Below are 72089 nucleotides of genomic sequence, written 5' to 3' on the forward strand. Positions count from 1 at the left end.
AAATATTAAATAATTATAAAAGCCGAGTGTTAATTGGTCATAAATAAATTCCTTCACAGTTTCAATACTATCACACATTATTGACAATCAACGGTATTGTTTGTTTGAAGGGTTTCACTCCGTGCTTTATGTTCGGTGTCTTCTTTCACTTCACTTAATATTGCACAATTTAATTTCAAAAAACATCACCACCCCATATTTTATACTTTTTATTTTATTTGATTCTATATCATGGTTAATAAATAATAAAATTTCATAGTGGATACAAGCCTAACTGCAGTATTTATCACATCGAATAAATAAATAATGATTTATGGCGTAAAAGGTAAATAAAATAAAATAAAATTAATTATCTTTTGAAAATATAATATATATGAAGCCTTAGATAATTTATACGTCTAGTTAGAGGCTCTTGCTGCTAGACAACCGATGAAAACAGGCCAGGATTATAACTTTAGTGTGCGTGACAAATTAGGTCTTAAACTTAAAACTTAAACTCTTTCGTTTTTTATGTGTTTGTGTGCATGCATTGCTTAAAATAGAGGTTAGTTGTAAACTCTATTTTTTCGACGTTATTACAGCTGTCACGTCTATTTAGACATATAAATGATCTAAGCATATTATAGCATCGTAATAGGTAACCAGTGCCTGGGCTGACTCAGTGCGTGTTACTTGTGTCGTGTGACGTAGGCGACGTAGGTGCCTAGGTGGCAGTAAACAGTCCGCAGACCGCGGCGGGTGTCGGCGGATACATCAGTGAAACTCGCTAACAACGCTTTCTACATAACCGGACATGTGGACGCCTTTCATCGTCCGCGTCGGTTGCGGTACAACACCTGACCATCGCTCAGCTTCTGTTCCAAGTAGATCCTACGAGACATGCGGGTGTTATCGCATCCCCACTTACTTGTTCCCTTGTCATAGGAGAAGTACCCCCCGTGGCAAGTAAATCGAAGTTTGTCCCATTTCGCGACGATGATATATCTGTTACCCGGGATGTATTCCGCTTAAACACTATAATAGTATATATATATAAAATTATATTTGCCATTCATGCATAATTTGAATTAAATCTCTTTTGTAGTTTTTGTTTTTTGCCCAGACATACCTACATACAAACAGACCGACGAGAACAGACAACAAATATTCTTTTAAAACTATTTATATGTATAATGAACGCCCCCCTTCCCCATCCTCTTTGTTACCTGTTGTCCTCAGCTGACCTCTACTCGACGAAAGGAATATTTCTACCAAATATCCAGTCTCTAGGCCTGATGTATTTTAATAAAGTTACTTTGAAAGCATAATGCGTATGTCTATTCTGTAAGGAAGGTCTTCTAAGAAGTAATGAAATTTTATAAAAAAAAGGATGAAGCCCGCTGCGTGTGTTGCCATACTTTTGACTTTCAATAAGTGATATCATAACCTATTTTGGATGAAAATATTTTATTTTGAATTTTGTCAATTTGAATCTCAGGATATGAAGTATGTACCAGCACTGCTCGTCATCGTGATGCACACACGAGAGCGTCGTACTTCACCAACTGAACACCGTGACGATATGACTTCTTTCACTTTCACCATTACGCAATTTTCTCGTTAATGTTTTTAAATTACTCATTAGTTCCTAATGGAGTCATTAATTTGAAGAGGTCTTAAATATACAAATTTTATTAAAGTCGGATAATTTTGCGACAACTTTTACCTGGGTGCAATGCAGTGTTAATAATAATTACCGATCTTTGACTTTTGTTATTTTAATATCAGTTAAGACAAAAGACTTGCAATATACTATCATATAGACGAACTGAGAGCCCGATAGGTAATACGTGACCAATTGTAGTATTGCGTTAGCTAGTCTAGTAATGTAGATAGTCTGTATACTACACATAGAGCAGTATATATCTCTGCCATACTCCTCTTTAATTACTAGTAAAGTTACTAGTAGGTAGTACGGACAGTATGAAGCTTTAGGTACATCACTATGTACCTAAAGCTTCATACTGAAGTAGTACTTAAGAAAGTAGGTGATCATAAGATATGCCTCATAAATACAAATATAAACACAGAATCTTCTCTTACTGCTTTTTTAACACGGCATAAGATAAAATAATCTATAGAGCGTACTTATACTTTGCTCAGACAGACTCGTACCCGTGAAAACACGGTCCGGAGTAGTTGTACAACTATTTCTAATAGTTGACGGAAAGAAATCGGATGACGGAAGTCGGATCTAGTGCATAAACTACAATAGAAATAGTTCTCCGACTACTCCGGACCATATTTTCACGGGTACGGATCGGATGTAGTGCGAAAGCGCTCTTAACATACATAAAAGTGTTAGTTTCTCTATGTTCTATGTTAGTCTCTTTGATGTCATGTTTAAAGCTATTTGACAGCTGAACTCACGAGTTTAAGCTAGGACAGCCTAACGCAAAAGTCAAATTCACATTTTATTACACTCAGCTAAGTTTCACGTAAGTAAAGTCTGCGCAAAGTCTCAGTACGATCTATTAATCTCAGCCTGAGTGCTTGCTTCTGCGCTACTAAGTACGTATTATTAATAATCAAAGTGTATACTTTGAGTATTAATAATAAGAAGTGACCATATGGTCACTAGTTTTTACGCTAGTATTTTTATATATTAGAGTAAGGCGTTGTTTCTGCTGCTCCCTGACATTCACTCAGTCATTAGACACAACACACTGATTCACATTATATTATTACAGTTACAACTACTTGCATGCTTATTGCGTACACTTGCAATTTTGAATCAAGTTTGTATCGCTAATGTACACATTGTGAGTCGTGATATGGTCGAGAAATAAAGTGTTTTGCTAAACACTATCTGTTTCCCTTCATTACACGTATTTTCATTTTCGAATATTGTTTGTTATTTTACCAACACGAAAGCTACAAAAAACGGCTGCTTTCATAGTAAAATTATAATTGTTGATCAAATGGTAATGTGACCAATATAAAGATCAAGTTAGTATATTATATAGAAAAGTTGATAAAGGTGAATCATAACGAGGTTGTTATGTATTTAATATTTATATTCAAGGCACGAGGCAACGATCACGACTTAATACCCCGAGCTAATCAACACTCACTACTCGGTAGGTTTCTATTATCATTTACAGCAACGTATATACTGAGTGACGGCGGACGACGGTTGGACGACGTGTAAGCTGGGATTCCATTTAGATGACGTTCTACACATCCTAATTAAAGGGTAAAATTAACATATTGAAGTGTTATGAACAGCACTTCTATGTTAGTACTTAACTTTTAACTAAATATAGATTCCTACTTATAATGACAACGTCAGGAGTGAAGACTAAAAATTGAATGAATGAGGAATCAATAATTCAATATGACGGGTTACGTTAGTCATTTTGATGTTTTTATTACCTTAGTTAATAATAATTGTTACCTTACCTAGGTTACGTACCATTAAAAACTTATACTGGCAACTCCAATTTACGATCGACTTGGTCGTTGAAGAGAAATAATAAATGCTAAGCTATCATATATGTATATCTCGAACTAGGTACCTACCTACTTACTTAAGTGATGAATAGTCAGTTTAGTCGCGAGTAGCTCTGGATTCTGGACGTGGGAGAACGGGCTATCTACCAAGTACCTAAGCTGGTTATTTAATGAAATGTTTTATATTTTAATGTAAGTTATGGGAGTATAAGATTGCCGGGGATGTATTAATTTAATTCAGAAAGTATTTATTTTATAATTATTTTGAGGACTTAATTTTAACTTGAGAAGTTATATTAATAGTTAATAGATCACCTCGAGACTGATAGATGTGCCGTTCGTCTTCAAAATGCTTTTAGGAGAGAAGCACCTTCCTTGAACACCGTGAGCAGATGGTTTGCTGAATTTGAGAGAGGTCGGGTTTCTTTACATAACGAATTTCGTGAAGGGCGGCCTTCAACGAAAATAATGTGGCTACTGTTAAGTAGCTAATTGAAGAAAACCCGCAGATTACTTAAGAGACAATTCGAGTAATATTGGGGATTGATATGAGCCAAATTCAGAAAATTTTACACAAAGAATTGAAAGTTCGGAAACTTTGTTGTCGTTGGATCCCTCGTGAACTGACAGCGGAGCGCAAGCGGGCTCGCGTGGAATGGTGCTCACAGATTCAGTACGACCACGGACATTCTAATGCTGTTTATTACATTGTCACAGGAGACGAAACGTGAGGCAGGCGAGAAACGTTGGTAAAAAAATGATCGCATTTTTTTCTCAGCTACGGGTCCCAGCTGCACAATTCCATTTGACGATCAAAAGCGTATTAATGCCGAGTGGTATTCTACCATTTGTTTACCCAGTGTGTTAAAAAAAGTTCGCGAAAGACGACCGACAACATCATGACAACGCTTCTTCACACACGGCCAACAAAACTAAGTCATATTTAGCTTCCGAAAAAGTACAACTCGTCACCCATCCTGCACATAGCCCGAACTAGCACCCTGCGATTTCTGTATTTTCCCCAAAATCAAAGATTTGATGAGATGTTTCACTTTTACCAATTCCGAAGAGGCAGTGATAGCGTTCAATCAGCACGTAGAAAACATGGTCTTCAGATTTGTGGTCCTCCTGTTTTAAAAAATGGTTCGATCACATGAATATATGTTTAAAATGTAAAGGAGAGTACCTATTTTGAAAAGCAATAAACATAATTATTTTATCATTATTTTGGTTATAACATGTTGTTTTTTTAAGTTACGCAAAACTTTAAGTATGACCTACGTGTACGTCCATAAATGCATAGTATACGTACAAGGACCGTAGTCCGTAACCCGCTGTAGTGAGGCTTCAAGCTAGTCAGTGATAGTATTGAAGCTGTGTTTACATCTTGAAGGGGTTTCCTTCGTTGACGATAACAGGATTTACAATACTGTATTGGAATGGAAGTTTTGTACATGTTGGATATAATATGTGTGTGTTAAGGAACTACAACTACTAAATTTTTGTTCATAGGTAGAACTAGGAACCTCCTAAGCATTATGAGCGTTACGAATCAAGAAATTTTATCATCTAATAAGATGTCGGTTAGTAAGATTAATATTTACGCAAATACCTCATTTAATATTTGATTTATCGCTATATAAGTGCGCTATATACCGAAGAAGCATCGTAAGTATAATTCTTCTAGTGGCGATAGAGAAATGTCGTAAGTTTTTACTTGAATAACAAGGACTTGTGTAAATACACACGTCACCAATGTAAGTATACTTACTAATAAACAGCAAAGCCCGCGTTCTTACAACTCCGACAGCGATGTCATAACACAGCACTGCACAATCGTCTCTATACAATCACTTAACAGCAGCAATAACTAAATTTCACACATATTTTCGTAATTTTTATCAACGTGTAGCGTGAACACAATAAATATCTGAACAAGACTGACGATTGGCGATTGCCGAATGGCTGACTGAGAGGTTGTGCTCGCGCGCCGCATTCCACTTACGCAATTACATCTCTTTCTTACGCGCGTACACAGATTAAGCGAAAAAGAGAAGCATATATAAACCTGTTGGATACTGACTGGCAGTACTGGGTAGGCCCGTTATTCAGTATTCACTATTCACACAGGTAAAGCAAAGAATTGAAAAATAAAAAAGTTCGCCAATCGATGGTTTTAAAATTATTAATAAATAATTATAAGAACTTTTAGAATTAAATTTTATAATTTTAACGATATTTGAATTATGTCTGTTAGAACATATTGATGAGGTCGTTATTTAATAGTTTTGCTTTGCTAATATAATAATACTTAATGAATGTCTGCCTTTTGACTGTTTTATGTGCGTATCAGCTATTAGCCTTTATTAATCTAAGTTAGCCCATTAGATTATTAGACCATTGTATTTAAGTTTTCTTTGCATCAGCCAGCTTTGTGAGCCACAGCTGTACAGGTCATGTTTTGAGGTCACAAGGCAAAAACACTCATAAGAAGGGTCTCGTGAAATTATAACTTAATAAAGCCTTCTTATATAACCATATAATATATATACCACCGATAGGTACCTACCACCTTACCACTGGTATACGGGTATACACCGTATACTTAGATAATATAATAACTTATAAATAATAATACCTACATATTGATCGTGGGTTCGACCGTCTGCGGTCACTTGCCTCCGGCTTTTATAAAACTCTAGGGATAGGGCAAGCTAATAACAGGTGCAAGAAGTCGTGGTCCACTGATTATCTTTTATCACAGTGAAGTGATAAAACATATTATTTGTAATAACTTAGATAAAAAATATTTTAATATATTTTATACAAAACCCTTTATTAGTTCCAATAGAGGCAGTAATTACAAAATGTTAAAAAACGTTCTGTTTCACCGTTACTCAATGTTTTTTTTTATAAACTTGAAAAATTGTTCCGTAGTACGTAACCTCAAACGCAAATTAAAAAAAAACACGAATTTCCACGGTGTGAGAGGATGTGTCAATTGAAATGGCTAAAAATCTTCCACAAAATAAACCCCAAATTCCTAAAACCCTTACCAACCCCAAATCAGGATGCGAATTTCTAATGCACACCCTTAATTTGAAATAAACTAATTTATTAATATTATGATGAGTATTATATTACCCTCAGCTTCACCTTAGACTCTAATCTTATAATGTATTAAAAGATTTTACAAGATCCCAGATAAAAATTTTAAAAAAATAAGCGTTTTGTCGTAAAGGTTACTATAACATAAATGACTTTCTTATCATATAATTAATTATATAATTAATTATAACATATCATATGTTATAATTAATTATATAATAACACAGAATGAGAATGGAGCGACCACCCTCAGAATATTAAATAATAAAAGGCATAAAAAGCATTTCTTTTTTTAAAATTTATTCGTTTACTATTCTTTTTGATGTCAATTCAAACACTAGGTTCCACCGCTTCGGAAACAAATGGCGCTTTGAGAGAGAAGAAATGGCGCAAGAAACTCTCACAGCACACTTTTTTGCCCTCATTTTAATAAATTATACAATTATTACAAAAGTTATTGCTACCAAATAATCATAATCTAGACCCAGGCTTTCCGATCGCTTAGATATTCAGCTGTGGAGTAGTAGAATTTACGACAGAGCCATTTTTAAGACATTTACATTTATACAATACAAATTATATATAATATATATTATAGATAATGTCTGAACAGCGACTGGGACTATATTATAAAAGTGGATACCTATATTAACCCTTAAAGCTATTTATACGTGGGTAACACTGAAAATGTTTAGAACTGGCCACTAATGAAAACTTTTTTGAATTTCAATTTTAGAACTCATCATTAGGTCCCCAATGTACCTAGTACAGTCCGTTCACAGTTATTTTACCTCTGACAGAAGTCATTATATGTTTTCTTTATGTTGGTGTTCCTGTCGAGTCGTTCTGTGAAGTTCCAAGCGATTTTCTTTCATATTTGTGATATTTTATCTGTTAGCATGCCGAAAAGAATTCAAAGTAGCGGAAGAAGTATTATACTATCGGTGCGTGATTTCTGTGAAAGAGAAAAAGAAAATAATGCTCCTTTAATTCCATTTGGAAATGTTCGTCAACGAGTTGCCGCCATGACGGGTATGTAAATTAGGGTTACCAGTCTTAAGTATTTTTCCTAATTTTAGTGGAAAATTGATGTAGGACATTAGGCGTTACCGCCATCAGTACATAATTTCTGTCGCGTCAACTTTGATTTTCTCTCACCATAAATGTTAGACTGCTTGTTGTTGTTCTTGCGAGTACAGTACCTATCTTGTGATGTTTTTTGTATCTTTTATTTTTATAGTCACATAATCAATCATTTGCTTCAATTAGATATACAAGTTCTATGTCCTTTATATTTGTCTTTTTAATATATTTTATGATTTCATAATTTAATAGAGTAATCATTGTCAATTAGTATAAGTCGCCTTGAGTGGTTTTAATTTGAATAAATAAATAATATAAATGCCAGCTGACCTCTATTTTTTTTAGTTAGAACTACAATTTTCGTTTGGTAGCATTTGATACGATTAGGTAAAAATGTAAATAGGAACATTATTGGTAAGAAATAGCTCTCTACATAATATATACACAGCTATTTTTAATTTAAAATAAAATAGGCTTTATAAAATAAAACTTTTTTCCTGTTTCAGGAATATCTGAAAAAACCGTAAGCAACATAACTAAAGAAGGCGAAGTAGTTGCATCCACTTCTCAAAAAATTTCTACGCCCAGAAAAAGACGCATCCAAGAAAAAAAAAATTTGGATGATTTTGATCTGTGTGCAGTTTGAAATAAAATACTTGAAATGTATACCGTCAGAAAGGAGGTACCGACTTTGGTGAAACTCTTAGCAGAGTTGAAAAATGATATAAATTTTTGTGGAGGTCGTACTACATTATGGAAAATTATACCTACCTAATACAATAACAAATGACAGCTTACAATTAATACACTTAACGTGCTTGTTTAGGATAAAAAGTAGCAACTCATAAATGGGTTGGTAATTCTTTGGTACTAGTTAAGTACTTTTGATAAGCTTACACATATTTTTTGAGTTATTTTCAAATTGTAATTATTATCATTTCGTATCTTACTAAACAGTTTATTAAATTGGAATAACGAACTTCGGGTAGTACCCGATACTTTTCACTCACTGCATAAAAAACCATTAATTTCAGTCGTTCATGCGTACGATGATCCCCATCTGTACGAATTATCTCTTGGTACGAGCTGGTTCTCTGTACGCCACATTTGTTAGGAAGTTAGGAAAAATAGACTATAATAATAAATATATCACACTGATGTAATTATTATTGAAAATTAACCTTTACATAACAAAAATTAAAATTTGGTAAGCAAATTTCTGTAATGACTCCAAATATAAATTTAAATGCGTTCAATCGTCCCGATAACAAAAGATCTTATAACAAACTTTACGTTCAAATCATTATATTGTAAGAAAAAAATATCCTCAATACCGTAAAATTTAACTTGTCGTTAGAGGGAATCATAGAAGCCAAATATGGCAATATAACGATCAGGTTAGCTAACCTAACGGCTAGAGGTAAAATAACTGTGAACGCACTGTATATTGCATTCATTTGCCATTTGTTTTTGTGAATTGGCGGCAAATCTAAAACTCTTGTTACACTTGAAAATGAACCTAACGCGAGAAAATTTTCGGTCAATGATTTATTATGACTTTCGTTGTGGGCTTACTCAACAACAAAGCTATGAACAAATCTATGAACGAGTTTAAGCGTGGACGTAGCAATATCAATGATGATCCGCGTGAGGGACATCTTTTAACAGCGACTACTGAAGATAACATCAGTGCCGTGCGACGCATGATAGAGGAAGATAAGAGAGTGACCTATAAGCAGATATGGGCAAGCCTAGGCATTGGTATGAGTCAAGTTTAATAAATATTACACGAGCATTTAGGCGTCAGGAAGCTTTGTACCAGATGGATTCCTCATATTTTAAACGACGACCAGAAACATTTTCGCATGGACTGGGTGTCGCCAAATGCTTGATAAGTTCAATGGTGGTGACTCAAATACTGCATTTGACATCGTCATAGGTGATGAAAGCTGGATATATTGCTACGAACCCCAAACCAAACGACAATCAGCTCAGTGGGTGTTTCCTTTGGAGGATCGGACAACTAAGGTAAGGAAAGAAAGAAGTCAAGGAAATAAGACGATTGCCTCATTCTTTGGTCGGAAAGGTCATTTCGCGACAGTTGTGCTAGAAGATGGAAGGACACTTACTGCAGACTGGTATGTCAATCGCTGTTTGCCTGTTGTCTTAGAAAAAATTCGATAGCAGCGTCCTCGAAGCAGGATCCTCCTTCACCACAACAATGCTTTAGCGCACTCCGCAATACGGACTGTTAAACATTTGACTATGGCAGGTGTCGAGATAATGAGTCATCCGCCATACAGTCCTGACCTGGCGCCCTGCGACTTTCATTTATTCCCAGGAACTAAAGATAAAATTCGAGATATTCGCTTTACGAGCCCTGAAGATGCGGTGAAAGCGTACGAAAATGCCATAGAAGAGACCCCTAAGGAGGAATGGCCCCACTGCTTTTCTCAGTGGTTTCATCGAATGCGACGATGTGTAGAAAGGAACGGAGACTACTTCGAAAAACAATAAAAGTATTGGCAACTTTCTACATTAAGCCGTTTTTCATTTTCTAAATATTTTCAGTGTTACCCAGGTATATCCTTATGAAGCCTACTAGAATTAGTTACAAGGAACCCCCTAGTTCTTGTGTTATAATAATGAAACTCGCTATTTAGAGCAAAAAGGTGTCGATTTTTGTGAACGTATATTTCATAAATGAACCTACTGACAATAAAAAGTCATAATATTTATTTCTTTAAATTTTTCTTTGAGTTTTATAAGTTTTATTGTACTATTTATCATCACAACCATAGTTTTATGAAATATAAGAAGCCCGCAAGTTATCCTCAGGTCTGAGGCATACTTTTTCGAATTGGTGACAGTTTTTGACTTTCAATAAGTGATATTAATAAATCGTAATTAATAAAAAAGAGTTCCTGCAAATTATTTATATTCTTAACAATGAGATTGCCAGGAATGGATTATTTTAATCTTTAGCAATACCCCATTAATTAAAATAGGTACAACATCTTACTTTTATAAGCGACCTCATGCGCCGTTTCTTTATTGTTCACAGTCCAGTGTCGACACATCTTATTATGTTGTGTCCATAGCGGTAGTGTCTACTGTCGTGTGGTAGGAATTAGGTACTCCTAGGTATAAAAACTTCAATAAGCAGATACACGACTTAGATGCTTGGTTTCACTAAGGAGAGTCTACCGGCGTCATCACCAGATCCGTTCGATCAACGTTCGATGTAACTATTTTAATTGGAACCATATAAATTTGTGAAATACCTAGTTGTCATTGAAAACAAAGAGAATTTAAACACTACGTAAAGTCATTGTAATAAAATAAATCAATAAATCAATTTGAGACCCATAGGCGCAGACTTAGAGCGTATCAAAATCCAATAATATTGTTAATATTAATACATTACTGCGAAGTATTTTTGGATTTCCTATGTATAAATGAAAACCACATGAAAAAACCCTACAAAATTTTAATGTTAAAAAATAAAAATATTTGGAGAAATGAGATTAACCTACTTAAAGAAGGTAACATACTATTTTCTAGAATATTTATGTTAAAGACTCCACCTTCAATCTCCTTTTTATTTGATCTTGTGGTTTTGAATAAAACATAATGCATTATTTTCTCAAAAAGTTGAACTTGAGCGCAGGATGAATTGATATAATTCAATTGAGTCTAGTTCTAATTATATTATATATTATATCATATTTATAATTATGAAAAAATATACAATAGCCCGCTATTCATAATCTCATTCTTTATCATCCTAATAATAAAACGTCAAAAGCCAGAACTTATTATGATCAGAATAATATAATAATTTTATTGCTAGAAAGACGCTCTCTAATTAAAACAAAACTTAGTTACGCAATCTAGACTAACAGCTGTGCCTACGATTTCGCTTCTGGTTCTATGACGCACTCTATTTGCCCTTCTCCCGATGCAGTTGCTATCAATATTCATTATCCTTTTCAAACCACCATGTTAATAATTTGAAACTTATTTGTAAAAGAAAAATAAAATGGTAACAATACAGGTACAAAAAATATATTTTATGTAAGTACCTACCAACGTGTGGTGTGAAAAAGAGTGATGGTATCACTCTTTTTTAACTTGGAATGATAGTTTTTACGCTTTCTTAACACGCATTATAGATATTGTATTATATATTATTGTCATGACAAGAACACGTCTGGTATCGGTCGCTGCTTTTGACTAAGTAAGTAATTGAAATAACAACATTATTGTCTTAATTTGACTGCATCAGCTTGCGCTCGCTAGTGCAATATCTGCCTCCTTTTTTAGTTTATAATACCATTGACCTCAAGCATTTCAAAGAAGCCTTCCCATGGGTCCCATCACAAAGAGGTATAATAGGTAACGGATGGCTGATGAAGGATGATGATAAATTCATAAGTTATGGTTTGGTTAGTGTGAAAGAAAGATCACGATAATAAAAGAAAATGGTATGGCCGCATATATTAAACCATACCTGTCAGACCTTGGTACAAACAAATGAAGGATAACAATAGGGATTTCATCTTAACTGTTGCTTCTCAATATATCCTCGATAATGTTTTGTATGTACACAGGCACGTAAGTGAATTTGCTGAAAACAGTCATAACCATAATTTTAACACCAGGAACATATATAAACTTACAACGCCTACTACTCGGCTCAGTCGAGTTAGTCTTTTGTGGGGCGATTTATATGCTTTTATAACAAGATTACAGAAAATTTTCAAAACAAATCTATTACAAAATTCAAAAGAATTCTTAAAAAAAGTTTGTGTAGTAAGGAATGGAGCGACCGCCCTCAGGCTATTAAATTTTAACTGTATGGTATTACTTAGTAACCATATTGTTTTTGAAAAAAAGCCCGCTGAGTTTTTTGCGCCCGTTCTTCTCAGGAGGCTTTTGGAATGGGTGGTAGTTTTTGACTTTCAATAAGTGATACCTCATCTTATTTTGGATAAAAATATTTGAATTTGAGTTAGTACAATACATAGAATGCTCTTTGGCCATAATCATACAACATCGTGACACTTTGCAAGACACCCAGTCTTGAGAATAATAATCTTATATATAAAATTCTCGTGTCACAATGTTCGTTCCCGTACGCCTCCGAAACGGCTTGACCGATTCTCATGACATTTTGTGAGCATATTGAGTAGGTGTGAGAATCGGCCAACATCTATTTTTCCACCCCACGAAATTTTTTTTTAATTTTTTGACATTTTTTTTAAAATTTGCTTGATTATGAGTCAGCATTAAAAAATACATACAACTTCAAATTTTCACCCATCTACGATCAACAGTTACTTTTGTATCGCGATTTTAATATCGGCAATACAACGTTTGCTGGGTCAGCTAGTCTTATATATAAAATTCTCGTGTCACAATGTTCGTTCCCGTACTCCTCCGAAACGGCATGACCGATTCTCATGAAATTTTGTGAGCATATTGAGTAGGTCTGAGAATCGGCCAACATCTTTTTTTCCACCCCACGAATTTTTTTTTAATTTTTTTTACATTTTTTTTTAAATTTGTTTGATTAGGAGTCAGCATTGAAAAATACATACAACTTCAAATTTTCACCCATCTACGATGAACAGTTACTTTTGTATCGCGATTTTAATATCGGCAATACAACGTTTGCTGGGTCAGCTAGTAATAATATAAATAATAATATAAGAAATAAAAAAATAATAAAATTTTATGTGTTTTTTCATCTGGTTGATGGAGGACCGCTCGATCAGTTATTAAAAGACAAAAGAACTTATAAACCAATATATAAATATATTAATAATACAATTCAAATAAAATAAAATAAAGTGTAAGTAAAATGTAGTGAACTGTGAAATGAAAAGCAAAGAATATTTCAAAAAGGCAATATAAGAAGACTTCATTTAAAGGTCGTAAAAGGTTACGTGGTCATAAAACTAAATAAAAACATTTGCATTGTTTAAATAAAATAATAAATTTTTGCATTAAGTGGAAGTGAGTACGTAGGAGCCGCCTGATGTTAGGGGAGGTATACCTCAAGACACAGCAAGAGTTTGAACAGCAGTAATGGAAATATCTAAACCAGATGGCAAGAAGACTAGGACACCGGCAGAGTCAATCTAGTAAATTTACTTCAAACCGGGTTTTGACTCGGATGGACCCAAACTGAAGTATTCTGATGGGAACAAAGGCCCAATCTCTGTCTATGTTTCTAAGACTGAACCAGATCTCGCGTCGGGATACGCATTTCAAATTCTGAAATTTGCACAATTCCTTCAAAAAAATAATAAAATAAAATTTCTGCATAAACGAGGGAGGTTGTTATGTCACAGGAAAGTATAAGCTATTCGGAAGCCTCAATCAGGTTTAATAAACCAAGACGACTTTATTCTGAGATCTCCAGACCTCTGTTATTCCTCAATTTTCCTAGTACCAACCAGCGTCCTTCTACAACTTCTTACTATTATTCCCATCCTTAAACCTGGCAAGCAGCCATTGGTTTCTTCCTCTTATCCTCCCATTGCTTTATCGTTAATTCTGGCCAAAATTATGGAGAATTTAGTAAAAAACAGATTAGAATGAATAAAAGAAAATAAAAATCTCCTTTCTAATAGCCAATATGGCTCCAGGAAAGAAAAGGGTACGCTGGACAGCCTGAGTACCTTGCTTCTGAAATTCCTTTAGCATTCTCTAGAAGCGAGCATGTTATTAAGGTCTTTCTAGATGTCTCAGCGGCATATGACAACGTTCACCTTCTTCTACTCAGGCAGAAAGTGCACTGAGCTGAGTATTCCCGTTAGATTGATTAATATCATTTGCACTATGTCTTCAAGGAATACTCCTCCCACCTCAAACTGTCTCTGGAAGGGCCTCCCACAGGGTTCGGTGTTAAGTCCTATCCTATTTAGTATATATACCTCTGACCTTACTGTTAGCCCATTCTGCAAAATTCTTCAATATGCTGTTGATATTGCACTATACTCCATCTCATATTCTTTCAACTATTCTTGATCTTTCTTAAATTCTGCTTTATATTATTTGAATCAATGGCTCTTAGACCACAACCTGTCTCTTTCTGTTCCCAAATGTATGTGAGGTGGTGATGAATCAGCTTAAGGTTACTATTAAATTTCTTGGTCTTTTTCTTGACTCTAAGCTCTCCGGTATTCACCACTTCAAGTACATTGTTAAGAAATGCGAGAGGGGTGTCAACGTTATGAGGGTACCCTTTCGGAAGTACGCTGGGGTGCCCTCCCATTGGCAAAAACTTTTATACAGTGCTATCGTTCTTAGTCATTTTGATTGCGGCAGTTTTCTTTTTGAACTGTGTAGCAAAATCGCCCTGGAGAAAATCCAGTCCAAATCCTTACGAATCATAACTGGTGCTATGAAATGTTCTCCCGTCAACGCATTCCAAGTATAGTGTGTAGACCCACCTCTTCACCATAGTTCACCATCAGTACCTAGGCGATAGATTACTAACTAACGTACCTAATCCAATTTAAACGCACACCCCCTTCTTGATATTCTACACTCTATGTCTCTGACTATTCAAACTTCTTCATATTGGTCTCTTAAATATCTCCCTCCGTTAATTAATTCTAATACTAAATTCAAAGCCTTCTCAGTTCCCATTTCAAAATCAGCCTTATGTCCACTCCTTGAAGTAGAATACCAGTCTCTCATTTTCCAACCTAATTTTTTTTTGACAGCCAATATAAAATTTAATTCGATTCCGTGTTTTCATTGGTCTGATTGGGTGACGCTGTACACGGATGCATCCAAATTATCCAATAATAGTTGGATCGGTTCTGCAGTTTGGATACCTAAGATACATATAATTTTAAATTACAAAAGTCCTCGCAGTACTCCATCTTTACTGACGAATCAATTGCCCTGTCAGAGGCGGTGTCATATGTTGAATCACATAAGATCAACAAGGCTTTTATCCTATCTGACTCCATAATTAATTATTTATAGCAATATAAGCTGCTTGATGGTCCTAGTAAAAAATCCTTTCAAATCTTCAAACAACTTCACAATTAATTTGAGAACAAAGGCCTATACTGTACAGATGTCACACAATAGGAATAGAAGTTGCATTAGCTTGGATACCTAGCCATCTAGGGATAACTGTCAATGAAATTGCAGACTCGTGGGCTAAAGACGCGATTCAGTCTGGAATATTAAAATATAATTACAGTTTCCCTCGAGATCTACGCTCTATGTCCAAAACCCTTTCTGGCTGATTCATGGCAAACCACAAACCAAACTAAAGGTAAACTCTATGGTTCTATCCCCTTATAACCCTTTATCCCCTCAAAGCCCCAGGGCTTTACTTTTTGTACTTTAAGGGCTTTTGTATAAAGGGCGAAGAAAGAACCAGTTCTTCCATCAAAACAAAACAGACTTCACTTGAGATTTCTCTGTTCTCCAGTAGTGTCCTTTTGGCCAAGATCTGGGTAAGAGACCGTTTTATATGTGAATGTAGCCTTGAGGAAGATAAGATACTCGTAGGAAGGCACTCACACATTTTTCTCTTATATTTTGATTAGATACTAACAAGGTAGCTAATTTTATGGGTGTTTATTACTAACCGTAATAACTCTTGTTGCGTATTGTTCAGTCCAAAAAAGGAAACCACAGCTATATCAACCGATCGTTTCCTTTACTTAAGTAAGCTAAATAAAAAATCTCTCCACCATGACGTTGGCTCAACCGTCGCCATCCAGTCGACGGAACCATTTAATAAAAAAAAATGTTTAGCTCGTCGTTGGCGAAATCTAAAAGGTACCTACGCAATTACGCACAATGCACATAGCCGTTTAATGTTTATATTCTCTTTGGGATACGCCATCAACCATAGAATTAGTCATCAAGTAAACACGCTTACGGCGTAACAAACTCCGTTGAAATTTTTATACTATTGAATACAACTACTACAACATCATGCCTAAAGTACGCCGTAGCCGTAAGCCTCCCCCTGATGGTTGGGAGCTCATTGAACCAACACTCGAAGAATTAGAACAAAAGATGAGGGAAGGTTTGTAAACATAATAATTCTACTTTCATGGGTACACTGTATTTAAATTAAGAATAATATGGTTGCCAATGGATTTGTGTTCAAATTATTCAATATGAAGAATGAATTAATGTAATAGTCTCGACCTATATAATTTACTAGCCATATCACTTTTTCAGCGGAAACAGACCCTCATGAAGGTAAAAGGAAACAAGAATCTCTGTGGCCAATCTTCAAAATTCATCATCAAAAGACGAGATATATTTATGATTTGTTCTATAGGAGGAAGGCAATTAGCAGAGAGCTCTATCAATTTTGTCTAAATGAGAAAATAGCTGATGGTAATCTTATAGCTAAGTGGAAAAAGACAGGATATGAAAATCTTTGTTGTTTAAGGTGCATACAGACAAGAGACACAAATTTTGCAACAAACTGCATCTGTAGAGTCCCTAAGAGTAAATTAGAAGAAGGTAGGATAGTGGAATGTGTGCACTGTGGATGTAGAGGCTGTTCTGGATAATTCTTTTTAGAAAACTTAAGTGACTGCACTTGAGGTGTTGTGTCTAGTGCATTTTGGGTTTGAAAGTGTATCACAAATGTGAAATATGTACTGGAGATTTCTCTTGTTATGGAAGTTAAATTCAAAATAAATGACTAAAAATAAAAGATTAAGTATTATAATTTTGTAATTTAATTTAATAAAGAAAAATAGTAACAAATTATCTTTATATTGAGCACTGGTACAATAAGTCTTTATAAAAAGTAGGCCACTTTAGTTTTAATACTTATCACCAAATGTTTTGATAATTAAACTTAACATAAAAAATATCTTCTGAGATCAATCACTTGTAAGGTACACACACTTGTAAGGTAAACAAACTTAACAATATTATTAATGTTGCATTTATACTTAATAAAAATCAAATTAACTAAATCATGGTAGGTTTGCTATCTATTTCTTTAGAAAGTTCTATGATCAAGTCTTTGTATATGATTGGGTTCATATTTTTGCCCAGCAGATACAATATATACCAATCACCAAAGCCAAAACGTTTTACTATTTTGGACACAACTCTCCTTTTAACATACCGCAGTTGGCCCATAATGAGGTATGTCCGTAGTGGAGGCACTGACAGTACTAAGATACGGAACAAGACTGCAGCTGCAGAGATAAATGCCAAAAATATTAACCAAAACCATAGAATTATAAATATCTTTTCATTGACAATATTTAGTGGTAGAACACAAAGTCGGTCCTTGACTTCGATGGTTCCAGAAGGACCATACATTCTAAACCAGCACTTTGTTAATTTTGGAAAAAATTCATCCATAGGGTTAACAGATGCATAGTCTAAGAAGTTGTTGGGTACTTTAGGAATATGGGTGAAGCTTGCCACTGCTGCACCGTAGTTGCGGAACGCGCCACCCAGGAAATAATCCAAAAGAAATATTTGACCAATCTGAAAAAAATATTTTAAGCTTTTAAGTTTGAATTTAACATAGACATATTTTAACGGTGACATGATTATCATATTGTTGCTGTATGTCAACAGCTAAGTCTCTATATAATTTTTGATGAGATTTGCTTAGCTAGTATCACATCTAGCTAAGACCAAAACATGTAATCTGAATTTCACAAGAACACAACATATTTAATCATTATTGCTGCCCTGTTAGAATTGATTCATCAAATAAGCAGACAACTGAGACACACACTACTAGGGTTCCACACTGGTGATGAGCTCTATCATTATCCTCTTGTTGAGCCATGTTCTATTAGAGTTTAAGAATAGTGATATTTATAGTGAATGTAATTAATTATAATGAAAGATATTTACAAGTAAAAGTATAATACATAATATTTTAGTTATTATAATAGATCTATAACCAAATTACTCTAACTTACCACATTGACAAGGTTCAGTATTTCGCAGATTGTATACCTTAAAGCATACATGTTGTGTGTATGCATGTTAGTGTAGCTGAGGTAGGCAACAAGCTCACCACGCCGATATTCCGACCATTCTTTTCTGACAATGGGGCTGGCTGTAATTTTGTTATTTGTCATAAATAGTGAAAGAATATCATAGAAATAAAGTAATGTTAACAACACTTGCTTATTGAACGTTAAATGTGTATCCAACCACATCACCCAATAAACTTGTGAACATGATTTTTGATATATTAGTACCTGTAACAGTGAAGTATGTTAAGAAGAGTTATAATTAACAAGTACTGACCCAGCAACAACTGTTTTGCCATATAAATTAAGTACCCTATGCCCATTCAATGTATGAATAAAATTGTCATATGTATTTCGAGAGAAGTAATCACCAACATATATATTAAAAACTCTGCAATATACTGCATCTTATCATATAAGTATTATTCCTATCAGTTTTAAAAAAGGAATGAGGAACACAGTTTATATAGTACCTGTGCTAGCATGATTTCAATTTTAATCTTTGGTGGGTGGGTGGTGGGTGATCAGTGCTTTCTAGAATCAGACTGATGTCCTAGCCCGGCAGAATAAACCCTAACTGAAAACAATATAATATATTCAACTATTTAGTTATCTAATTCAGACTCAACTATAACAAGATGAAACATTATGATAAAGAAATGCAACACTCACACAACAACATATTTGTGTAATTAATCCCACAAGTGAAAGTTATCACTTTAAAACATTACAAATTGTTTATATTAGCAAGAGCGACATCTCAAGTAAATTTCCTAATATGCAAATATTGGGATTGAGCAGGTCATCAACTGTAAAGTAGATCCTGTAGATGAAGCCACAACTTGAGAGTTGAACAAGATTTATGAACTTTACATCACTTGAATGATTGGCTCAGTGGAAAAGTGCTTGAAAAGTGAGAGATTGCGGGTTCAAGTCCCTCATAGTTCATAACTTTTGTTTTCAGTTTTATTTGTGTAAATGCAACAAGATTGAACATAATAAATAATAGAAGTAGATAATTACCCAAGTCTGATGCCAGTGCCTTCAACCTGCCTCCTTCCCAGATCTTCCAAATATAGCGAGGTGTGTAAAACATGGCCGCCTGGCCCAGTAACACAAAACATACCCACTGGTAGTAAGTATGCTTCAACTGTTCATTTTTAACACCCTTCTCTGGTCCTATGCCCAAGTATGCCATGTGTTTACCTTCCGTGCCTGTGAGCAGGTTTATTGTATACAGATTTGAATCAGTAAGAAGAATAATAAGATAAACATCATTTTAAGTATACCTATTATCTATCTGATTATTTTCATTAAGAAAAATTGATTTCATTCTTTCTAAAACTATATAATGAACATTCACAAGCAATACCTGTGAAGTACTTTCATTTGGATTATTATTATCTCACTCATACTCTTACTGCTCAAGATAGTTAAGGCAGTTTGGACTTGAAAATTATACAATTTAAACATCAAAAGTTATTCAAATGAATTGAATAATTCATATTTATAAAGAGTTAGATGTAACTATCATGAAGTTACTTTGAGTTATGAGTATCCTGAAAAACTCCAAAAACTTATCTGAACTGTTGTATGAAAAAACTAATTTAAATAAATTACATTTTACAGATTTTTAAATTGAAATGGTTTAAACCGTTATTAGATTCTACTCATGGTGTTCTAATGAGGTTAACCACTTCAACATTTCCGTGAAAATTTTCAACTTATATATCATTATTGGTTTCTATCTAATTCAAGTTAAACCTAATTCTTATTAGAATAATAGGTAATAACTTGCAACTGTACTGTAATTATTCCTGATAAATAAGTAATAGAATAGAAATATATTTATTTACCATGGGGGTGACAATAACATATCATATTGCAACAAGACTTGGTAAAATGACATGGGAAGAAGAACTGATGAGAAAGTCCCAGCCCAACTTTTAAATCATATAACTTAGCACTTTAGGTGGCCTGGGCAGACCTAGACAATAACCATGCATCCTCTATGTAATCTATAATCTAAGCATTCTTTCTTAACGAAGGGTATATATTTATAGTAATTAATAACACTACTATTATTACATAAAATTATCACTGAAATTCAAGCCAAAAAATTATGGATTTACATTTAATTAGGTTATGAATAAACTTCCCAATTTCTTATTAGATTTGTGTAAGTTACTTTGCTGAAAATTAAATTGTTTAACGGCCGTTCCCAATATACTATCTACACATAGAGATAAATTACTACCTTCTATTGTCAGTAAATAGCTGTCAATAATCTGAAGCTGTCCCAATATGTCATTCTTATCGACTTATATTGTGATGCGTGAATTGCAATTTCCATACAAACTTCTATCGCTGGTAAGATATACGTCGTCGCATTGACAGACAGCGTGAGTTACCGTCAATAAGTTTATTGGGACAGAAAAGTCAACGATAGTTACGATTTTTATCTCAAGTAAGAGATAGACTGAATATTGAGAACGGCCGTAAATGAGAAAAAATAAATAATTACTAACCACCGAATCTACTCTTCAATGTATATGTTCCATATATCCAACAGTAGCTATTGATAGCTTCTTTATTATCATCAGAGTTGTCGTGTGTCATACAGTGGATCGGCTCACCAAAGAATTGCTTTGAAGTTACCAGCAACGTAAAAATCAGCAACATCATAACCGTTACTTTGTAATGCATTCGAAACACATTGTTGTCTGTGCACACGTTTTTAAATTTTAGAAAAGGCAAAAATGGCGTAAATAGATCAATCATTTTGAACGTAAGTTTCTTCTTTCTGCAATTAAGTAAAAATTTGAAACAATTATTAACTCACGGTTTCCACTACCGCCAGCTACCTACCGGCCACGCTTGTTGCGTATTAGGTTATATGCAGAAAAAAATCACCTTTGGGTCTACTGCAGCTGTTTCCAAGACTTTTAAATAGTATTCTACCTTGGGAAAATAAAATATTTGGAAATAATCTGCTTCTCGTTGTCCTGGGCCGAGCAGAGTAGGCTAGGCAGAGGCACAAGCAGGTTAGCAACTTAGCAACAGCAACTTGCAAATAGCTGCGTCACTCATCAAGTCATCACCACGTTGATTATTTTGAGTTTTGTCAAATTAATTCTTTTTTTATTTAGAACGTGGATTGGCAACAAAAGAATTCAAATCATAATTTATTGCCATTAATCAATATAAATGATCTGCATTTAACTGTGTAGGTAAATCATATACTAATACTAAATTAAATGTGAATGCTTACATATTTAAATATAACTGTCAATCGTAAAATATCGTACTCTAATTAAAAAAATACTAGTTTTTCTACATTATATAATTAAGTACGTTTTAATCATAAAATCGTCCCTGGAACACCAAGATAGGTACTAAAGCGCCATTTTGGGGACATGAGTACTTTCAATTTATTAATATAATATTAGGTATATTATGGTTGTAAATGATTTTTTCTGCTACGTATTTCATAGTGAATAGCAATATTCGGTGCTTCAGCACGACGAAAAGTTGAAACTTACTTTTTTTTTTAACTTTCTTTCTTTTTTTGTAAATTTGATTATGATCAATACACTTGCTCAAAACAAGTTATCGTAAATTTTTATTAGTTGGTGATAACCTTTAACTTTACTGACATCAGTAATTATATCGTAACTCAGCATCGCGATCTCGTTAGAGTAGTAGCGTTGTGTGATCCGGATTTACCGAAGTAAGAGGAAACGAAGTCGTTTAAGTCTTTTACACTAGCCGAAAGTCTAGTTATTAGATAGGTGCATATTTAGAACGAATTGATTAGCAAGAAATGATTCTAGGTATATTTTGCTCTCATTTTAATAAGAGGATGAATTTGGATATAGCTTGGCGTTTGAGTATATTTTCCCTTTGTTTTAAGATAAAATAGTGTAAGTATCGGAATTATTCATTTTAAATTTGAAGTTTATTTTATAGAAAATACTAGGCTTTAACCCTTATTCAGCTCCATACTCACGCGAGATCCTGATGATCTAGGCAAGAATCCCAGTGACATTCTCGGCAAGAGCTTCTTTGTGTACACACTCGCAAAGTTCTCACGCTCGAAGATCCAGAAGTAACTGCAACAATATTTTTTTTTTGTTTTTTAATTATTCAATGGGTAATTCCATCAAGATTCTAATACGATTCCACGCATCGTAGATTTTAATTTATGTTTATAATCTTTTAAACTTATATTCCACAAAATCGGTTCTGCTTGAAAATATTCATGGAATATCAATTCTAGCTTGGTCGTCCAAATCTCGCTCTTATTGATACTCTATAAATACCACGTAAAACTATTATAATCGACAATTCTCTCGCTACCGACACTGAGAAACATGCGAGTGTGGAGTAAATATAAGTTCCCGTCTGTTCTCGAGTTCTCAGCTCTTTTATCTCGCGCCAAAAATCCGAGAAAGATCGGAGAACAAGGCGAGAACCTGCGAAGATTATGTAAATCGGTTCTATATTCGTGTTTCTGGTGTTTTTCTCGCTTTCTCGCGAAATTCTCGTGTGAATGTAGAGCGGGCTTTAGGTAGGTATCTATAAAACAATTCAACGTTTTTTTTAATTCTCTGAGAGTGAACACTCTCTAGTGAACAAAATATTGTTTTAATCATCGGGAATTGCAGAACGTAAAATGTAAAATGATGTAGGTACATCATTCACTAAACAGTGAGAAATTCTTTGGTTAAACTTTTAAAACCGTTCTACATAATTCCTTTGTATGTACTTCAGTGTGTTTTTATAACAAGTTTCAAAACATATCTTTTTTCAATCTTATTAATCAAAAATCATGCAATTTCTTTGTTTCAATCTATCCTTAAAATAGGTTCAAGCGGTTGTCCAGAGATAGAATGATGCCCCAGTATGTTCCGCGTTTTTTCATATTTTCTTAATTATGATTTAACTTACAAGAGATTGTTCGTAAGAGACATCAATTTTTGCGATATGTGCTTCATTTTTGTCTTAATTAGGAAGGTAAGTCTTGCATATACAAAAAAAACCTTTTTTGAGAAATTTCTAATTTCAGTAAGTAAGTATAGGATCTTTATTTGAAACCAATGCTACAAATAGAGGTAAACATTAACAAAATATAATAACAAATACAAAACTTGTCAATGAAAAACTTATCTTTATGCCTTATCTAATTAATACTAATATACTTACATCAAGATCCAAAGAAAAAACTAAAGTAAGACTTATTCTAGATCAACATAGTAAGCATTTGCAGTGTTTTGTCCCAAAAAGGTTTGCTATTCAGCATATTAGTTGGGTATAACTCAATACTGATTGTACTCAAAACATAAGGTAATAAATAATATTAACTTAGACGGCTAGGTCGTAACAATTATTAAATTATGAATTAATTAATTAATTTACCCTATGAATTTCATTAAAATTTGCTCTAGCGTACTAAGCCGAATATACCCAATACACACACACACTCATTAAGTGCATTAATGGTCAACTTCTTCCATCAGTCTTAGAAAAATATTAACCAGGTGTCATTCGATTAACATGTACCGAAATGGATTTATAAAAATTTACAATCTTATTCGTAACAATTAAAAAAAGTATAAACAATTTACTCAAAAAAGATACTCCTTTTTAGCTATATATAATAGTTTTTGGAAATATTAAAAAAATGTAGATAATTTTAAAATGTAAAAAAGATTCAAAAGGGTTAGAAATTTTCCTAACAAGAAAAAACTATGAGGAATCCCGAAATACAAGGCATCTGGACATTCGCTTAGCACTAACTTTTGTGACACCTGTATATGAATCCATAGCCGACGGTTGATTTCACAACTGGCTGCAAAAAGCAACAAATATCTTGTGAACCTTCGGTTGTGTAATGCCGACGTACTGGACAAAAAGTGCTGGTGACATTATCCATTTTATACCAAACTGGTGGTTTCTTCCTCTGCCAGCCAGTTGCTATAGCACAGATAATTGATGCTTGGACACTCCAAGCATCAATAATTATCTGTGTTTCGGTTTGAAGGGCGCTGTGGCTTGTGTATTTACTGTGCTAATGAGAATAAATATCTTATGTAGGTTAGGTTGGTAGTACGTAAGATAATTTATATTTAAACAGATTTTTTTAACAATTTATTGTTTAGTTCGTCTTATAAAATATTTATACATAACAAGCTGACCCAGCAAATCAATAATTAAAATTTTTGGGGTATAAAAAATAGATGAAGACCTATTCTCAAGCCTACCAAATATAAAAAGGTTACATAAAATGTATCGAACTACAGTCATTATTATATTCGATTGCCATCTTGCAACCCTATTGTTATTAGTATATACCTACAGTATATGAATTATTTGAAAGTGTATTGGAGGAGGTTTATTAAAATTATGTAAGTCGAAGAAGTATATCATGATACCTATGTGGTGATTGTAATACTAATTTATTAGATAAATCCACCTCCAGTATTAGATTCAGATCTTTATTCAAATCATATGATTTAACTAATATTTTCTTAGAGCCTACGGAGTAACCGGCACCTCCAAAAGCTGTATTGATAAAATATTTACCAATTTCTTAGGCAATAATAAACAAACTGAGTTCAGACCACTTTGGTCAGTTAGCCTCTTTTAATATTGAGGTCAATAAATGTACTAAAATTAAAAAGTTTATGTTGTCTCTTGTCATTTAATGATTGGGCAACAGCTGGCATTCATAGGAGAAAATACTCTAAATTATAAAACGTTCGTCCTATTGCAAAGTCTATGCATATCAGACAAATAATTAAAAATGCACCGAATATAATAAAGATGACTTGGAATGTGATTAACTGGGACTCTGGAAGAGTGAAAGACCGCAACATTGAATACAATCTATCAATAAACAATACTATAATTCAATCTCAGCAGGAAGTTCCTTCTGCTTTAGAGAATTTTTTTTCTGACATTCCAGTTTCTATCACAAGCACTCTTGTCTCCTCCACCAGTGGTGCTGAGTCAATTCTTCTGAAAAATGTTAGAGGATGTCAACAAATTTTCGTTTTGTTAGCCCTGGAGAAATAATTAAAACTTTTAAGTCTCTAGACATGAAAAATACTGCTGATAAATCGGGCATTTCTGTTAAAATAATAAATTCAATGATGGATGTCATAGCACCATATATCTTGCAATAGTCCTTAATAATTGTATTAATCGTGGCGTGTTTCCTGACCTTCTGAAACATAGTAAAATCACACCAATATTTAAGTCGGGATGCTCTTCTGACCCGAATAACTATCGATCTTGTGTCGGTTTGCCGGCCAAATCGGTCCAGCCGTTCACGAGTTTTAGTGAGACTAACGAACAGCAATTCATTTTTATATATATAGATATTTGATATTTAAAACGCTATTAACGTTGAACACGATTCGTATATTGAATACAGCATCTTACAAACTAATTTGTTATGTACCTATGTTATAGCCATTGTAAGATAGTTTTTTTGATTTAAAAAGAGTAGCCGTTGAGTTTATTGTAAGGTTATTCTCACGAGTTCAACTTTTTGTTATCATACAGTAGATTCAGTTATTCAAATTACTTTAATATTTTAATGACGATTCAAAAGCGCTTAGATTAAGCCTAATTGAATAAAGTTTATTTCACTTTGACTTATGTCTCAGATAGACGAGCGCATCGCGAGGCTGCTTAGAATTTTGTGTGTTTCAATAAACCTCAATGGCTCTGGTTTGTAATGGACGCGTCGTATGACTTACCGTCAGGTCACTGTCTTGTTCGTCTCCTGACTGCCACTCATCCACACTGATTGGCACAAATAGAGGGTGTGGAAGTCATGTTATGAGTGCTATCAATTCGAGGGATTCATTTACTTGAACTCAATCCTATTCATCGCAAAAACAGGCTCGATTTTAAACACAAGTTTGTTCCGGTTTTCGTTGATTAGATTAAGAATTTTTGGCATGGCTGGTATAAGAGGTATCATACAGTACGAATCCCCGTCGTATATCAATTAATACCACTGATTTGCAGCAAACCACTGAGAGGCGTAAATATAAAAAAACCCAGCATACCAGTGTTTACACGTTCTTCATTTGTCCTCAGAAATCCTATACCATTTCAAAGTTCTTTTGTTTCCCTTCTATATTTTATACTAGCTGGTGGCCGGTGCGCTTTGCTTCATCTAAAAAAAGGCATTTTTTCAACATTTCATATCAATTCGACCTATGCTTTAAAAGATAAAAACGGGTAAATATAGGGGTTAATTATGAAATTGCCGTTTTATTGTAATAGGTACTTTGAATTGACATAGAACGTTAATGGTTGGAGATTTTTGATTGAAACTTTTTTACTAGGTCTCTATGTAGGTTCTTCTTTTAAAAAATGTTCAACTTTCGATTATCGACTTTGAGTTGTTTTTTTATTCAGCTTACACAAGAATTTTTGAATAATAGTACCGACGCGGATCTATCGCGGCAGAAACAGCTCGCAATGTCAATGTTGCGTTTGAAGAGGGGACTGCTAATAATAGTACCGTGCGATTTTGGTTTAAACGCTTTCGTGATGGAAACTTTGATTTGAAGAACGAACCACATTGAAGACCACCCACACAGGTGGCCCAAACAATGAAGTGAAAGAGATGGTGGAAGCCGATCTGAGCCAACAATATTGACTCATTTGCGTCAAATCAATAAAATAAAAAAATATGAAAAATGAGTGCCTCATCACTTGACTGATCTGCAGAAAAAAACGCGTATTGAAACTTGTGTTGCCGTGTTGAATCTACACAGAAATGAAGGAATATTGGACTGAAATTTGATTGAAAAGTGGATTCTTTACCAAAACCGTAAGCGAAAAATGCAATGGCTGACACCAGGTCAAACACCGCAACAGTGTCTTAAAGCAAAGCTTACTAATAAAAAAGTAATGATAACTGTTTGATAGTCTCAGCATGGTAACACCACACTATAGCTTTCTCCAATCTGGTCAAGCTGCCGTTATTGGCAGATGTCTACTGTGCCGGAGTCCGGGGGTTGTTTTATTGTTTGCCTTCCTTGCAACAATAAAAACATCCCCCTTATTACACTATAATAAGTGTCCTAAGACAACGTACTGGCAAGTCTCAACCGCTAAAAATGTATATGTAATCTTAGAAATAAACGAAATATATCAGAAGTTCTATATATAGATAACTAACTAATACGTAACAATTGTACTTAATATATACAAGTGCTGGCCCGGAAAAACTATATTTTGTGCACCCCGCGCCCGCTTATCGTATGAATTGTCATAGGTATGTAATGAAATGTCACTGACTGAATTATTTGTATTGCGAATACATAGGTAAGGTAGGATAAGTAATCACCAATCATATACTAAAACTTTCTCCGAAACACGCTGCATCTTGTGCTATAAATATTATTCCGATCGGTTCAGTAGTTTTCGTAGTATAACTGAAGGAAAATAATGACTCTCCATTTATTACTATTTAGGAACACATTCTTATTAATAATTTGCTGTGTTTGTATTATGTATGTGTGTGCATGCGGACGCGCTGCACTTCTATATGTGTGCGTATTGCACGGATGCCCGGTTATGTTTTATGATTAATAAAGACAGTTAACATTGCGCGTCGGATTTGAGCGCTCGCTATAATAGTTCGTTTTGTAGCCCATAAAGGCCTAGCCTGTAAAACTATAAATGGATTGTAACTAACTTGCATTGTCTGCTGGTGACAAAGCCATCGTTGCTACAAAATGCGGTAAGTCGAGGTGCTAAGCTACTTTACATTTGGTGATACTTACTAAGTTAGTATACTGAAGCACTAACTAGGTAATAAATTGTTTTATTTATTTTTTTCCTAACTTACCTGTAATAAAACCTCTGTCGTGCAGAAGCGCCAAAATAATGTTCAAAACGCTATGAAACCAATCGACGCAATAGAAAAAATCCTTTCCGGTTAATAGATATATAAAAAAATAGTATTTGACTGACGATGGTTGCTTCAGACAACATTTTAATTAGTCTTAAAGCATATTATTCATGACAATTTCTTACTTTGCTATGTTATCATAACATTCTTAGTAGTATCAATGAATATTAATTAATAGTACAAGTAGTAGTACCTCTTATATGCCAAGGGAGTAAGGCTCTGTATTACGTAAAGGGCGGCCAATTGGATCGTGATCGTAGCTAAGCGTACAAGAGTTGATTTGTTCATTTTATTTAAATGATCTATATAATGAGCTCTATTTGAGCCTAAACAAAGTAAGTAATGTAGATCCAATGTTAGAGCGAGGAATTCAAGCCGCCTAACACCAAGAGAGGCTTTATTCTAGAGCTTAATACTGTACTTAACACCACTTCTGCGAGATAGTAAAATGCGATTAAAATAAACAGTTATTTAATTAATAAATTGTACTTAAATATTAATAATATCTCTTTTATGCGCTCTGGCTATTTAGTTACTGATCAAAATTATCCATTGATCAAAATTATCATAACTTTTTTAGGTACCTACTCAAAATCTTTTATTTTAGAAGTAGATAATTAATAAATCTATAGTAGTGTTTTTTAATCTGTGGGTCGTCCCTAGGGGGTTACGAAGTTGCTTACTTAGGGGGTCGCCGGCAGAAGGAAAATCCCAAGGTAAGCTGCAATAAAACATTATTTTAGTGAGAAGGATTTTTTAAGAGAAAAGGAGAAAAAATTGTCAAATCGTGGATCTATTTTTGAAATGTGCAAAGCGAAAAGAGACAAAAAACCCCTGAATGCTCGGTTGGTATTCCGTATTTTCCGTCGCTCACTCACAAAAATTCAAATATTCATTGAGGTGTTTCACACCTTTCACACACCAGGTGCCATATTTTTTAGGAGTTGCGCGGGAGCACGATATTTTTTAAACGCGTACAAAGTAGTTGATTCTTAAAACTTTAAGCACTTTGTATTTGTATTAACTTAAATAACTTTGCGTCTCACATGTTTGCCGTAAGCAGGATAACAGACTTATTCCTTAAGGGTCTCTTCTATGGCATTTTCGTACGCTTTCACCGCATCTTCAGGGCTCGTAATGCGAATGTGTACCTCGAATTTTATCTTTAGTTCTTGGGAATAAATAAAAGTCGCAAGGTGCCAGGTCAGACTGTATGGCAGATGACACATTATCGCGACACCTGCCATAGTCAAATATTCAACAGTCCGTTTTGCGGAGTGCGCTGAATCATTGTCGTGGTGAAGGAGAATCCTGCTTCGAGACCGCTGCTGCCGATTTTATCCAATACAACAGGCAAACAGCGATTGCCATACCAGTCTGCTGCTGTTGCGAAATGACTTTTGCGACCAAAGAAACACCCACTGATCTGATTGTTTTTTGGTGTCGGGTTCGTAGCAATATATCCAGCTTTCATCAACTGTGGCGATGTCAAATACAGCATTTGAGTCACCGCCGTTGAACTTATCTAACGTTTGGCGGCACCAGTCCATGCGAAGGTGTTTCTGGTCGTCGGTTAAAGTATGGGGAATCCATCTGGTACAAAGCTTCCTGACGCCTAAATGTTCGTGTAATAATATCTTCAGTAGTCGCTGTTAAAGGACGTCCCTCACGCGGATCATCATCTGATATTGCTACGTCCACGCTTAAACTCGTTAAACCATTTATAAACAGTGGCACTAGATGGAGCTTTATTAAGAAATGCTAATCGCAGCCTATCGTAACTTTGTTATATAATAAATCAATGACCGAAAATTGTCTCGCGTTAGGTTCATTTTCACGTGTACCTAACAAGAGTTTTAGATTTGTCTCCTATTCACAAAAACAAATGACAAATGAATGCAATATACTACATCAGGTTACCAAAGAGTTCGAAAATCGAAATTAAAAAAAAAGTTTTCATTAGCAATGTTTCTAACTGGGCAGTTCTAAACATTTTCAGTGTAACTCACGTTTAAGCGTATGAATGTATTTTACTTGTTTGTATACTATTTTATTTATTTGTATTACAAAATATTATGAAACTTTTTTAGAATAGTTGTGATTTGAAATCGAGTTTGAAACGAAAAAGCGAGAAGATAGAGATACATACAGGTAAATATATAGGATGCAGCCGGCGAAAAAATGAGACAGAAACATAAATTCATAAGATTTAGCGTGGGAGAAAAAGAGAATAGAATATGTGGTGTTTTGGTACCAGGCGATAATAGTAGAAGAGGACATTGCCTTATGTATGGGGCGAGTATACCTTAATATATTCTGACGTCATGCGTACGACGTATTACTACAAACACAGCAGGAGAACATAAATATGGAAAGGGTGATAGTAATGTCTTTCATAGCGGTTGAAATCATGTGTCATCCTAGCAACATGCACCAGGACCTCATATGGGGATTGGAGGTTCATGCACAATACACATCTTATAATTATTATACAAGTGCTGACCCGTTGTTGTTGTTGTTCGTTGGTGTTCGTGGTTCTCTTTGTGCTCTGCTTCGTCCCCCCTCCACCCATGTTTACCAAGGCAAACCCTCACAGTTTGCATCGGTCTCAGCTTTGTATGTGTGTAAATACGCTTTGTGCGCACATGAGCTTGTGAAATAGCATCACAACAACCGTGGTGTTTCGTATAAGCGTACGTATTACACGTTTGTAGGGATTTTTCATTATTTTTGTAATAAAATTCATAATTTTTGAAGGTTTCACTTCTACCATGTGTGAATTGCATAAAATATATTTTTTCCTTAATTCGACTAAGGGCAGACTATAATATATAGTCTATAGACCATACCGACTAGTCTTTCGTATAATAACTTTGTATTAGATAAAGATATTGCAACATTTTCTAGATAAAGGCCAAGTGTCGAAGGAATTAAAATAAGACGACTTATTGGAAATAAATCCAGTAGTATTTCCGTGATGCGCGTACAAATGAAAACCTCTATCATTTTATTTAAATAAATTAATCTTAAAATAAATAAATTATGCGGCATTATACCTATGCCTTTAATTAAAATGATACGGAACTAAATCACAAAAGATAAGATATTGATAGTCATAGGAGTTACTTAAATTATGAATTTGTGATATTAAGTTTGATAATTTAGTCGAACTTTGTTTGCCGCGCTGAGTGCTTGTCGTGTTAAAACAAAACTATATTATTCTGGAGTCTGTCACGATGGATCTTAGTGGTATGTAAATACTGTCATACATAAATTACCACCTTGTATTAAGTAAATTATCATCCTAATATACAATTTAAGTAAATTATCATTGCGAATCGTTTAGAAATAATGCAATTGTTTTTTCAAAGCTTATATTTATGATACAAACTAAACGTCCTTCACATAATCACCTACCTAATATAATGTTATGATGTGAGTAGTTTGAACGATATAACACGAACAACAAACGTGAGTGGCGTGTCATAGACTACAGATTGGGGAGTGATTAAGATTTAGGCTCCAGAATGTTCTGATTATCCCTAATAAATTATTGATATGGAATGGGACTAGGGATGTAAACTGTTTTTGAATAAGTACATTAAGTATTTCTGAATTTCAGAGATAAACAGAGTCCAAATTAAAAGTTATAGATTGTAGAGTACAACATGCCTGAAATAGAGTACAATAGGTGCTCTATTTTATCATTATTTCAAAATTGATTGATTCTGCACGGGCGTGGCATAATCGAGTGGTAATCTCTTTCTCACAAATTCCAGACGGAAAGGACTAGATTATGTTATATACAATAATACAAAGTTATTTTTAAAACAACTCAAAATAAATAAATCGGATAGTTTCGTATAAAGTAAATTTCGAGGACACAAATATCTTTTGTACTTTTTAAGGAATCACGCTTAGCTCTGACATTATTTAAATACGTCCAAAGAATATCAGGTACGTAAAGAAAAAATAAACTTACCCTGAATACTCCTTTGACATATCAATCCGACATCCGGCAATCCGGGTATCCGACAGAAGCAATCCGATCTACTGCCTGGTTCTATAAAAGCCCCTTGATTACAGATCGATCCGTGGATGAATGTAACGTGCAACCGGATCTAAGGAATTGTTTTTTAACTTGTTATGTATGGATCTATAATTATTTAATTTAGTGGCAGGAGACAGGTTATACAGCCCGAGCCGCTCAACGAAATAATATTCCTACCTCAAGCAATTGCAACCTCAAGGAATTTTCGGTTCACAGATCCTAACAGTTCCAGCATCACTTACATATTTTTAAAGGTATCCTTGTCCTGTCGGCCAGAAAACACTGCGCAAGGAAGCTCTTTCCACGGTTTAGCTGATAGTGGAAGAAGACCCTTAAAAACTGCACTTTGGAGAAACATTACACATCAAGATGGTGGGCATGATTTTTGTTTGTCGTGCATGGCATTCAACGGCAGGGCTCAAATTACTTGGGAATACTCACGAGACACAATGAAGCGGTCTAACCGTCCATATGTTAGAGTATTATTTGGTCCACACATATTCTAACTGTATTGTGTTACTAGTTCTAGTAGCTCTGCGTTACACGCGATTAAATGCTAACATAAAAAAATATTTCTTGTTTCAGTGGAGGATGTCGTTCAAGGTATATTAAGCGATGAGGCACATGAAATTCCTTCCGACACAAAAAAAGTTGAAGAGTCAGACATGAAGCTACCGGAATGGTATGATGCAGATAAGTTTAAACAGTGAGTTGTTTTTGTGATGATTAAATAAATATAAATGAAATTATTATTTTTTATTGTACTAGTTAAATTAACACAGTGCTGAACTCTAAAATATTTTTCAATGTCTGCAAGGAGATCAGCTAAGCGCGAGTTTATTTTAATATGTGGGTACAAAACTAGTTATTTTATTCATTTATTTAATTTTATTAAGAAATTTACAAGAAAAGTAAGAAATTGATAACTATTGTTTAAAATTAGACCTGGAGTTTCCTTATTTCCTATAACAAATAGTGAGAAAGCTGTTTTACAAACGTTTTTTTTGTATCATTTCAATTCTATCGCTGTGGATAGCATGGAAAGGTTTCCAAACAGCACAAGCAAATTTAAGAGCAACACTTTTGAGTGTTTAATACAGGGTGGATCAAAAGTCCGTTTATAATTGGAATGATAATTTAAAAAAAACTAATTACAGTAGATCAAAACTGTTTATTGTTTTCGATAGTAAACAAAAGGGGAATTTATTTCTTAAAAATCACATTATCCATATGCAATCCTTCATTATTCTGGCATTGCTGCAATCTAGAGCGGAAATTTTCGATGACAGCTTTACATGTTTCTGTTGAGATGTTTTGGATTTCTGTGCGAATACGATCCTTCGTCAAGAGTTATTGGGTTGGTTGGCTGGAATGCAGGGGTTTTTGATCACCATGACATAGTGTCACTCCAATAACGACAATTTTGTCTATTAACATGCCCATTTAGGTGGAAGTGTGCCTAGTTGAGAAAAAAATGTTTGTAAAACTGGTGAATCGCTCTACCATTTCGTTCGCAAACTGCAACCTAGTGGCATGGTCCTGAGGCCTTAATTCCTGCACCATTTGGATTTTATAGGAATGTAAACTTAAATCTTTCTTGAGAATGCTGTTTAATACATCATTATCTTGGCACGTTAAGGACAGCAGACCGCTTTCGAGTTGATAGTCCAGGTTGGTCACGAACAGACGATTTTACTCGCTCCACGTCTCTCGACGTTCTAGGCCGGCCAGATCGAGGTAAATCCATTGTTGAACCCGTCTTCTCAAACTTGAGCACCCATTATTTAATTAACACACCTGATGGAGCTTGATTTTTGTGTCGTATCTTGTAATGATTGCAAAACTTTCGTTGAGCTAAGGTCGCAGAATCGTTGTTTCGATAGTACTCGCGTACACAAAATGCACGTTGACTACCGCTAAACGACGCCATGGTACTAAATTCCCATTGGCCGCTCTTGCAATGCGTAACCCCTCCACCCCCCTCCGCCGCCGTTGCTAGAAGTGGCAACCGATTCAAATGTAAACGGACTTTTGGTCCACCCTGTATATATGTTAATATCGTTTATAATAGCGAAAATAAGAATGGGCTAAGGTGGGACCCCTGTGGAACTCCAGAACTTCCATTCTCAATATAGAACCTGATCCACCGGAACAAATCGCCGTGTATGCCAAGTCGCCACAAGTTATAAAAAGTGTTTTGTGACAAATTTTAGAGAAAGCAAAGAAGCGACTTTTCCATCGCTAGTAAGATCTCATTATTAAATGTCAATAAGTTAATGTGATTTTTTTACTACTTTGTAATTGTTATACAATCATGTTAATATTATTTTTTTTAAATATAATCTAAGTTTTTATTTTATCGAATGAATGTCACCAATATCTATAATTATTGTAACTACAGAGGCTGCCGATTCTTCTGGGACTACTCTCTGTCGCTTACCTTCAGTATGTTCATTGGATTCATTGGACTTCTGTCGATTCCATCTATTCTGAATGTGATTGTTGGAAGCCAGCGGTCCAACACGCCTTACACGGCCTACAAGCGCCACCTCTCCACGTTCCAGCATACGCTTTCCTGGTTTTCGGATGACTTGAAACCTGGCACTTTGTAAGTTTTTTAACCGACTTCAAAAAAGGAGGAGGTTCTCAATTCGTCGGTATGTTTTTTTATGTTTGTTACCTCAAAACTTTCGGCTGAGTGAACCAATTTTGATAATTTTTTATTTGAAAGCTGGTGCTTCCCGTGTGGTCCCATTGTAATTTGGTCCAGATCTGACAATGGAACCCATGAGAAAACCATAAAAGTCTTAAATTTGCTATACATACGTATAGCAAAGTGGATGATAAATTTACGAATAACTCAATATCGCGCCAACCGATTTCGATGATTCTTTTTTTATTGGAAAAGATTTAGTTCAAAGATAGTTTGGTGAGAGTTTGGTAAGGTTCTGATTACGGAATTTTTATGCTATCCGGATATTTAAGTCATCTACCATAACATAGTTATGGTCAAGTAACTGTCGTAGTCGAATATGGTGATCAATGGGACTCCTTAACGACTTACAGTAAGGTAAGTACGATCTGTGGCAGAATTTCTAACTGTCTGTCATATTGCAAAGCGCTTACGTTCATTGCTACATTGAAAAATTTTATATATCTACACATATTTAGACAAATTGTTAGTAAGTGTACTTCAAATTCACCAAAAATCAAAAAAAAAATTAACAAAAAAACAACCCACTTCAAAAACACTATTCTAAAACAATAGATATAATAGGTACTAAAAAGTATTAAAATAATAGCGTATTTTTATACAATCTAATTAATAAATCTAATTCTAGTTACGATTATTGTAAGTTTTGGAGTCGGTGTTATACAAGATATGTTTGTAACTACATACATAGTTATAGGTGAGATGTGCTTGATTCGTGAGGAGGTGAGAGGCGTGAGCGCGTCGCCCCGGAAGGACACCGATTCCAAAAATAACAAAAATCGTAACTAGAATTAGATTTATTAATTAGATCGTATAAAAATACGCAATTATTTATATCTTCGCTTTAGTTTGAATATATTACCAACGTTGATGTTTGGGCTGATCACCAAACACACGCTCTACCCCTTCAGTTATAAATGCTGAAAAATATGAGTAATATTTTTTATGACTTGCCGGTGGCAAAAAGTTACCTTTTAGAAGATATTAATTTGTTTCTTCTACGTCTGAGTTTATTAACTAATACTTTACTTAACATTTTGCGAATGTTACTATTAGATGAAAATTTACCTCGATTTTTATTAGAAACGTGCCCTACATATTTTAATAATGTTACATTTCAGCGCATGGCGATCTTTAAAAATAGTAAGAAATCGTCATCTCCAAGCGGGTAAAGCAGCTAAATTAAAGAACCATGGGCTAGTATCTCAGCGAGACTTATCACTGACAGTAGTCGGCTTCCTTGGTCTGTCCCTCGTCAAGCCCGACAAGTTCCACGTCACTCAGCTCCGCAAGGGTGATATGGAAGCCTACATTCACGTCTGGGGTGTATTCGGTGCGATGCTAGGAATTGAAGACAGGTATGTGGGTCACAGGAATCAACAGCAGAGACACACACCCTGATGTTTTTACTTTATTCTTCCTGCAACATAAAAATATATATTGTTGATTTTTACAAAAAAACAAGAAAAAATTATGTACAAAACAAAAATGTTTAAATTAATATTCAATAGAAATCAGGTTTACAGAAACCGAATAGGTTTATGCGTAAACGGCGAATCAAACGCTCACCACAGCAATAAAGAAAGCTAAGTGTCCATATTACACAAGGAATAAAGTGAAAACTTGAACTTTAACGTTGTACATTTTGAATATTTTGGAATGGTTATGGTTATCATTTCGCACGAATTGATTTATTTATCAGAATAAAAGTACTAGCATTTATGTGGTGAAATACAATATTAATTTATTGCGCTATCGTACACAAAAAATTACAATTTATACTACATAAAAAATTTAACGATTCAGAACTGTTACAATCATTTTACATTTATAAGTTTATATCTCAGAAAAATCAAGTTTCAGAACACCAACGAACAACAACTGTCAACTGTTCAGCACTTGTATAATAATTTTAAGATGTACATTGTACATGAACCTCGACACACCATCCCAAGTCCTGGTACAAGTTGCTAGGATGACACATGATTTCAACCGCTAACCGATACTTATGTACATTACTATCACCCGTAGACAGAAGACGGACACTAGATTCGCTGTCAGTGTATGTAAATCAGATAGTCAATAGTCTGTGACTTGGGTTATGTTTTCGTTTTGGATTACTTATTTGTAAAACGCCCTGACCTGTATAAATACCACTGGACAGGCTGTTCCATAAGTAGAAGAGTTTTAGTGGTAATTGTTGTACGTTTACTTGTGAATTAGGGTTAATTTCGAAAAAGGATTTTGTCGGTCCCATTTCGAGACTTTGCAAATCTTAGATATAATATACGATAGGTACAAATTTGTTGTTATTCTTAATATTTATTATTTATTATTAATATTTTTTTTCTTTTACTGGATAATCTGAAATTTATTGTATCTTTTCTTTTCCTTTTTTTTTTTAGTTTGACTCAAACATTCCACTCCTACATCATTAAAAGAATCGGGTGTTCTGGTCAATATAAGTCGGTTTTATTTTTATACCACCCATTAGCGAGATCCAAGTTCATTTCTTGTGTCTTACTTGTATAACCCTACCTAATTATTAATGAATACGTTATTAATTATTCTCAAGTTGCTTTTAGAGCAAAATCCACTAGTATTTTTTCGTTGTTGCTGCGTTCTCCCTAACTGTAAGAATAACATACTTACATTAGTTCCTCCATCTTAATTTTAGTGGCCTCTTCAAAAGTTTTCTGTAGCATTGCATAGATTAGTTCTTTTTCTTTTGACTTGCCAACAGGAGTATGTATATACTAATATATGCATCAATGACCGCGGCTCTTATTTTTCTCATTGGTTTAATTTGAGGCTAGTGGTTCTTTCAGACTGACCAGCTAGCTTGGAACCAAATTTGACATACCTATCTATATAATCAATAAAAATAATTCGATCGCAGGATAAATAAGTAACTTACGCACTTTTTGTTTTGAAAACTTAATATGTATTCCTATTATCAAAGATGATTAACTACGAGGTGTTGTAGACAGTCGTAATATATAAAGATATTTAATTTCAGATACAACGTTTGTCGGAAGTCGGTCGATGAAACGCTTCAGGTTTGTCAAATGCTTATTGATATGGTGTACACGCCCTGTATAGAGAATGTTCCGGAATATTTTGAGCACAGCGTTAGAGTTTTGGCCGAGGGTGGTTCCTGCTTCCTGCCCAATGCAGACGCCGACTTCCTGATTTATTGGACCAAATATATTTTGAATGCGCCTGGTTACATATACACGGAAGAAGATAGAAGAATTTTCCAAAAAAAATTAATGGAGTTACAAAACGAGACAGGTGATACAGGTAAATATATAATATACCTAAAAAATTCTGGCGATAAAATTAAGATCTATTTTTACATGCTTTTTATTTGGCTTCACCTGTATGTATAACATTTGTTTGTCTCATTTGGGAGCGATTTTGATCCACTTTAAAGGGCCGGATTTAGTTTAATCTTCGTAGATTTATGGAGGACCGAATTTGATAAAATTATTCCATTTTTCAGTTTTGCAAAATAAGACTTTTGTTAATTTATACAATTTACATTAATCGTCTATAAGGCAGGATATGATGTTCATTTTAAATTTCAAAATAAACTTAAATTTTTATCGCGTCCGCTCTTCCTTCGTCCTTCTGTGGCCATTTTTCATAACATGCAAATACAAATCTTATCTACTCTTTTTTACTTGGTTTTATATCATAGATCAGAATTATTTAACAATATCATTATTATCTGTGTCTCTTTGTTTTGCTTCTTTTGATATTTTTGTAAGTGCTAATTAGATTCCTCAAAAAGCAGTTAAATCGTCTTAATCATATTACTTACTATCAGGCTAAAAACACAGACCGAATAAATCTAAGCTCACAGAAATTCTTCCCATTCAGTCTCCAAAATTTCTTTGCGTTTTGATAAATTGTGGAGGAGAAAATTGCAGGGAACAAAATTCTTATCTTTGTGTTTACTATTTTTAGTCGCAGTTAGGAGGATATCTATCCTTATCGCACTAATTATTATTTCGTCCGCGTTAACGTAGTGGTATATTGTTTTAGAACTCTTAAAGTTGAGAATACCTTAATTTTATAGAGCACCGCCGTCGTTAGCTACCCTAATTTTCCTTCCGTCCCTTATTTTCATTTAAATAAATGGGTGACTGAAGTGCCGCCAGATAACGGTATCGCCATGCATACTCTTTCTATTTTATTTTATAGTTTTTTTTATATATATTTTTAATTTTTATATTCTTCATTATTTCGATGGTTTTAAGAATGCTTTAACTACATGAACATGGGTTTTAAGATAAAGTTAAGCTAAAAGCGAACTGCAATAAATTGACTTTACCTAATGTTAAACAAGTGTCAATCAATGCACAGCTTAAAAACGAGATATTTGGTATAGTTCATACCGCTGTTTTTCTTGGAATAATATTAGATCTCAAACTCCAATGGGGCCCTCTTTTATGGTACTGTATACGCAACAAGATTTGTTCCCTTACAGATATTGTAAACATAACATTATGTCATATGGTATATTATTATGTGAGGTAATGCTGCTAATATTGATTCTACAGTCATTTGCTTCCTAGTCCCATAAAAATATAATGTGATCTTCATAATATTTTGATCGTGTGACTCGTAAGAAACAAGACAGTATTTAATGTTGCAGGTATAGACTCAATGGAGTTGTTACACAGATGTGAACTAGCAACTCCACCGACAAGATGTAGACTTCTGTACCTGAAGGATTACGACACTGTGGCCGACTCCCCCGCCTACAAGAACTTACCATTTAAATCTAAATTCAACATGGCCTTATTCTATCTATCCACGTGTTTTTACTCTACCGCTTTCGGGAGAAAATTATTGAATCTTTATTTCAAATTGCTCCTTCTAATAGCGGCATACTTTCCTTATAAGGCTATGTGGAGATATGGATTTAAAAGAGCATACGTGGATATGTTTCAAGAAGATGAAAAAGACAAGACGCCCCCAAAGTTGAATTCGGAATATTATAAAAAAAATGAAGAAACTTGGTACCAGGCGTGGTTCAGCCTTTTATGGTAATCACCTTCAATTAATTTATAGTACCTTTATAATTGTCAGTTAATTATGTTGGTATTATAAAACTAAAGTGAGCTGCTAAGGAATCAAAATAAACAATGCTTTTGGGTAAGGAGATACACCACACTTTTACAGGTTCATTTAAGATTGATAAATTAAAAAATATAAATCCTTAAAAGGACTTGATTTTATTTTACCCTCTATCAGACTGTCGTTACTTCCTTTTTTATTTTCATAGTATTATGTCCTTTGGGATATTGTTATGGGGCATTGAAGCCGATATTAAAAGAAAAAGTTAAAGAAATAAAGTTTTAATTGTTGCATCTCAATATAAATTTAATTTGCAAAAAACGGGCGATTTTAATTTTTTCGTCATATTAGAAAAAACAATGCCAAAAGAGGTTTTAAGCATTCGAGAATATTATTGGCACATTTATAAAGTGTTGTGGTGCATAAAAAAAAATATTCCAAATTCAAATTTAATCATAGTTTGAGTTTAAAAAATTGCAGTTATTTGCGTATCGTGGCGGCAATCGTTGATAGTTCTTAATACCTCTAAGATATTTTTGTGTCGGTTTGAATCTAGGAAATACTTTATACGTCATGCCCGTGGCCCTAAATTACTCCGCGAGCACAGAGTTGCTAGACTTAGCCTCGCTCGAAATTGTGTGACGTGGACTCAAGGGGACTGGGGTAGAGAATTATTCACGGATGAAGCCAGAATATCACTATAATTTTGCGAGGCTAGCGAGTACTGCGAAGGCAAGTTTTGGCCAGCGATTAAAGTATTGGACCGTACGGCGTTAGTCTTCATAGAAAACGGCGCTTCGAATGCACCAATACATAATATTTTAAAAGCATTTGATTAGCATGACAATGATGTTTTCCTTATGAAACTACCTGCTAGTTTCATAGGACGGTTGCACACCCCAATTGGTAAGATTTCTAGCCAGCTATATGAGCGACAGGCAGACGTATGTTGAATATGACGGCTATCGGTCGGAACGTTATTATGTGAGATCAGGTGTAAGTCAGGGAAGTAATCTTGGACCACTTAAATTTTGAAATGACACATCATGATTAATGACTCGCCAGAGGTTGTTCAGGATTCAAACTGTTTATTGTTCGCGTCGGCGCCGGTTGCTGGCTGTGCCTAGCGGCCAGCGGGCGGATGTGAGTAAGACATGTCCAGCAAGTTGGTATATTCTCGTGATTTCTAAGTGAATTTACAAATTTATCGTTATTTATTATATCATATAATTTTCGTAAGGATAAGTTACACTATTGTGTTGGGTATGTTGCCTGTAAAAATAGTTGTATTTGATTTTATAATAAATATCAGAAGTCCAAATTCCTTACGTACAACCCTCATTAACGGTCCTTGGAGAAAGATTGATTTTTAAGGACGACTAGCAATGCCTTGCAGTTTCACTCTCGTAGATACCGATCTCGTGGTAGTGGAAAGTCTACTAAGTTATTTGTGTTAACATAAAAAAAAATCCGTTGTTTATTATTTTATGATTGCATTAGTTTCTTTAGATTAACATTTTTAAATTCGTTATATATTTTAAATGGAATGTCCGATTTTTATAATTTAGAAAGTATTTTTACATGTATTAAAATGGCCTTTAATAAAATATAGTGGGATAAGAATTAATGCAGAGGTATGAATAATATGGTTTCATTATTGTCGGCACTTATTTACTTACTTTTAAAATGTAAAAAGTAGTTATAGTAGCATAACTGCAGTAGTTATAAGTGGACGTTCTATAATACTGTAGAACATTTTTTGTTCTATCATCAATAGTTTTCGCAGCGCACACGGCGACAGAATTTCTATGACAAATTTTTTCTCACCTTGGGTAATATTGTTGCATTTTATTTAGGGATCCCGATTTTGGATAATGTAATATAGCCTATGTCACTCAGTGAAGATGCAGTTCTCTAATGGTGAAAGAATTTTTGAAATCAGTCCAGTATTTTTTGCGTGAAAACATTACAAACATACATACAAAATCACAAAAGTTTCCTCTTATTAATAATATTAGTTTATATAACACTCGCCCTCACCGTTCTGGGTATGTGGAAGCGTATATTCAAGAGGGATTCGTCGTTTGGATTGGCCAGCTCGAAGTCCCGACCTCAATCCCATAGACCACATTTGGGATTTCTAAAACGAAGTGTAAGATGGGTGTAGTCCGCTCACCAAAACATCAGAAAGCTAAGGAATGTAATTGCTGCGCAGTGGGAGTGTATTACACAAGAAACTATTAAGAAAGCACCAATAGCATGCCCGGACGAATACAAGCTATCATGTTAGCATGATACTCGATATTAAAGTTTTTGTTTTCTTCTTTCTTGTTACAAATAAGTTTTTTAAGTAAGTTTTGAACCCGCTTTTTTATTAAATGAACAGATACACAACTAGCTGTTTAGAGTCTGGGATCATTTTTCATTAATTCCATCGAAATTTAATGACGAAATTGACAGAAGCTACATATTTTTGCTTATTTCTTTAAACTATTACAGAGTTAAAATCATGACATAATCTGTTGATGCCAGTGAAGCAGGTAATTTACCTACTAATCTGGTAGTATTATTTAATAAACATGCCTCTATTGGGCAAAATTGTAAAATAGTCGACATACAAGCCCCTTTTGGGGAATGTATTAGTACTAATGCACAAAAATATAACAATGAAGATTTTTCTTCAATTAATTTAAATTAAGTTATTTGACAAGGGAGGACAACTCTTGCAATATCATACAAAATAGGCAACATTCACCAAATATAAATGTTACTGCTATAGATAAACATAATATAAAGCTCATAAATATTGTTCACCAGAATATACAAGGTATCTCAAGTAAGGAATTAGAATTGTTTTTGAGCTAATGTAATATAGATATATTATGTATTACAGAACATTGGCGTAAGAGTCATCAGCTCCAGTTTAGTTTTAGAGAACATAAAGTAGTCAGTTCGTTTTGTAGAAGTAGGGCAATACATGGAGGTTCCCTAATTATTATTAATAATAGATTAAAATGTAAAAATAGAAGAGATATTGTTAATCTCTCTATAGAACAACTAATTGAGATAGCTTATATAGAACTAGAGCAATTTATTATTGTAAGTGTATACCGCCCCCCCACTGCATCATATGAACAATTCCAACATAGAATGGAGGAGGTACTATCAAAATTTAGCAAAACTACCAAGTCAATAATAGTGTGTGGAGATTTTAATATAAACTTGCTTGAACCTTCGACCAATTGTACTAGCCTTAAAAATTTATTTCAAACTTTTAATTTGTTCAATGTATTTTGGGAACCTACTAGAATCACTTCTACAACAGCAACCTGTTTAGATAATATTTTACAGGTTACTATTACTAGTAAACTCATAATTAATAATCTTCAGTCCGACCATAGTGGGCAACTTATAAAAGTAAATACAAGATTGGACAATGTCAGACCAAAAAAGGTGACGATTATACCAGTTACGGGTAGCCGCCCTTGAGAGGTTTAGAAATAATTTGGTAAATACGATACCATTTTTACACTGTGGCGAAACTGCAAATTTTCACTACATCTTAGTCTTCAATTCCTTCTGTGAGGAATTTGACAGGATTTTTACTCCAGTAACGGTGACAGTAAACAACAAACATAGTTTTAATGATTGGGCAACAATGGGTATCCACAAAAGTCGTAAACGCTTATATGACCTTTATTATGAGAAACATTACAATAATAGTGAAGAATTTAAAATATATGTAAAAAAATACTCCAAGCTTTTTAAAATAGTTTGTCATGAAGCGAAAACACGTTTCATTGCAGATAAAATTAAAAACAGTAATAATAAGTAAAAGCGACTTGGAGTGTAATTAACAATGAAACTGGTAGATCGAATTGCCGTAACACCTCTATTTGTTTAAATATTAATAATCGCGTTATAAATTCGGAAATAGAAATTGCAAATGAATTTGATAAATACTTCTCCGAAATCCCGATTGTCACGACCAAATACCTTAACTCTTCGCCAAAAGCAGAATATGATATGCTTAAATTACACGTACCAGTATCTTCTACTGATTTGAAATTTAAGTATGTTACAGGTAGCGATATAATAAAAATCTTCAAATTAATTAACCTAAAAAATACAAAAGACCTATGGGGCCATTCGACTAATATTGTAAAATACATACTTGACATTACAGCACCTGAATTAGCAATAATATTTAATGAATGCATAGATGAGGGTGTGTTCCCTGACCTCATGAAATACAGCAAAGTTATACCTTTGTTTAAATCGGGCAGTTCTTTTGACCCTGCTAATTTCAGACCTATTTCAGTGCTGCCTGTTTTTAGTAAAATTTTTGAAAAACTTTTGCTTCAACAGCTACAAATGCATTTTTGTAAATTAATGAACAAAAATCAGTTTGGTTTCACTAGGGGCTTATCAACAATTAATGCGGGTACTAGACTCATTGAGCACATCTTTGACGCCTGGGAAGAGTCACAGGATGTATTGGGCATTTTTTGTGATTTGTCAAAAGCATTTGACTGCGTCCACCATGAAACTTTACTCCTAAAACTAAAGCATTATGGAGTGAAAAATAGACCCCTAAATCTGTTGAAATCATATTTAAGCGAAAGAGTTCAGATAGTCGATGTAAATGGCAAACGGTCTTCGGGTAAACCTGTGGGAATAGGTGTTCCACAGGGTTCTATTCTCGGTCCTTTCTTGTTTCTTATATATATTAACGATCTACCGTTTGTGGTAGATGATAGCCATGAGATTGTATTGTTTGCTGATGATACTTCACTTATTTTTAAAGTGAAGCGACGTGCGGTTATTGATAACGAGGTAAGCAATGCACTCTCAAAGATAGTGCGTTGGTTTGAGACGAATAATCTGCACTTAAACAGTAAAAAAACAAAGTGTTTACGGTTCATTACACCAAACACAGCGCAGGTACAAACCAACGTACTTATAAATGACCAGTGATTGGAACTTGTGGACACTACGGTCTTCTTGGGTATCACGTTAGATAAAAAGCTTCAGTGGGGTCCACATATTACCCATCCAGCAGATAGACTTAGCTCTGCGGCATATGCAGTTAGAAAGATTAGAGAGTACACGAATGTTGCGACCGCTAGATTAGTGTACTTTAGTTATTTTCACAGCATCATGACGTACGGTATATTACTATGGGGTCATGCTGCTGACATTGATGTAGTGTTTGCACTGCAAAAGAGAGCTGTTCGTGCTATATATCAGCTTGGTTATAGACAGTCTCTCAAAGAAAAATTTAAAGAAATAAATATTATGACTGTTTATTGTCAGTACATTTATGAAAATTTAATATATGTTCACAAAAATCGTCACCTTTTTGCTCTTAATAGTGATTTTCATTATAGTAACACTAGAAATAAGGGATTGCTTGTAACTAATTCTAGTAGGCTTCATAAGATACATAATAGCTTTAAGGGTAAATGTATACACTTCTACAATAATGTCCCAGCCACTGTTCAGGCATTATCTATAAATAAATTTAAATGTTTTATAAAAAAATGGCTCTGTCGTAAATCCTATTACTCCACTGCTGAATATCGAAATGATCGGACAGCCTGGGACTAGATTGCGATTATTTTATAGCGACTGTACAATGTTGTATATTTTTATTGAAAAGAGCGCATAAAAAAAGAATGCTGGGAGAGTTTCTTGCGCCGTTCGTTCGTCGTCTCTCACAGAGCGCCATTTGTTTCCGAAGCGGTAGTAGTATCTTGTAGTATAAGAAATGACATCAAAAAGAATTCTAAAGGAATCAATTTTGAGAAAATAAATGCCTTTTACCCACGTGACCGTTTTAATGGCAAAAGAGTGTATTAATGTTATTTATGTACTTATAAGAGCACATTTGCTAGAAATCAATTGCTAGAAACTGTGAATCATAATGTAAACACGAGGAACAAACATAAACTTGTTATGTCATCTACTCGGTTATGTACCGAAATTCAAAAGCATTGTCTAAAAACGTTTGCGTGGTAACCCTAATATATTTTAAATGTCTCTCCTGATACCACAGTTGAGCGGAGTGGAGGGAATGGAGGGGCCACCAGGGCTATTTATTTAAAATTATTTTTATTCTACGATACTATACTGTAGCGATTTTTTTTTACAAAATATAGATGAAATAAGTATAGAACCGTATTGTATTTGCAATTTTGATTAACTTTAGTGATTTTTTTGGCTAGGACCCTGATCATTTTAAAATAAATAGCAATACTCATTAATTACGCAAAATGGCGGCGACTTTTGACACTGACATTTTTATGATGCGAAATAACTATCTACGTTACTACTAACGTAAAGTGACGTGTTAGCAAAGCAATAATTTTATTGGTTCCTTATCCATCAATTATTATGTTTCCATGACATTTGCCTATATAATCATAATATGATATAAATAAAATTCTCGTGTCGCGGTGTTTGTAAACTCCTCCGAAATAGCTGAATCAGTATTTATGAAATTATGTCTACATATCGGGTAGGTCTGAGAATCGGCCAACATCTATTTTTCATACACCTTATTTTATTTATCAATTTTTTTTATCAATTTATATTATAATACTAGCTGACCCGGCAAACGTTGTTTTGCCATATAAAGTATAATTCACGCGATAGTTTTATAAGTAATAAAATATTGCCTATATTATAGCCTGTACATCATTTTGTTCTATTGTCAATAGTTTTTGCAGCGCACGCAAAAATAGGTTTTTTGATTTTACACCTTGTGTTACAAAATAGCAATTTTATTACGGATCCCTAATTTTGAAAAAAAAACATAGCCTATAGCCTTCCTCGATGAATGGACTACCCAACACTGAAAGAATCATTCAAATCGGACCAGTAATACCAGAGATTAGCGCGTTCAAGCAAACAAACAAACAAACACTGCAGCTTTATAATATTATATTATAATATAACATTTGCTAGTCTTATCATAATAAGAAATTCCTATATATCTCATACACGTAACCACTTAACTATTTGTGAAATATTTATTTTTATTTTTCCGGTATTTCTTGTAATTTTTTTTAAAGAGGTGGACAAGACCTAGACTTGACTTGATTTATTTTTGGTAACCAAAATTTTTAGACGATGCGGGACTCGATCCAGCGCCTTTCGAGTTACGCCTGAGCCAACCGTCCGACGCGCACGTTCAATCTTGGCATGTCTTGTTTAACTCTCATCAGAATTTTCACTAAATAATGTGTTAAATGTTGAATAAAATGTTTTAATGTTATCTATATAAGTTAATACGATGTTAATACGTATATACAACGCCGCTCGAATATTTTTGACGACCTTCTAATTATAGGCGATTGGGAGATACGAACCAGCGCCTCTCGGGTTTGATCTGACCGCTCTTACTAACTGAGCCAACCGTTCATCCAGATCACATGAATTAACCGCATTGTTCATAAATTCTGGTAATAAATTTAATTTGTCTATTTAATCCCAGAAGTGAGGTTTTTCATTTAAAAATAACAAACTGTCTTTGTTACCATTTTTTGCAGTGACATTAAAAAACAAATAAGAAGAAACAAATTAATAGTAGAACTAATAAGTCTGTTCAGGGGGAGTTTACCTAAGTTAGTTCTGATAATTGTTGGGCTAAATATGGCTTTTATGGAGAATCTGGGTCTATTACATTATTCACAGATTGAAAGGAACCTATCGAGAGAATTGCAATTGGTGTGTGATACAATTATTAAAATAGTTAAACTGGTAACTAAATTTTATATGAAGCATTTTTTGTATTCTGTTAAAGACAGATTTCGCCAAAATCCTGTAAGGAACCAAAAAAAAATCACGAGGAGTAAAGCTTCCCGCTTGATAACTTGTACGTATCATCAATAGGACACGAAGTACCCGAACCTTGGTGCTTATCGTCCTCTATTCATCTGTGTTCTGAGGAACAATATTATTGGGACTGTCGTGTATAACAAGTATTGTACCGATCCACTGCTGCCCGGTTCATTATATTATAAATATTATCTTTCAGTATTGTTGTAGATCGACATATTATAAGAAAAACCTTCACGCACAACCTGAAGCTCCATGATCGCTTTCGCCAATTATTATCATTGTAGAAAATAATTGTGCCTTTAACAGCCATGGAAAAGGGAAAAATAACAAACATAAATATATTATTACTATATATTTGAAAGCAGACTCATTTATCGAACGGTAAGGGATTTCAAAAATAAATTTAGTTGATACACAGATACATACTTATGTTATTAAGCTACCGCAGTATTAGCGGTAATCGTAATAGTACTTAATAGAGGTGGGTGCTAAAAGTTATTTTACAGTTAATAAAACTTTCACAACGTACTAAAAGTTCTGAAATAATATTTTTTAATTACATACCTCGCTATCAAAATTTTTATTATGGTGAAGTAATTAGGTGTGATCTATGGATCATCGCCATCTATTGAAAATGTTTAGTGTTGTAGTAAATATGATATGATATGATCAATTATTCAAAGTGCAAAGAATTAAGAATAATTTATATCCACTAAATGACAAAATAATCTATTATTACCTACATATTTTAAAATTGTACTTCGGGTGATCTGTTTCAACGCTATTTAAGTAATTTAAGTAGTTACGCTAATGCTATTTTGGTATTCACAACTAATTACTGTAAAAATAAAATAATTTTCGTACGTAATGGTGCTCCCACATTGCCGTTATAAAATGTTTGTAAACATTTTATAACACCAAAACATTTACTAACAAATGTTAACAATTGTTGCACTTTGTTAGAAACTGTTACATGTTATAAGTGCTCCTACATTGATGGAAAATGTTTAAACATTTTATAACATCTAGTATTGGCTCGCAGTTTGGTTTCGCCTTCTGAGGGCTGAGGACGTCTACACGAAAATGGAAGAAGATTTGCTCATTGGAATAGCTTTTATTTTTTGTTTAAAAAAGAAGAAAAAGCGCTCTTATTGGATGCGCCAAACGCTAAAAGCTAGAGGAAAATATAGTGCCACAGACTATCTCAAGGATTTAGGTATTGATGGTTGCTTAAAAGATTTTATAAGAATGAACAGTTCCGAATTTGAATATCTACAAAATTTAATTGGGGCAAAAATAGGCAAACGAGACACTACATTTAGAAAATCTGTAAGTGTGACGGAAAGACTTGCGGTAACGTTAAGATTTTTGGCAACTGGTAGCAGTTATAAAAGTCTTGGAAATGTGTTCAAGTTGTCAGACCAAGTGATATCTATTATCGTACCAGAAGTGTGCGAGGCTCTCAATGAGGTTTTAAAGGAATACATACAGGTAAGTCAAACAACATTTTTAATTATTTTTTTATTTACTTTTAATATGATCTAATCTAATCATACTTTAGGTAGGTACCTATCTTACCTTACTAATAATTTTTTTAATACTTAACAAACCAAACATGTATTTTTTAATTTTTGATTGATTCCAACAAATCGTTTAATGATTGGGTCGAATCTTGGCTTGATTCCGATAAATTAGACGGACTCTGTGTTCTTGCGCTGGTACGAGTATGTGTCCTGGAGTTATCCGAAGAACTGGTTTCAAATGAAGCCGAGGGACTCGGTGCGGTGTAGTATCCTCTCGAGCTACAGTCAGCATTATTTTCCGAAAAAGTGGATAGATTTGGTTCAGAGTTGTATCCCCAGGAACTACTAGCGGTTGGGTCTGTAAAGGTTGTTGGAAAATCATATTGTCCCATTGTCGCATTGTACAAAATATTGTTAATGTGATGTTGAGCAGTATTCTTAGCATGACTGTTTTTTATTTGTTTCAGTTTCATCGAGACATACTCTCCAAATGCGTCATTTTCATCCCTGCTTTTTCTAGATTCGTACATTCTTTGTAAAATATTTACAGCTTCTTGTTGTGTTGGATCTTGTTCTACTTCAGGCCGTCTTCTTTTCCGAAATGGTTTTGGGGTGGCGAAAGGCGTGCCCGTAGTTTCATCAGTGACAGTATTTCCTGTTTCGTTCAAACTGAGAGTGTTTTCTGAAGCAATTCTGTTTTCTTCGTTACCCTGAAAGAATAGAACTAAACGATAATTTCAAGTTATAGGCGCGTCAAATTAGCTAAAATTGTAAAAAAATCTATAACCGCGATTTTCTTTTTCTATTACTTAACAACCCTTAACTGAAATCATATTTTTTTATAGTGTATTCTATTAATATTTCATACTTAATAAAAATATCCAATAAAATTTGTTAGAATAACGAGTTATAAATTTATTTTTCGCGCCTATTTCTTAATCTTCTATTTTTGTTCCAGATACCAACAACACCTCAAGAGTGGCTACACGTGGCAAATTCATTTGAAGAAAAATGGAATTTCCCAAATTGCTTAGGAAGTATCGATGGAAAGCACGTAGCCATACAAAAGCCAATTGATAGCGGCAGTGAATATTACAACTATAAAGGATTTTACAGCGTTGTACTTTTAGCGATAGTGGACGCAGAATACAACTTTCTGTACGTGAATATTGGCTGCCAAGGACGCATAAGTGATGGCGGAGTTTTCGCAAACACAAAATTTCGAAATAAAATTAACGACAATAGTTTAAAAATACCCAGTGACAGCTCACTACCAGGCAGAAACAAACCTCTTCCTTATGTGTTCGTAACAGATGATGCGTTCCCTTTACAAAAACACTTATTAAAACCTTTTCCAGGACCACAGGATAGCAATTCTAAGGAAAGAATCTTCAGTTATAGACTGAGTCGTGCGAGGAGAACAGTAGAGAACGCATTTGGGATTTTGTCAGCCAGATTTAGAGTTTTACGAACTACAATATTATTAGATCCAGAAAAAACTACTACTTTAATTATGACATGCGTGCTACTGCATAATTTTATAAGAAAAACTGAATCGAGCATGATTTACGCTCCATCTCAATACTATGATGGAGATGACATAGTAACTGGTACACGTATCGATGGACAATGGAGATTAGAACAGCAGCAATTAACACCACTTGAAGCATGTGAATCCCTGACAGATGATGGGAAAGAAATAAGAAAAGAATTCGCAGAATATTTTTCAAATGAAGGGTTTTTGGACTGGGCATCTAAATATTATTAAAAGACGTTAAAATAAAACTCACCTGCAACCCTCCATCGACAGTTAAACTTGGAATATTTTTGCCTTTAAGGAACATGAGTTTTTTAAATGCAAACCATTTACTTGACTCATTAGCTCCTGCACCAGATTTATTAGATTTACATTCTCGGTTAAATTGACCTACGAGTGATCGAATCTTTTTTTCAATTACTTTTTTATCCATATTAAATTCACTGGCAATTTCCATCCAAGCATCGTGTTTTTTATTTCGGTCTTTGTAGCTCTCTGACATCGTGTTCCATAGTACTTCTCTTGCTTGAAACATTTCAATCAGTTTGTAAACATCATCGTTATTCCAATTACCGGACATATTTTATTGCTTGGCGCACGCGCAACCACTAATACACACGCACAGCGATGCACGCTGACACAAAGGAACTGACAAGCGAGACACCACGCGCAGCGACCTGCGTACTCTAACCCCCACCGCACCGCACCGCCTATCCCGCCATCACCCTTATAAAATGTTTACAAACAAAAGATAACACATTTTACTAACATTACTAAACATTTTCTAACATGAAAATTTATTTGTGATTAAATGTTTGCTAACAAATGTTTACTAACGTTATTAAACATTTTCTAACGGCAATGTGGGAGCACCATAACGTTTCAGTCTAACAGGAATAAATCATTGCAGTGTCCCGAAGTAAGGCGTGCCGAAGCTTCGTGCGCTTTAATATTTTATCTACACCCATGCTTTAAAACCTCTATTAAAGATTCTGAAACAGTTAGCTTATTACCAACATTAAAACACCCAATGTCGTAATAACCATTACATCATCCAAACGAGTGTTGTAATGTTGTAATGACTTTCATAACAACACTCCTTGGTTTTTTTTCGATCCCTTCATGCGCAAAGAGAATCAACAAACAGCCACATTCTTATTGCTCGATGCGTGGTATCTGTATGAATTTCAAAAAAAGAACATTTTCGTTTACGCGTGTTCCACACTACCAGAACGTGGCGCGCCGTTAAAAAAAGTAGGTTATTCGAAACCCCGCCATTTTTCTTGAAAAAATGAGCGATTAAAGTTTTGACAGCACACCGCCGGATATTTTAAACGCTGCAAAAGAACATAATATTCAAGTGAATTTTAATAATTGCACAATACAAAATGTAAATTAATACTAAAATAAATAATTAACTGTTTCATTAACACTTAGTTTATTTGTATAAAATCAGTAATGGATGATATTAAGTTACTACTAGGACTGGCTGTTTTAATGTTAGCAGTAAGCTAACCGTTTCAGAATCTTTTAAAGGATTCATATTCTGGGTGTAGATAAAGTCTTGTATGTAACTGTTAATAATTAGGTATTAATACACTCATGTGATACTATTATCACACTCAGCTTCGCCTTGTGTGATAAACCCATATTCGTGTTTTAATACCCCTTATTACACAACAGTTGCATAAATAACTAATAAAGCTATCACAATAATGCCAGTGCTCACATTATCAGCTTCTTTATTTTACAATAGTTATCGGGTAATAATCCAAGATGGCCGATATCACTTCCAGACGTTTAACACATGCGTCAACAATTACATAATACATTCACCAGCATCATAATTATGAAGGAATTCCAACACCACTTCATCGCTCCACTCCTTTTTTACCATTTAAACAATATTACGACCACGCAGTGCGATATTTTAGCACACTAAATCAATTTACTGGCCCGTCATACCTGCGTGTATTGTGTCATATTACTTTGTGACGATAGACGCAGGTGGGGCGGCCCCATCATAAGTAATATTAACGCCTTTGGTTAGTCATTAATTTTACTAATTGTTATTAGTCGTTATAATATGCCTCTAGTAGACTAAACTGGCAATACAACAAAAACAATAGCAACAAACAATACATAACATTACAACATTATACGTAGCCTGGTACCAGGTCTCTTTATTTTTCATATAATACTCCGAGTTCAATTTCGGAGGTGTCGGGTCTTTATCATCTTCTTTAAACATATCAACGAATGCGTTTTTAAATCCATATCGTAATATGGCAATGTATGGGAAATGTTGAGCTAAGTACATAAGGAATTTATAATATAGATTCAGTATATGTCTGCCTATGAAAGTAGAGTAGAAGCCCATGGATACGTAGAATAAGGCCATGTTGAATTTAGATTTAAATGGTAAGTTCTTGTAGGCGGGGGAGTCGGCCACAGTGTCGTAGTCCTTCAGGTACAGAAGTCTACATCTTGTCGGTGGAGTTGCTAGTTCACATTTGTGTATCAGCTCCATTGAGTCTATACCTGCAAAAACAAATAAATATGAAACTACTCGAGTTGAAATATCAGCCGCCACTGAGCATCAAACCGCGCTCGTTATGGATGGTTGTTGGAATGGTTTCTCAGACACTTTTTCTGTGAGTCTTCTGGATTAGGATTTCCCCATACTGTACCAGCTAACACTGTATATTTGATATACCCATGAATGAATACATCAATACTTACTTGCTGGTTGTCTATGATTCACCTGCCACTTGTTAGCCATCCACCATCTTATTTAGATTTCTGCTATATCTTATATATATTACCTATATCGTCTGCTCCGTTTTGTAGTTTCCTCAATTTCTTTTGTAAATCTATCCTATCCCCCTCCGTGTAGATGTAACCGGGCACATTACATAAATGTTTAGTCCAGTATATTAAGAAGTCCGCATCAACGAAGGACACAAAAACCGTAGAAACCTGGCTCAGAACTCGGGCACTGTGCTCAAAATATTCAGGAACATTCTCCAGACAGGGAGTGTACATTTCATCAACGAGCATTTGCAGAACTTGTTGTGTTTCATCAAATGTCTTTCGACAAATATTGTACCTGAAACAGAAGCTTATATATTTGCTGGCGCCTTATGTTTTGTTGGCGATAGTTAACATTTTATTTTCATTAACACTATGTTTATGGTTCAAGAGATAACTACGAAAATTACCGAAATCCGAATTCGAATACTTCGTCTAAATTATTAAGTCTTCGAAGATTACTCAGTGCATTACTAGTAGACTGGTGGTTACAACTTCAGAAGAATTTACGAGTAATATTGAGACACTTGTTTTGCGCAGGTTGCCGGCTAGATTAGGGGTACCAACCACTTTTTTTGCCGTAATTTGTTTTGGCGGACCGTAATTAATAGGGTTACTGGGTAAATCAGACATAACTTACTACTTTCTTAATATTTAATTGAATTAATTTTCAGTTCTAAACAATTTATTATTTTTTAATGTAATTACCATCTCTTCTGGGATTAAATACACAAATTAAATTTGTGTAATTTTCGTTGTTCCCACTTATGTCGAACTGTTTCTGGATATGTTTTGGTTTGGTCTATTGGTTGTACTTCCAGAATTTGTTCATGCAGTACTAAAAGTGAGTTTCTTTGTTTGTTAGTATGCTTGCAAGCGCTATTTACACAACAGCGTTATTTACTAGTGGGAGGCTCCGCTGCACAGGATGCCGGCTAGATTATGGGTACAACGACGGCACCTTTTTGGCAAATAAGACTTTACATCTTATGTCTCAAGGTGACAAGCTCAATTGTAGTGCCACTCAGAATTTTTGGGTTTTTCAAGAATCCAAGAATCAGCTGAATGTTCTGCTCGTCTCTTACTGTCATAGATACAAGAAATACCTGTCCATGACCCGAATTGATTTTTGGATATTATGTTGAATTTATCTTGGGATTAGGAAGATATAAATTAAGTGTCTTTTCCAAGACCTTTGGCAGAACTGCTACACCGAGATCGGCCTATAGCTAGCTAGCTAGGGCCTATGACGACATAGAGAAAGCAAAGGCTTGTAGTAAGTAATGGTAAGAAATGTTTTAATGAACAGTAATAGTTTTTTGTTCATCAAAGCTTCATCTCCTCACCTATCCTGTGTGCCCAACAATGAACCAATCACACTCCAAGCGTGAATATAGGCTTCCATATCCCCACTGTGTAGTTGCGTGATATGGAACTTGTGAGGATTTAGTACGGAGAAGCCCACAAATCCAAACATTGTCAGTGCCAGGTCGCGCTGTGATACTTTTCCTTGGTTCTTCAGCCTGGCTGATTTGCCAGCTCGCATGTGCCGGTTCCGCACTGTGTTCAAAGAACGCCATGAGCTGAAATATAAACTTGTTATAATATTTTGCTATTATTATGTAGGTTGACAGTTATCGAGCTGATCAATAGCTCGAGTATCAGACGCGCTGATACCTGCAACTACAGTCACAAAAATATTATTTATGGCACCTATAATATAAATATATATATATATATATACGCTGTAATTGTTGTTGATTATGGACTCTCTATACTCGTATTACCAAATCATTACGTGCACGATATCAAATCCTAAATAAGTTCTGTTGACAGTACTCAGAAAATGTTACACACTTACTTACAAAAAAGTGGGGACCTAAGCAGGGAAACACCGAGAACTAGTCTTATTATTAAAAATCAATAACGAAGGAGGAGTTGTCATTCAATGTTCAAGTTTTCACTTCTGCCGGCATTCCCGGAGTGTAACCCGTTATTTTTTTTTAGTATTTTTGTTTTGTTACGTCGAAGTCTTATTTACTTTTTGCATGCGTTCATAAGTTCACACACACATCTCGTACTAAAATCCTACAAACCGAACGAGGCACCGTGTTACGAATTTGCATACATAGTCGATACATATTTAGTTATCTTTAGATACCAAAATATATTTTTTTAATTGTTTACTAGTATTGAATTAATATTGTAATACCTATAAGTATGATTCTTTTTACACGATGTTCTACTTTGAAAAGCTTGCTTTATTGGAATTATAAACCTTTTTTAAATATTTGAACGTGTGTTGAACACTCACACAGAGCCTGGCTTCAAATCATTCGAGAACCAGGAGAGTACGTGGAGATATGTGGAGACGTAGCGTTTGTACGCTGTGTAAGGCGTGTTTGATTTCTGAGTTCCGACCAACACACTGATGATGGTTGGAATAGATATAGCTCCCACGAATCCAATGAACATGCTGAACGTGTGCGGTAAACAGAAGTCCCAGAAGAATCGGCAGCCTCTGAAATTAAAAAAGGACATATAAGTCTTATTAGCCCAACAGACTGTAATAAACATCAACGCCATAACAATGAACTTGTCATTAAAATCAGGTTCATTTATAATGTAGCGGCTAGAAAATATATAATTATAGAGTGTGGCGACAATAAATAAACACAAGGGTCGAACACTTCTTAACCGTAGCCATCAATCAAAAAATAAAATGTAAAATTAACTTTAATTTTATTTATTATTATAGTTGAAATTTTTAAACATACAAATTATTTAAAAACAAAGTTTTATTCGTCGTATAATCGTTTTAATAGTGCCTACGCTAACCCTAGCTAACCATGGCTGCGCGAGGATATTAGATTACTTACAGGTTGTTTCGAAATAATTTTTAGAAAAATGATTTATTTTTGGTGAATTATGTATATATTTATATGTCAAGATCGCCGGAATACGTTGGATGAGGTCAGCGCAGGAGCAATCGTCGTGGAGATCTTTGGGGAAGGCCTTTGTCCAGCAGTGAACGTCTTCTGGTTGATGATGTTGATTATGATGATGTATATAATTCATTTTTTTTATGTTATATGTTATGTAGCTATACCTACCTGGCTCAAAAATGATTTCTGTTTGCTAGATTGCTTAACTATAGACGGGTATATGTCCCCAGTCTCCACATTCAAAAAATATTTACAAATTAATATTAATAATATAATAAATTGTTTTTCTCGGTATAACGTTAAATTCCAAACTCCAACGGGGCCCCAATAAACAACTTTTGTCTAGTTACAGTTCTGCTGCAGACGAAGTTAAAAAGATTCGTTCCCTAACAGTATTATGTCCTAATAAAAGGTAAAATATTATTAGGGGTTATGCTGTTTATATTGATTCTTTTTTTGTGCTACAGAAAAGAGTTGTTCGAGCAATTTATACAACAGGACCAATAGAGTAGAGAGGATTTAAAAATTATGACTGCTTTTAACCGATACCTATAGACATAAATATGAAAATAAAACCTGTACATGAAAATTTAATATATTATATTTATAAAAATGCCTTTTATTTTCCAAACATATATGAAAGGTATAATATTAAACAATAGAAATATATAAAAAAAACAATTATACTCCAAAGAAAATCTTCTTTTTGTAAATTTGAGTGTTTAGATGCAAGTTATATACCTTCCCATTAATTAGCATTATAAAACTCTTACTGCTTAAATTTATTTTCATCGAACCAGTCCGGCAGCTTCATGTCCGCCTCCTCAACTGTATCTGGGTCGGAGGGTATGTCGTAGGCCTGATCGCTTAATATACCTTTCACAACTTCTTCCGCTGAAACAATTCATTAATAAAATATATTAAACGATTTAAATACATCATGTAAAACAATTTATTCTTTTTCTTCAATGTCCTTTTTAATTTAGTTTTTCCCTCACCACGGGGAATAAATATTAAAAATTCCGCCCCGTCATCTGGCTGGATCCCTTCCCGCAACACTGTTTTCATCAGGAGCGTTGTTTGCGAACCTCGTGGCTATTATATATAGTTTTTTATTTTGTCTATGTAATGAGATAAATAATTATACATATAGAAAGTTAAATTTTATACATATGAAATATAGATACTATAATATCTTACGGGAAAAATATGTTACTTATTAAAAATTATCACTTTTGATTTTAAGCTTAGTTTGGAATTTATTTATGGAGTTACAAAATATATCAATATGATTAAAGCAATTATAATAAAGTCGACAGGCACGTGTTATGAAACTATTGTGGCTAAAACAAGTTCTACTGCGACCATGATCGGAATTGAGAATCAGACTTACCAAATACGTCTACTTACAATTTGAATTCTGCTTAGGTTTGCAATTAATATTCTATATAATTAATATAATTTAAAATTATTATTATATTTTTTTACTAACAGTAATTTAAAGCTTAAATTTCAAATGAAAATCATTTATGACTTTATGAGTAACCTTTACCACATAAACGTTTTTTAACAATTACAAGTGGGTACAATTTTTGGGACGATGTTGTAAAGGCCTAAACATGAACCTCCGATAAGTCATTATGAATAAGACCAAATCTAATTATACATATATTATAAGTCACAATCCATTTGTTATCGGACAAGGGGTTGCGGGTTCTATACCTGATGGGAACATAATAACATACAAACTTATTTTCGTCTTGGTGTCTGTGTAATTTTTAACTAATATAGTCGTTCCTACTCGAATTATTTTATTATAACATTCCGACGGGGCAACTGTGCACAAATGTACATTTGTATAGAGAACCTAACCATAACCTGGAGTCTAGACCTTAGCATTAAAGATATGGGAGACATATTGAGTTCATACACAATAAAACCTAGTCTTTTAGTATCTTATTTATTTAACTATCTCATCTGTAATAAGCTATGTTACATAGAGAGAAAAATTTATGTTTTGATTTGATGATAACTTTTAGCAGCAATCTGAGGATCTTTATAACTGTTGGGAACTATACTCTCGAAAATGTTGACTATATAATAATCCAGTTGAGTAACTCCAATGTCGGGAAAGAGGTCACATGTTGAAACCAACTCGAATGGGCAGCGTTCGGGTAGCTCCGTAAAATCTTCTCGTCCGAAATACCCCAGTGTCTGAAGACGAAGGTTTTTAACCAGTATGTGTTGCCAGTGATGCGGAACGCAGACGTGGTTGGCAACTATTGGCCTTATGAGGAAGCTCATTTTCGCTCAGAGGGCAATGGGTAGGGCTATGCTCGGAGTTTGTCAGCGAGATCGAATCAGAAATGAGGAGATCGGTAGGAGAACCAAAGCTACCGAAAGTCCTCGAATGGCGACCACGTACCGGAAGACGTGGTCTTGATCTTGAAGGTCGCCGGAATAGGTTGGATGAGGGCAGCGCAGCACGATCGGCGAAATAATGATGATGAAACTTGAAATAAAATTGGGATTGGACTTGGGATTTCATATATAATGCGAAGTATAAGATTTTTATAGAATTATTAAAATAGTTCAAAATATAATTATAAATAGTGTAGGATAAATGTATCTGAGGACTTTTTGTAGTGTGTGATAATTATTGTAGGAGATTTAATTTGGATTGTCGTATCGTCCCGGAAGCACTGCACAAGAATTTCATTCCACAGTTTGGTTGATTCATTACACAATCTCGCGTTTCACTAGAGCCTTAACTTAACTTCTTGCCTTAGTCACTCATACTATATAATACCGCATAAAATGTGTAAAACTAGATCTACTGTTATCTACATTCTATGTTTGAATACAATAGATTCGGTAATACGAGTATAACTTATCTTTATGCTGCAACTATTTTTTTCTTTGTTAAGGAAGCTCCACTCGCACCAGTATGCCTTTGAGGAATGTTCTGCCGGCTACTGTGTTACTCAAACAATGCGACTTAGAGACCTTCAAGTCATACTGCTGAAAAGGCTCACAAATCTATCACAAAGGCTGGAAACGCGTCATTACTGATTACACCAGACGAGCCACTTGCACGTTGGACGCTTTTAAAAATTTGTTTCCATGAAAAAAGCTAATATAATAGCTAATAATAATCACAAGCAATCAATCATAAATTTATTATGAATGAAATTTTATATTTACAATTTCCTCCTGACGATGTTCTTGAAGCATAAATTTAAATACTTTTAAGTTCCATCCTTTTTTAATTTGATGTGAAACTCTGTTTAGGATTATATGAATTGAATTTTATGGAACAAAAATGTGTTACAAATAACATCGTGCATCCAACAAGGTATTGTCCTCTACGCTCTGGATATACTCGAAATATATAAAAAAAGAGAGAGATATGTTGATGTATATTTTAAGTGTAGGTATGCTTATTTAGTTTTAATGAATAAGTACAATATACAGGTCAACTGATAGTAATAAAAAAACTACGTTCAAAAAAACCGAATTCAAAAACTTAAAAGTATAAAATAACTAAAAATTTAATTGAATACACCTCTTATGCAAACCTTTACCTTTAATATTAATAAAATACTATTATTTATAATTCTATAATATTTATTTAATCAAAACAAATCTTATAACTGTATAAACAATACTACGACTACATAAAATTAAAACTATCATTACGTGGAAGCGTACCAAGAATACTGGCAGCATTACCGCGTTGGATAGCATTATTTATATGTATTGATAGGTTTTAAGTCAGTGCCAAGCTCTAAACAAAATAAAACTTAATATTATAAACAGCCTACTTACTGTAATTATTTAGTTTGTCTGGCCACGCATGTCTGTACGCTTGGGTTGTTTTGTTCTAGACGAAGCTATCCCGCTCAAAGTCACCCGTGGCGAGTGTAGGTACCTTTATTACATCCTATTATCCGACTTCAAAGCTATCAATATGTAGCACATACAAATAATAGTATTTATTAATATTAAAGGTAAAGGTTTGCATAAGAGGTGTATTCAATTAAATTTTTAGATATTTGATACTTTAAAGTTTTTGAATACGGTTTTTTTAAGCGTAGTTTATTAGATTAGATAGATGTAGTAGAAACCCTCATTTTGTTCGTCAATCCCGTATGACGTAACAAGGCGTAGCACTTGAATCACAAAATTGTCACAGAAATGCTATCACACAGTAGGTATATTATTGCACGTGTAACTCGCTCTGCGCGCACTGATCATCACACGTGTGTTTGCTTAATTAAAGTGCAAAATATTATAAATAAAAGATAACCTCAATGGAACCATTGAATGTTATTTTTTGTGTTTTTGGTTAAATAATGGTAATATGGATCAAGATAATAATTAATGTAACAACCGTACTTACTACGATAGTTTACCGAAATCACTATCAAATATTAAAAGGGAAACAAAATTCTTACTCAATCAGTTCATTATGTACTAAATCCATTTATCCAATAGGTAGAGACGACAGTAAGGTATGAAATAGTAATATTTTTATGAAATTGAGTAAGGAGCGTATACCTGACAGAAAAGTTGAACTTTGTATGTGTCAAGCGACGAGTAATAATATAACCGCTTAGTAACATGGAAGTTATGTAAGCAATTAAAGTTGAAAAGTTTGATAGAAATAACTTCGCACAATTTTATTATTTACAGTCCAAAATCTATAGAACGTTCAGCACAAATGACATGCAATAAAGATGGAGGCATGGCGGCACGGCGATGTTCAATTGAACGTCGTCAATAGATCTCAAATAAATAACTCTGATAGAGACATATGAGCATCAGCTCACACGATATACCGATGTGAATTTTATATGAATATTGTGAGTATCATATTTATGATCAGAAAACAACTGTTAAACTTGGAAACAAGCATAATTTACAAGTTTGTGGTGAAGGTTCAATATTAATAAGGAGAAAAGTACATGAACAATTGTTGGAGAGGTGAGTGAGTGTTGGGAGAGATTAGAAAATGTTATTAATGTCTGAATTATTATTATATTGTATGAAACCTATTTTTTGAGGGTGTATCAAACATAATTGTTTATATTATAAACAAAATAACAAAACCACTTCAATAATAAAAAAATTCAAAAGGGCTTCGTTTCTTCTTTTTTCAGCCACAGCCTTTGTCGATTGTCACTTGCCTTTGTAATATTGTATAGCACATAATTCTTACTCAAACGATCTATAATATAATATAAATAATAAAATATACACAACTTTTAATATTGTTGCAATAGAAGATTTTGTGCTTTATATGAATATTTCTAAAATATTTAAGACTTATCACAAGAAACGTTTGCTACATTTTGCTCTTGCTATATCTCGAAAACTGACTAGTTTTTGAAAAAATATTATTCGAAAATTGTAAGAATTTTGGAGAAGTAAAACAAGTTTATAGAAAAATATTTCATGTTCAGAGCGAAAAAACAACAGCACTGCAAAGTAGACGTGGGTACAGTGGTGGTCACTTTGCAAGCATTTACTCGTAGATGAGAAACAGTAGTTATTGAGTCATCGAAAAGAACTTGCACTGCTAAAAGAGCTGCCGACTCTTTTTTCGCTTCGCTGAGTGAACATCGTTGTATTTTATTATGATCCTCACCTTGATGATGAATTGTGCCTTGAATTTTAATGATTTTGTGACACTGTTTTAAAACAAAGTATTTCAGATCATAATTTGTTGTTTGTGGAACATAACTTTACCGAACGTAACTCTCCGAGATGTGTTTTTTTTTCAAAATCAAAATCAGTGTTTCTTTTCTTTACTCCGAAATGAGACACAGCAACCAAATAACATTTTCTGCCTCCCTCGAGTCAAATGATAACCTACGCTCTCTCCAAGTAAATATCGTAGCTATCTAAAGTACATTGGATAATATTATGATAAGGTTTTGTCGTTACTTTGTTACTATCATACACACATTAAGGACATTAATTGTGAATATTATAGAAAAGAGCTAACCGTGCGTAATTCGTGCCATTAGACAGTCAGTCCACCAGATGTAAATATTGTGACTGATTACTCTCACTGTACATCTAATTAAACTTTAACAAATAATTTGGGGCCTCCATAAATTAAGTGAGGCGTCTTCTGCGATGTTGTGTCCTCTCTCTTCCCTCCTTGGTGAGATCTCGTGAAATTGTACTCTACATTACTCAACCTCCCTCTACATTATAAGATAAGCTATAATAATTATCAAATATCATTTATATGAAACTGAAGTATTTTCATTATGTTTTCTGAGGATATCTTAAGCATTGCAGATTTTTTAAGGAGTTAGATTTTTAACTTCCGCTTTGAAAATTCCCAAAGGGAATTGAATCACTTTTCACATGTAAGCACATAAATTACATAAAAATACAATAAAATGTATTTTATTTGAAGGATGGCATTATGCATACTGTAGGTAGTAGTACATTTTACTAACTTTTCTTACAGAAGTAAAAATTTATTTTTAAGACTCATTTGTAATATTTATGCTGTTGGTCTTTTCAATAAATAAGTAACTAACAGATTTGGTTTCAATTTTGCTTTGTTGTGGGATTTTGTTTCGCTGTGTGTTTTTTTTTGTTTTTCTTGTTGAATTGTTTTAATGTTTACTTTTTAATCGATTTTTTCTACTCTTCCTGCATAAAAAAAAGTGTACGTGCTAGTCCCTTTCTTATAACACGTTATTTTTAATGTAGATTCCTACAAGACAGGACTAGTAACGATTATGCTTAAATGCTTTTTTAATTAAAAACATGGAAATGATTACTACTGACCACAAGACATCTCAAAAATGCGATCACCCCAATTTAGAAATTAAGGTTTCATATTTATCAAATAATATGAATATTTATAATTTTCACAATGAAATTCAGTATACCTTTTAAAAGCGCTGTTTCTAAAACCAATTTGTAACAGAGGTATTTATTTGGCTCGATGGAAATACGATTTTGTTCAGTGAGATACTTAATTCCTAAGAAAAACACACAGCATCAACTTTTCAAGAGTTTCTGTGCACCCATACATTGCAAAAAGAAACTGCTTTTATTTTTTACGGAATATAAATTATATGCTAGTAATAAAGTGAGTCTTTTAAATATTTCAAACATCAAATTATATTCAGTATTGTAACAATAAGTGTCTCTACATTTTTGTGCTTTAATTAATATTCTGGTCACAAATAATTTATTACAGACAATTCATTTATTATTTAAGGATAATATAATTATATAATAAATGAATATATAATATAATTATAATGAATACTCAGCAATTATTAAGTGAAACCATCGCCGGCCATATTCTTCTGTAACAACAGAGGAATCACAGAAGCTTTGTCGACTGTTTAGAAAAGTATACGCCTTTTTTTGAAGGTAAACTAATCTAGCTAATATGTATAGTTCAAAAATCCATTTCTCTTATCATGACTGATCCCCTCATACATAACGCATACATCGTCCACTTATCTAACAAACATTGACAATATATCAAGTACGCGAACCAGGTAACCGTAATCAAGTCATGCCGAAAACCAATCACGTATATCACGTTGTGCGCATGACAAAATAACTGACAAAGCACATTCTAATATTGACCTAGATTCAATATCTCTCATCTCTTTATTTTATAGAGTGATAGTTTACATTATTGTAACTTAATTGTGTGAATTTTTAGCGCTAATATTCAACGGTAGATAGTATGACAATGATAAGACTTATTCCATATTTTATATACGTTCACTGGCCTTCCCCGTTCTCGAAAATCGAGTTTTCATTAAATCTCGACGTTTTAAGGTCCTAGGAAGCTTCACTGATTATTCCCGTGATGTTGTCCGTACGTCTGTATACGTATGTGTGTGTGTGTGCGTGGATGTATGGCTCAACCGATTTTGTCGCGGTTGGTGAATTTTCGGGAAGTTGCAGGAATGGCCTTTAGGGTTAACCATTCTCCTAATTTTTTTTAAGGAATACACGTGGCAAATTTGATACTCAATTCAATTATGAAATTTAATAGAAGTAGACCCCTTTTGATGTGAAACATCTATAGGCCAGAGTAAAACTGATTATTGGCGTGGTTATGCAGGCCGTGGCGACGTGTCAAATTCAAATTCACCTTTTTTTTGGCGCCCATATTAGATTTTTTTTCATAAGTGTATTTGATTCAGTAGAATCAAATACACTTATGTTTAGTATGTCAAGACTAGTAAGTCAAGACCTTTTATTTGACACTTATATTGAGGGATTTTATTATATATAAGAGGAGGCAGATGGGCAAGAGGCTCATGGTATGGGAGTGGCGAGGTAACCGCCCATGGACATCCGCAACAACAGGTGTCAGGAGATACGTTGCCGGCCGGTTGTGAAAAGAAAAATGAACCTGCCAGTTTGATGGCAGCCGTATTGGATTTTCATTATTTTCTAAAGTGAACTATATTCTGTTAGTAAGCCCCTTTCATTTTGATTGAATATGTTGAAGGGATGTAAAACAATATATTATGTATAATCTGCAATTATGTAGCGGTGGTCATCTAAGATTTTCAATGATACAGAATCAATTAAATTATGTTTTCATCAGAACCAAAGCTCTGTACCAAATTTCAGATTAATCAATCAGGTGTCAAATAATTACTGGATATGACCCAAATAAATAAACAGGGCAAGCTAAATAAAACTATTTTGAAAATGTAAAGAAATAAAAAAATACGGGTTGCACTCCGGGAGTGCCGGCAGATGTTAAAACTTGAATATTAACGTTGTGCTTTTTGGGATGCTTATCGAATTATTTCGCACGTATTGCTTTATTTATCAATATAATAGTACTAGAATTTATATAAATCTTTTTTTTTTTATGAAAATAAGGGACCAGACGAGCAGGACGTTCAGCTGATGGTAATTGATACGTCCTACCCATTACAATGCAGTGCCGCTCAGAATTCTTGAAAAACCCGAAAATTCTGAGTGGCACTACAATTGCGCTCGTCACCTTGAGACATAAGATGTTAAGTCTCATTTGCCCAGTAATTTCACTAGCTACAATCTCTATCGTACACAAAAATATTTTACTTTAAAAAGTTTATATCTCAGAAAAATAAACTATTATCCATAATTTTAAAAACTATCTTACGAATTTTCGAGTTTAACATTTTATGTACACAGTTACAGTTACGACACGTGACAGTGCAATAATCTACAAAATAATATTCAAAGACAAGCTTTATTCATTCGTATGAGCAGCATGGGAAAGTGTTTTATTTTCACGTGCGGTATTTTTGTTCATCGATAAATAAAATTAAAATTATAGACTTTGTGGCATAAGGTAAAATTACTGAATATTGGGAACGGCCGTTAGTAGATAAACTTACTGGCAGTAGAGGGTAGTATTTTATTTCTATCTGTAGATAGTATACAATACTGTTATATCTATCTCTTTCTTTTATATATATATATATAATGAAAATGGTCTTTGTTTGAGGCTCTTTCACACCTAAACCACTGATCGTGTCGACATGAAACTATCAACATTCGATGCGAAATTTATCAAAGATGGTTCATGGTTACTTATTTTTTATTGTTTAATTTATTTCCTTTTAAATTCGCCCAGCGAAGTGGGCGGGAACGGCTAGTCTATACAATATACATAATGAAATGGTCTTTGTTTGAGGCTCAATCACGCGTAAACCACTGATGGTATTGACATGAAATACTACTATTCGATGCGGAATTTATCTTAGATGGCTTATAGCTACTGCGCAAAGGCTAGTAATGTATATAATCTTAACTCCACAAACAATATTCAAAAACTCAATATGTCTCCATTTGCATTCGAAAGTCTATCGGAACAAAAAGAGTTACATGGAGGTTACAAAAAGTTTCAGCTGACTATTAAAATTAATTAAATAACGACTATCAAAGATACAGGTTTTATTTATTCATTTTGTTGACTATTAAAGTTAATCTGTTTATATCTTGACATTCGACCTTATGCGTGTCAGGTCAATATTTATATGTTGACGCCCTGTTGAAACTTCTGGTGACCACAGATTGTGTAAGGAAGATAACATCTGGCCAAAAAAATTTCAGCAATAATTAAATAATATATGTTAACAGTTTGCCCGAGTTTGATAGGTTTAAAGCGAAAATCAAGTAATAATATTGAATTACTATTACATTTATTTAACCTTAATGACTAAGTGGTTTCGTTTTTTTTATTAAAAAGGTTCAGACGTTATAATACATTATATAATATAATATAATATAATTTTGAAGTATATTTAGCATTGTATTAGTGGTGAAAGCAAAAGTTTTGTTGTTTCTTGTGACTCATCAAAGGTGTTTGACTGTGTCGACCATGCCATGCTACCTTCAAAATACTTAAAATCAGTTCGTGTTAAAAGAGTGCCAAGTGGAGCATTATTGCGAAGGGGTGTACCACTGGGTTCAATTTTAGGTCCATTTATTTAAGAAAATAAGACGATTACGTCATTAATTTAAAAAAAAATCTAGTGTAATTCGTCAAAAGCGTGTGTATTAAAAGTTTTGCTGATGACACTTTTTTTTTCAATACCGAGGATAATTTAATAGTGTTATTTCTTCTGTTTTTTGGTTTACTGTCAATAATCGAATGATTAATACAAATAAAACCAAATGCGTTTAGTTTACCCTTCCAATTGTACCCACTTCCTCATGTAAATAGTGTTATAGTAAACACACATTAATTATTATTAAAGACTATATTTCTTGGAATTAAATAAGATCAAAACTGGTGAAGTGGAACTGATGAAGAAGACCGCAGAAGGCCACCGGAATTTTCAAAAGTTTATTATTTCACGTGCGGTATTTTAGCGACTATAACTAACCAAAGTGGATAAAATATTACCAACGATCTGATCTGGTGATAAAGTCGGAAGGTGAGCATCGGAACTCCATAATAGAACTTTGTATCCTAGTCGTGTTTGGTTTTATTAGGATTGTCATGAGACGTAATCTTTACAAATAATATATATTATATACCCTTGCTTTGTATTGTAATGGTATTTTCAACTTTAAATAATTTAACTTTTGTTTTTATTCAATTATTTTTTTGTGGTACCAGATATGTATAAATAATAGAATGTACTAATAAAAAAAATTTTAATCTGCAGATTTATTCTTAAACTAAAAAAAAAATCTTATGATGCTGATATTTGGGAAGAATATACAAATTGTTAAAGAATGGTATTATTTTACACCGTTGTTTCAACCAAAAACATATTCTAATTAATGAATATTACAAATTATTTAAGGAGATACATACCAGTCAAGTCCATGCTGTGTAGTGTGTAGTGTATACTATTATAAAACTCAATTTGTTTTGTATTACGAGTATACACATTGGTAATTGCCAATCAACTAAGTTGGCAGTCAGGAGATCTCTCAATAAAAATAATTACTTTTGCATCAATACAATTAATACAGATTATTTCTAATAATTGATAGGGTTTCCATTATTTACGTGGATTAGATGTTATTTAATGAAACAATAAACAAGTTTACTCTTATACTTCCGTGTCTCCTTCACTGTCATTAGTTTATTACAATTAAAAAATATTGGAACAAGGATGAAATTATTTATGTCTATATAGGATATTTACGTATTATGTCAAAATTTGACATAATACGAAAAACATGAAGGAACGAAATACGAAGTTTGTTATTTGTTTTATGTGGTGTGATAAAGTGAGTTTATTTATTAGATAAATTGAATGTTTATTATCTCGAGTTACCAATGCGCTAAATAAAATAAATAATAATTACCAAGAAGTTGTCTCAAAATAATTATTTTGATTAATTGCGTGGGTTACCATCAATTAATGTTGTAACAGAATCAGATAGTGCAGTAAGCATTTAGGTACTACAATTACAAAATACGTTGTGTGCATTCGCTCCGACGCACGACTCGAGTTTTACTTCTTACAAATGATTATTTATAAATATATAAAATACAAAATATATAATTTGGGTGAATGATCCCAAATTGGTTCACTACCACCCAATAACTTGGGTTTCGATATTGTTTAATATAATTTGACTGGTCTTCCTGGATTTAAAAAATTATCCCAAATTGGTTGTTTGGCACCCCAAGATTCTTAAGAAACATGCCATTGCTGATGATTTCCACGGAAGTGGATGCGGACGCGGAGGATTATGCGCACGCGTAAGTGGGCGTGGAGCCGGTCGGCGTCTTATCCACCATCGTAGTGTGTTGTCTTTTACTCACACTTGTGATCAATTAAACGATTATGTTGTCTCGAAACATATTTATTTAACTGATTCTAAATAATCTAAAATAATATTATTAATTATATCTTGACTGAAGACCGAACTATTTCACTTGTCATAATTTCTATTCTATCCATGCGATTGTCTTCTTATTTGCCAATCTTTACAGCCAGCCTTATAACAATGAGTTCTTATATGCGGCTAAGAACTCCTTGTTACAGTACCTACGGTCTTAATCTGAAATGACAGTTGTTACAATTTACATAGGGGAGAGCTTAGTACAGTTAGATTATTTGATGTATAAAACGTATTCTTTATATTTACCTAAAAACCTTTTAAATATTTATAAAATCGATCGATTCTTCTATTATTAATTAAAGTCAATGTCAGTGTGATCTTGAGAAATTATTCGCTACTTATCTATGTACTTGTAAGCGTACAACTGATAACGTTAACTAATTATTTTCGAGTTGTGTTTATATCTATATATACTCTCTGGCGACCTGGACTCAACAAAACTTTGAAGGCAAATCCTTAAACTTAAGGCCCAACTCTGCCATGTATTGTATATTTACAAATTTTTTATTAAAATATGGGACGTTCAGCTGATGGTAATTGATACACCCTGGCCATTACAATGCAATGCCGCTCAGGATTCTTGAAAAACCACTATGTTTCGCATAGGTTAGTGTCGAGGACCGGAGGCCATCCCCCCATACTGCCATATTCTGGTGTAGGAGGGCCTCCACCAGAATATGGCAGCAGTTCTCAAAGAGATTTTACTGCTCCTGTGATTCCTCTGGTGTTGTAAGACAATGTGGGCGGCGGTTATTACTTAGCATCAGGTGACCCGTACGCTCGTTTGTCCTTCTTTTCCATAAAAATACCCCATAAATTCTGAGCGGCACTAAATCGCGCTCATCATCTTGAAACATAAGATGTCTAGTCTCATTTGCCCAGTAATTTCACTAGCTACGGCGCCCTTACGACCGAAACACAATAATGCTTCTACATTACTGCTTCACGGCAGAAATAGGCGCCGTTATGGTACCCATAAACTAGCCGGCATTATGTGCAAAAGAGCCGCTCTCTGGTAAAATGACACTGAGGATTATTAAACATTTGATATAACTTTAGCTACTGGGCAATGTCTAAATGTTCCGTCCATAACCCACAAGTCACAAAGAATTGCCGGCTCACAAGATTATTACAATTATTTACAGCGTGTGTGAAACAATTTTGTCTTTCAATTCTTATCAATTCTTCGACACGAGTTTCGCCTCTACACGAGGCATCCTTAGGAGATGTTGACTCGCCGAAATGTGTATGGATTAATATATCTACTGTTATCAATAGCCCTTGTGATTTTTTTAATAATTTATATATTTTTTTGATTTATTTGTGCAAGGCAATATGTATTTGACGTGTTGTTATTGTCTAGTTAGAGTGTGCATGTCTCAGTGTTCAGTTCTTCAATAAAATTTCCATTAATATTACGTCTCTAACTCCTGCTAAATTAAAAAATATATATAAAGATTCGCCTTAATTAAAAAGCTTACTGAACTTTTAAAAAATAAATATAATATAGATTATAGAGGATAAAGAAATATGGAAAATAGATTCTTCTGGTCTAGCTCAATAATAATTGTTCAGGAGGATTGTAAAATGTTATTAATTGAATGTTACATAAATATAATTGTATTATTTTGGTTTATTAGATAATACTGTAATTGTATTAAATTCAATCTTTTGTGGGCTTGCTTTTTGAGCACTGGTTTTGTAATTTTTAGTTATCATGTGTATGTTATAACATGACTCGTCATGCTCACTAAATGGCGTTGCTTGCGGCGGCGTCGGCGTCGGCGTCGTGTGCTGCTTGTTGTTCCAGGTGGATCTGTTACTAATTGTGAAAGTAATCACGACCATCATGTTCACAAATCATTCTCACACAAACAATTAATTCAAGCTCTAAAGGTAAAAAGATGCGTCCAATATATCATTTATATTTATACAGTTTACGCTTTATTGCTTTTTATTAATTATTTTTTATTTATTATATATTCAATGCTTACAAACTAATTTGCTTTGTATAATACAGCAATTGTAAAATACTCTATTGATTGATAAGAGTGACCGTTGGGTTTCTTGTACTTTCTTCTCAAAAGCTCTACGTTTTCCGAACATATGGTAGATTCAATATTTTAAAAGAAATATAATAAAAAATTTAAAAGGGATATAATAAAGAACATTTATTAAGATTAATACTCAATCACAAGGATTGTAAGCATATAATTGTTTCCGTTTACTTTTTGACAAAAGTAAGCAAGTATTTGCTCGCAAAATATGATCAGGTGTTAAATTTATCATTGCCTCGCATCATTAACACAGTGCTTGTCGTACTTCACACTCAGCACACGTGTCATATAATTACCGCTAACCTATCTGTATCAGGCAGTGATATATTATTGATTCTGTTTTGGTGTAAAAAATAATAATAATGGGAAATAAAACCAAGAAAATCAGTGAAGTTGTCCAGCAAACGTTAATCAGCCCTTGCAAACGATGCAAAAAGACGACTCCAGCAAATGCGTGATAGCGTTCAGTAAGACGGTACATAACTATCCATGTATATTAAGATAATATTGAA

At 33.9% G+C, this 72089-nt stretch overlaps 5 protein-coding genes across 8 annotated transcripts; 3 read left to right on the top strand and 2 right to left on the bottom strand.

Annotated features, from left to right (window-relative positions):
- Positions 1–16514: 16514 nt before the first annotated feature.
- LOC126978599 (protein BUD31 homolog) lies at positions 16515–17413 on the top strand. Its single transcript, XM_050827559.1, has 2 exons — positions 16515–16753; positions 16912–17413. Exons 1-2 carry the CDS (start codon positions 16660–16662, stop codon positions 17250–17252), a joined length of 435 nt encoding a protein of 144 aa, XP_050683516.1. The 5' UTR covers positions 16515–16659; the 3' UTR covers positions 17253–17413.
- On the bottom strand, positions 17414–26950 carry LOC126978588 (innexin inx2-like). Of its 2 annotated transcripts, XM_050827548.1 has the most exons (6): positions 26777–26950; positions 22705–22807; positions 21224–21498; positions 19719–19910; positions 18639–18778; positions 17414–18192 (listed from the first exon to the last, which is right to left on the bottom strand). In XM_050827548.1, the coding sequence occupies exons 3-6, from the start codon at positions 21474–21476 to the stop codon at positions 17662–17664; spliced, it is 1116 nt and encodes a 371-aa protein (XP_050683505.1). In that variant the 5' UTR covers positions 21477–21498; positions 22705–22807; positions 26777–26950; the 3' UTR covers positions 17414–17661. The 2 variants fall into 2 exon arrangements, with proteins under 2 accessions (XP_050683505.1, XP_050683506.1); XM_050827549.1 differs by lacking the exons at positions 22705–22807; positions 26777–26950 and adding an exon at positions 21609–21753.
- A 1384-nt stretch (positions 26951–28334) lies between these two features.
- LOC126978582 (uncharacterized) lies at positions 28335–40638 on the top strand. 3 transcript variants are annotated; one of them, XM_050827538.1, is made up of 6 exons: positions 28335–28464; positions 33272–33392; positions 35088–35294; positions 36521–36757; positions 38419–38702; positions 40063–40638. In XM_050827538.1, the coding sequence occupies exons 2-6, from the start codon at positions 33352–33354 to the stop codon at positions 40458–40460; spliced, it is 1167 nt and encodes a 388-aa protein (XP_050683495.1). In that variant the 5' UTR covers positions 28335–28464; positions 33272–33351; the 3' UTR covers positions 40461–40638. The 3 variants fall into 3 exon arrangements, with proteins under 3 accessions (XP_050683495.1, XP_050683494.1, XP_050683496.1); XM_050827537.1 differs by lacking the exon at positions 28335–28464 and adding an exon at positions 31740–31884; XM_050827539.1 differs by lacking the exons at positions 28335–28464; positions 35088–35294 and adding an exon at positions 31740–31884.
- An 8549-nt stretch (positions 40639–49187) lies between these two features.
- On the top strand, positions 49188–51853 carry LOC126978585 (putative nuclease HARBI1). The gene is made up of 2 exons (XM_050827542.1): positions 49188–49823; positions 50814–51853. The coding sequence occupies exons 1-2, from the start codon at positions 49416–49418 to the stop codon at positions 51621–51623; spliced, it is 1218 nt and encodes a 405-aa protein (XP_050683499.1). The 5' UTR covers positions 49188–49415; the 3' UTR covers positions 51624–51853.
- On the bottom strand, positions 49839–51972 carry LOC126978593 (uncharacterized). Its single transcript, XM_050827553.1, has 2 exons — positions 51646–51972; positions 49839–50565 (listed from the first exon to the last, which is right to left on the bottom strand). Exons 1-2 carry the CDS (start codon positions 51970–51972, stop codon positions 49957–49959), a joined length of 936 nt encoding a protein of 311 aa, XP_050683510.1. The 3' UTR covers positions 49839–49956.
- Between the last annotated feature and the right edge of the window lie 20117 nt (positions 51973–72089).

Source organism: Leptidea sinapis, chromosome Z (assembly GCF_905404315.1).
Source record: "Leptidea sinapis chromosome Z, ilLepSina1.1, whole genome shotgun sequence".
Lineage (NCBI taxonomy): Eukaryota > Metazoa > Arthropoda > Insecta > Lepidoptera > Pieridae > Leptidea > Leptidea sinapis.

Excerpts from the sequence above, each read along its gene's own strand:
- LOC126978593 (XM_050827553.1), bottom strand. The coding sequence starts at position 51,972 with ATGTCCGGTAATTGGAATAACGATGATGTTTACAAACTGATTGAAATG. Across the intron at positions 50,566-51,645 it reads CTGTCGATGGAGGGTTGCAG|GGTAACGAAGAAAACAGAAT; the intron begins GTGAGTTTTATT and ends CTATTCTTTCAG.
- LOC126978588 (XM_050827548.1), bottom strand. The coding sequence starts at position 21,476 with ATGATTGATCTATTTACGCCATTTTTGCCTTTTCTAAAATTTAAAAAC. Across the intron at positions 19,911-21,223 it reads ATTGAAGAGTAGATTCGGTG|GCACGGAAGGTAAACACATG; the intron begins GTTAGTAATTAT and ends ACCTGCTCACAG. Across the intron at positions 18,193-18,638 it reads TACTGAACCTTGTCAATGTG|ATTGGTCAAATATTTCTTTT; the intron begins GTAAGTTAGAGT and ends TATTTTTTTCAG.
- LOC126978582 (XM_050827537.1), top strand. Across the intron at positions 35,295-36,520 it reads GACTTGAAACCTGGCACTTT|CGCATGGCGATCTTTAAAAA; the intron begins GTAAGTTTTTTA and ends GTTACATTTCAG. Across the intron at positions 38,703-40,062 it reads AAACGAGACAGGTGATACAG|GTATAGACTCAATGGAGTTG; the intron begins GTAAATATATAA and ends TTAATGTTGCAG.
- LOC126978599 (XM_050827559.1), top strand. The coding sequence starts at position 16,660 with ATGCCTAAAGTACGCCGTAGCCGTAAGCCTCCCCCTGATGGTTGGGAG. Across the intron at positions 16,754-16,911 it reads AGAACAAAAGATGAGGGAAG|CGGAAACAGACCCTCATGAA; the intron begins GTTTGTAAACAT and ends TCACTTTTTCAG.
- LOC126978585 (XM_050827542.1), top strand. The coding sequence starts at position 49,416 with ATGGAAGAAGATTTGCTCATTGGAATAGCTTTTATTTTTTGTTTAAAA. Across the intron at positions 49,824-50,813 it reads TTTTAAAGGAATACATACAG|ATACCAACAACACCTCAAGA; the intron begins GTAAGTCAAACA and ends TTTTTGTTCCAG.